We start from the raw sequence: 66991 nt of genomic DNA, 5'->3' as shown, positions 1-66991 counted from the left end.
AGCCTAAAATTGAGGATTACCAACACACCACTGCAATGGAGAAGGAAACAGTCAATAAAGGAGAGTTTCGTAGTGGGTGTGGCAAGTCTACGAGCGATGATTATTTCTATCGGGCTACTGGACAGAGACTACACAAGGAAGACTCGCCGGAAATACACACTCTGCACACTGCTGTGCTGTCCACTACAAGATAGACGTCCTGAGGCCTATCCCGCTGTGTGCTAGACGAAGTATAGCTACTGCGACAAGTAGACAAGCAGGTCAGGGACTATAGACAGACCTAAAACGGAGGATTACTAGCAACAACAGTGCAAGGGAAAATGAAACAGTCAATAAAGGATAGTTTCATAGTGGGTGTGGAAAGTTAAAATGGGATGATCACTCCGACCAGGCTGCCTACAATGACACACTCTGCACCCTACAGGATGACACCTTTGTGAACAAGGAAAATTACGTTCAACTACTCTAATAGAACATACATCTACCTTACTAGGCGATGAATCGTGGGGACCATATCATTTAGTTGCTATTGCAGTCTTCAATGTGTAGGGAAACATGGACACATTTTCACTCCTTGGTAACTCAGCAGGGACAGCTGAAACTTCCAGAAGCTCTACTGAGCAACCACTCTTCGTATGAAGGATTCACCTGGGATATGCTGATATACAACTCTTCACATATGCTGGCGTTGACCTTGCTCAGTGTAGCCGATTAACTTGAATACCATACTTAATACTGTACTGCATACACACTTTGTCATGTAATAAGTAAACAACACAACAATACCATGACTAGGATGTAGAAATGAAACTCCAATTCAGTTACTCATATTGACAAAACAATCTATCTGAATAATACCACTATATGTGACAAATGCAACTTGAATTAGAATATAGCTCATTGTGGTAATGCACCAACCATTGGTCAACTGATCCTCATGCCACACTCAAGCACTTTATGTTAGTTCATGCAACATCATCCAAATGAAGTATAGAGTACATCCCAATTGTGGTATTTGTCTGCCACTCAAAACTAATTTAATGTATGTACATGGTTGTAATGGGACCTGCATGAGTACTGCACAGATGCGCAGAAATTCCAGTGCACAAGGCCAACTTGCATTATAAAAACTATAACATCAGTCACTCATTGTTCATGAAGCCACCAACATTATAGCTAGATTTTAGTGCCACACACAATTGTAGAGATTATGCATGCACATAAGTAGCTATGTGTAATCATGACTTTGTTGGTATGTAATGATGTGATTACTTCTTGATCATTAGTAATGTTCAAACTTTAAGTGTATTCACACAATAGCACACAATTGTCTTAGTATCACGCGCATTTTGCGCGGGTACACCTAGTAATAATAATAACTAGTGGTACCCGCGCAAAATGTGCGTGATACTAAGACAATTGTTATGTCCTATTGTGTGAATGCACTTAAATTTGAACATTACTAATGAGCAAGGAGTTCACATCATTACATACCAACAAAGACATGATTACACATAGCTACTGATGTGCATACATAATTTCCTCAATTGTGTGTGGCAGTGTGTGAGTTATAATGTTGGTGGCTTTGTGCACTGGAATTTCTGCACATCTGTACAGTACTCATGCAGAACACAGTTCTCATGAAGGTGGCGCATCAAGATGTGCCCCATTACAACCATGAAAAAGATTAGTTTTGAATGGCAGGGATGTACTCAACTTTGATGATGTTACATGAACTAACAAAGTCTTTGAGTGTGGTATGAGGATCAATTTACCAATAGTTGGTGCATCACCACAATGAGCTATGTTCTAATTCAACTTGCATTTGGCACATTCATTTTGTATATTTATGTAGTCAATTTGAGTAACTGAATTGTAGTTTTATTTCTACATCCTAGTCATGGTAGTGTAATGTTTACTTATCGCATGATCAGCTGTACTGAGCAAGGTCAACACAACCATGTGGATTTGGATAGAGAAGAGTTCTTTTGTTGCTTTCTGAATCAAGGTGCATTACCAAGATGAATATAGCTGCTAAGGCCAATAGAACATTAAACTTTTTGAAACGCAATCTGAGTTGCTGCTCATCTAACATCAAAGCAACAGCCTACCTTACGATAGTACGACCGTCAATGGAATACGCTGCAGTCATCTGGGACCCATACCACCATAACAATATTCAACAGCTAGAGAAAGTACAGCGTAGGGCAGCTAGATGGGTCCTAAATGATTTCAATCGATTCAGCTCAGTCACAGCTATGTTACAGCATCTTTCTTGGCCAAGCCTTCAGCTGAGACGTAAAATATCCAGATTACAAGCACTTTTTAAAATTATACATCAAGATTATTCACTGTCAATTCCTCTTCATTTTATTTCAATGACAAGATCCACCAGACTATATCACCCACATCGTTTTATTCTACCAAATTCATCTACCCATTCATACCAACAGAGCTTTTTCTCCAGATCAATTAAGGATTGGAACAACTTACCATCTTCCATCATTGAGAGCAACAATATTGACTCTTTTTCAGCGGAACTGCAAACATTGTATGGAACTCTATAACTGTAATCTTTGTAACTACGTAGCTAAATTCATTTTATGATTGCTTTTTTTTTCCTGAGCATATCAGCTGTGCTGTCTGCTCAGTAACAATAATAATAATAATAATGAATCCTTCATATGAAGAGTGGTTACTCTAAAGAGATTGACTGATTGATTGTTGGTAGAGAGGTTGTGTGTGTTCTATTAGGGTAGATATCGCGATGTATGTTCTATTAGGGTAGTTCAACATAGATAAGTAATAGAGCTTCTAGAAATTTCAGCTGTCCCTGTGGAGTTACCAAGGAATGAAAACGTATCTTATGTCCCCCTACACATTGAAGACTGCAACAGTCACTTCATGATGTTGTCCACGATTCGAAGCCTGGTAAGGTAGATGTATGTTTTATTAGAGTAGTTGAACGTAATCTTCCGTTCTGTATCTCTCATAATGGCGAATCTTCCTTGTGTAGTCTGTTAGGTAGCCTAATTGGATTGATCATAGCTCGTTAAATTGCCACCCCTACTACGACTGTTTCCTTCTCCCTTACAGTGGTGTTGCTGGTAATCCTCCGTTTTAGGTCTGTCTGTAGTCCCTGTCATGCTTGCATTCGTGTCGCAGTAGCTGACACTTCTCTATCCTTGTAGTGGACAGCACAGCAGGGTGCAGAGTGTGTATACCCGGCGAGTCTTCCTTCTGTACACTGTCAAGTAGCCCGATCATAGCTCGTAGACTTGCCACACCCACTATGAAACTCTCCTTTTATACTGGTGGGTGTGATAAAAAAATTTTTTTTTAGTTGCCGGATGATAGCGTACACACCAGATCACATGATCAAATTCGCTGATGTGATTGGTTAAATGATGAAAAAGTGATTGATCCTATCTCACTGTAAGCTTTGAGATATTAAATTATAACCGTGACGTCATCTGATTTCTATTGGCAACGCGTGTATACCGGGATGCCGTATACGCGTATCGTAAACTTATAATGGCCATTGACAGTGATAAGTATCTCGCAACCAAAGTTAGCACGTAATGATAGACACGAAAACCACCTTATGACACATTGATTTGGACGGGTAGTTGATTTAGCGAGTTTGAAGCTAATCGGGGGAAAAACCTGGGAGGAGTTTGTGTTTGAAAATTTTATGGCCTCGATTTTAACGTTTCTCGTTCTGTCGGCCACAGGGGAGAGAAAAATCTAGTGTAGGCTGGGGGGTGGGGAAGGCTGGTAACCCGATAAGGGTCTCATGTAAGTTATGGACGAATTAGTGTCTTCCTAGGGTAGTTACGGTGGTTTAAAGGGTATTTTTCGTAGTTCAACGAATCGCCACCAATCCTGCATCATAAGATTTGTCTCAAATTCTAGAATTGAATGGTACCGATCCGATTGAAATCCGACCAAGAATGACGGATCAGTGCTCGAAAAACACGTGCGTGGGCGAAGAGAATTAATATATAGATTATTATGCTTGCCACGCCTACCAGATAAACCACTTGGGGTAATGCTTTGAAAATCGCTGTACAGATGGAGTTATCATCTTAGAAAGGCTCTTCAATGGTGTAGAAGAATCAGACTTAAAGCCACGGAGTTATAAGACGAAATCCAACTTGGTGTAGCAAGTGCGATCGAGATACTCTAATAGAGCAGTCATCCTAATAGAGCAGTCACCCTGAACAGAATTCAAGAGATCAGTTAGAAATAAGTAACCTGTATAGAGATCAGCTACAAACAAATCACCCTGTAGAGAGTTCAGCTACAAACAATTCACCCTGTTCAGACATCAGTTAGAAGACGTTTTCTTGTAGAGAGTTCAGTTACAAACAAATCACCCTGTTGAAAGATCAGCTAGAAGATGTCACCTTGTAGATAGTTCAGTTACAAAGAAACCACCATGTAGAGAATTCAGCTACAAACTAGTGACCCTGTAGATACATCAGCTAGAAGAAGTTACCTTGTAGAGAGTTCAGCTACAAAGAAACCATTCTGTAAAGAGCTCAGCTACAAACAAATCACCTATACAGAATTCAGCTACAAACAAATCACCCTGTAGAGAGATCAGCTAGAAGAAGTTACCTTGTAGATAGTTCAGCTACAAACAAATCATCCTGTAGAGAGATCAGCTAGAAGAAGTTACCTTGTAGATAGTTCAGCTACAAACAATTCACCCTGTACAGAGCTCAGTTAAAAGAGGTTTCCTTGTAGAGAGTTCAGCTATAGACAAATCACCCTGTAGAGAGATCAGTTAGAAGAAGTTACCTTGTAGATCGTTCAGTTACAAACAATTCACCCTGTAAAGAGATCAGCTAGAAGAAGTTGCCTTGTAGAGAGTTCAGCTACAAAGAAACCATCATGTAGAGAATTCAGCCGCAAACAAATCATGTATAGAGAGTTCAGCTACAAACAAATCTCCCTGTAGAGAGATCAGCTAGAAGAAGTTTCCTTGTAGAGAGTTCTGCTACAAATAAATCACCCTGTAGAAAGATCAGCTAGAAGAAATCACCTTGTAGAGAGTTCAGCTTCAAAGAAACAATCATGTGAGAGTTCAGGTACAAACAAATTGTCTTGTAGAGAGATCAGCTAGAAGAAGTTAACTTGTAGAGAGTTCAGCTACAAAGAAACCATCATGTAGATAGTTCAGGTACAAACAAATCACCCTGTAGAAAGATCAGCTATAGAAGAAATCACCTTGTAGAGAGTTCAGCTACAAAGAAACTATCATGTAGAGAGTTCAACTACAAACAAATCACCCTGTAGAAAGATCAGCTATAGAAGAAATCACCTTGTAGAGAGTTCAGCTACAAAGAAACCATCATGTAGAGAGTTCAGCTACAAACAAATCGGCCTGTAGAGAGATCAGCTAGAAGAAATTACCTTGTAGAGAGTTCAGCTACAAAGAAACCATCATGTAGAGAGTTCAGCTGCAAACAAATCACCTGTAGAGAGTTAAGTTACAAACAAATCTCCCTGTAGAGAGATCAGCTAGAAGAAGTCACCTTGCAGGGAGTTCAGTTACAAAGAAATAAACCATGTAGAGAGTTCAGCTGCAAACAAATCACCTGTAGAGAATTCAGCTAGAAACAAGTCATCCTGTAGAGAGATCAGCTAGAACAAGTCACCTTGTAGAGAGTTCAGCTAGAAGAAGTCACATTGTAAAGCTACAAAGAAACTACCATGTAGAGTTCAGCTGCAAACAAATCACCCTGTAGAGAACTCAGCTACAAACAAATCGCCCTGTAGAAAGATTAGCTAGAAGAAGTTACCTTATAGGGAGTTCAGCTATGAACAGATCACCCTGTAGAGAGTTCAGCTACAAACAAACCACCCTGTAGAGAGTTCAGTTACAAAGAAACCACCATGTAGAGAGTTCAGCTGCAAAAAAAATCAATCACTCTGTAGAGAGTTCAGCTAGAAGAAGTCACCTTGTAGAGAGTTAAGCTGCAAATAAACCACCCTGTAGAGAATTCAGCTACAAACAAATCACCCTATAGAAAGATCAGCTAGAAGAAGTTACCTTGTAGAGAGTTCAGCTACAAAGAAACCACCATGTAGAGAGTTCAGCTGCAAACAAATCACCTGTAGAGAGTTCAGCTAGAAACAAGTCACCCTGTAGAGAGATCAGCTAGAAGAAGTCACCTTTTAGAGAGTTCAGCTACAAAGCAACCACCATATAAAGAGTTCAGCTGCAAAAAACTCAATCACTTTGTAGAAAGATTGGCTAGAAAAAGTTACCTTGTAGAGAGTTCAGCTACAAAGAAACCACCATGTAGAGAGTTCAGCTGCAAACAAATAACCTGTAGAGAGTTCAGCTAGAAACAAGTCACCCTGTAGAGAGTTCAGCTAGAAGAAGTCACATTGTAGAGAGTTCAGCTACAATGAAACTCCCATGTAGAGAGTTCAGCTGCAAACAAATCACCCTGTAGAGAACTCAGCTACAAACAAATATGCAGTGTAAAAAGTTCAGCTAGAAGAAGTTACCTTGTAGAGAGTTCAGCTACAACGAAACCACCATGTAGAGAGTTCAGCTACAAACAAATCACCTGTAAAGAGTTCAGCTAGAAACAAGTCACCCTGTAGAGAGATCAGCTAGAAACAAGTCACCTTGTAGAGAGTTCAGCTAGAAGAAGTCACATTGTAGAGAGTTCAGCTACAAAGAAACCAACCATTTAGAGAGTTCAGCTGCAAACAAATCACCCAGTAGAAAGTTCAGCTATGAACAGATCACCCTGTTGAGAGTTCAGTTAGAAACAAGGAATCCTGTAGAGAGATCACCTAGAAGTATCTACTTGTAGAGAGTTCAGCTACAAACAAATCACCTGTAGAGAGTTCAGCTACAAACAAATCACCCTGTAGAGAGATCAGCTAGAAGTCACCTTGTAGAGAGTTCAGCTATAAAGAAACCACCATGTACAGAATTCAGCTGCAAACAAACACCCTGTAGAGAACTCAGCTACAAACAAATCACCCTGTAGAAAGATCAGCTGGAAGAAGTTACCTTGTAGGGATTTCAGCTACAAACAAATCACCCTGTAGAGAGTTCAGCTACAAAGAAACCATTCTGTAAAGAGCTCAGCTGCAAACAAATCACTTGTACAGAATTCAGCTACAAACAAATCACCCTGTAGAGAGATCAGCTAGAAGAAATTACCTTGTAGATAGTTCAGCTACAAACAAATCACCCTGTAGAAAGATCAGTTAGAAGAAGTTACCTTGGAGAAAGTTCAGCTACAAAGAAACCATTTTGTAAAGAGCTCAGCTGCAAACAAATCACCTGTACAGAATTCAACTACGAACAAATCACCCTGTAGAGAGATCAGCTAGAAGAAGTTACCTTGTAGATCGTTCAGCTACAAACAATTAACCCTGTAGAGAGAGCAATTAGAAGAAGTCACCTTGTAGAGTGTTCAGTTACAAAGAAACCACCATGGAGATTTCTGTAATCAATATATGTGACCGGATTTGCGAAAAGGGGTCTTCCACACACATCCAATTTAGTAAACGTTGGAGACCATAACTCATGCAGTGTTCAAGTAACATATTAACCTGAAAATGTCACCATGTATTTAGCTATAGTGGTGCTCACCACTGCCCAAATTTCAAGGCAATAGCTCTTTCCAATCTGAAGTTATCAATTGTCAAAGTTGGCAAATTGGATGTGTGTGGAAGACCCCTTTTCGCAAATCCGGTCACATATGTATTATACAGTATATATAATTTGTACATTTACCGATAAAATATTTAAAGTACATCTACTTCATCTTTTCTTCTTCCTGTAGTAAAGAAAAAAACATAGGTTAAAAAAGTCCTAAAGCTGGCCATAGGCCGGCTTTGGGGTATACAAATACAAAAAGAAATGAAATCTAATCCAAAACAGCCAAGCTGTAAAAAAAGTGTGCGGCCCTCAGAAAGGCTATGGTGAAAAAAGATGTGAAATCCAAGGTGGCAGCCAAGAAATGGCTGTGATGGTAGGTTAATGGTAAAACTTTTAATAATGACAATTTAGGTAAATTTTGTGAAGCGGCACAAAAGTTCACCTGAATTGTCGTTATTAAAATTTTTACCATTAACCTACCATCACAGCCATTTCTTGGCCGCCACCTTGGATTTCACATCTTTTTTCACCATAGCCCTTCTGAGGGCCGCACAGAAAGGCTATGGTGAAAAAAGATGAAAAGGCTATGGTGAAAAAAGATGTGAAATCCAAGGCGGCGGCCAAGAAAAAAAATGGCTGTGATGGTAGGTTAATGGTAAAAATTTTAATAACGACAATTCAGGTAAATTTGGTGCCGCTTGGTCAATTGGCACAAAATTCACCAGAATTGTCATTATTAAAAATTTTACCATTAACCTACCATCACAGCCATTTCTTGGCCGCCACCTTGGATTTCACATCTTTTTTCACCATAGCCTTTTCAAGGGCCGCACTCCTTTTTTTACAGCTTGGCTGTTTTTGATTAGATTTCACTTCTTTTTGTATTTGTATACCCCAAAGCCGGCCTATGGCCAGCTTTGGGATTTTTTAACCTATATATTTTTCTTTATCACAGGAAAAAGAAAAAGATGAAGCAGATTTTATAAATACTTTAACTCATTCTGATTTTATTTTATCAGTAAATGTACAAATTATATATATAATGCATATATCAAGAGTTCATTATATTATGAACTCTTGCATATATTTATTACATGTCAATTAATCCCCACAGGATAATTTGCAGCTGATTTCTCTACTGGGTGACTTGAAATGTAGCTGAACTCTCTACAGGGTGATCTGCTTGTATGTAGATGAGCTCTTTACAGGATTCTCTCTACAGGGTGACTTGACTCTAGCTGAACTCTTTGCAGGGCTATCTGTTTGTAGTTGAATTCTCTACAGGGTGATTTGTTTGCAGCTGAACTCTCTACAAGGTAACTTCTTCTAGCTGATCTGTCTACAGGGTGACTTGTTTCTAGCTGGTCTCTCTACAGGGAGATTTGTTTGTAGCTGAATTCTCTACAAGGTGATTTATTTGCAGCTGAACTCTCTACATGGTGGTTGCTTTAATTTGTAGCTGAACTCTCTAAAAGGTGACTTCTTATAGCTGAACTTTCTACAGGGTGATCTTTTCATAGCTGAACTCTCTACAGGATGATTTGTTTGCAGCTGAACTCTCTACATGATGATTTCTTTATAGCTGAACTCTCTACACGGTGATTTGTTTGTAGCTAAAATCCCTACAGGTGATTTGTTTGTAGCTGAACTCTCTACAAGGTGATACGTCTAGGTGATCTCTCTACAGGATGGCTTGTTTCTAACTGAACTCTCAACAGGGTGATCTGTCCATAGCTGAACTTTCTACTGGGTGATTTGTTTGCAGCTGAACTCTCTACATGGTGGTTTCTTTGTAGCTGAACTCTCTACAAGGTAACTTCTTCTAGCTGATCTTTCTACAGGGTGACTTGTTTCTAGCTGAACTCTCTATAGGTGATTTGTTTGCAGCTGAACTCTCTACATGGTGGTTTCTTTGTAGCTGAACTCTCTACAAGGTAACTTCTTCTAGCTGATATTTTTATAGGGTATATTTGTTTGAGTTCTATACAGGGTGATTTGTTTGCAGCTGAACTCTCTACATGAGAGTTTCATTGTAGCAGAACTCTCTACAATGTGACTTCTTCTAGCTGTACTCTCTACAAAGTAACTTCTTCTAGCTGATATTTTTACAGGGCATATGTGTTTGTAGCTGAGTTCTCTACAGGGTGATTTGTTTGCAGCTGAACTCTCTACAAAGTGACTTCTTCTAGCTGAACTCTCTACAGGGTGACTTGTTTCTAGCTGATCTCTCCACAGGGTGACTTGTTTCTAGCGGAGCTGTCTACAGGTGATTTGTTTGCAGCTGAACTCTCTACATGGTGGTTTCTTTATAGCTGAACTCTCTACAAGGTGACTTCTTCTAGCTGATCTCTCTACAGGGTGATTTGTTTGCAGCTGAACTCTCTACATGGTAGTTTCTTTGTAGCTGAATTCTCTACAATGTGACTTCTTCTAGCTGAACTCTCTACAGGGTGACTTGTTTTCTAGCTGATCTCTCTACAGGGTGACTTGTTTCTAGCTGAACTCTCTACAGGTGATTTGTTTGTAGCTGAACTCTCTACATGATGGTTTTGTTGTAGCTGAACTCTCTACAAGGTAACTTCTTCTAGCTGATCTTTTTACAGGGCATATTTGTTTGTAGCTGAGTTCTCTACAGGGTGATTTGTTTGCAGCTGAACTCTCTACATGGGAGTTTCATTGTAACTGAACTCTCTATACAATGTGACTTCTTCTAGCTGAACTCTCTACAGGGTGACTTGTTTCTAGCTGATCTCTCTACATGGTGACTTGTTTCTAGCTGAACTCTCTACAGGTGATTTGTTTGCAGCTGAACTCTGGTTTCTTTGTAGCTGAACCCTCTACAAGGTAACTTCTTCTAGCTGATCTTTCTACAGGGTGATTTGTTTGTAGCTGAATTCTCTACAGGGTGATTCATTTGCAGCTGAACTCTCTACAAGGTGACTTCTTCTAGCTGAACTCTCTACAGAGTGATTGATTTTTTTTGCAGCTGAACTCTCTACATGGTGGTAGCTTTGTAGCTGAACTCTCTAAAAGGTGACTTATTCTAGCTGAACTCTCTACAGGGTGATCTTTTCATAGCTGAACTCTCTACAGGATGATTTGTTTGCAGCTGAACTCTCTACATGATGATTTCATTGTAGCTGAACTCTCTACAGGGTGATTTGTTTGTAGCTGAACTCCCTACAAGGTAACTTCTTCTAGCTGATCTATCTACAGGGCGATTTGTTTGTAGCTGAGTTCTCTACAGAGTGTTTGTTTGCAGCTGAACTCTCTACATGGTAGTTTCTTTGTAGCTGAACTCTCTACAATGTGACTTCTTCTAGCTGAACTCTCTACAGGGTGACTTGTTTCTAGCTGATCTCTCTACAGGGTGACTTGTTTCTAGCTGAACTCTCTACATGTGATTTGTTTGCAGCTGAACTCTCTACATGGTGGTTTCATTGTAGCTGAACTCTCTACAAGGTAACTTCTTCTAGCTGATCTTTCTACAGGGTGATTTGTTTGTAGCTGAATTCTCTACAGGGTGATTTATTTGCAGCTGAACTCTCTACAAGGTGACTTTTTCTAGTTGAACTCTCTACAGAGTGATTGATTTTTTTGCAGCTGAACTCTCTACATTGTGGTTTCTTTGTAACTGAATTCTCTACAGTGTGATTTGTTTGTAGCTGAACTCTCTACAGGGTGATCTGTTCGTAGCTGAACTCCCTACAAGGTAACTTCTTCTAGCTGATCTTTCTACAGGGCGATTTGTTTGTAGCTGAGTTCTCTACAGGGTGATTTGTTTGCAGCTGAACTCTCTACATGGTAGTTTCTTTGTAGCTGAACTCTCTACAATGTGACTTCTTCTAGCTGAACTTTCTACAGGGTGACTTGTTTCTAGCTGATCTCTCTACAGGGTGACTTGTTTCTAGCTGAACTCTCTACAGGTGATTTGTTTGCAGCTGAACTCTCTACAAGGTAACTTCTTCTAGCTAATCTTTCTACAGGGTGATTTGTTTGTAGCTGAATTCTCTACAGGGTGACTTGTTTCTAGCGGAACTCTCTACAGGTGATTTGTTTGCAGCTGAACTCTCTACATGGTGGTTTCTTTATAGCTGAACTCTCTACAAGGTGATACTTCTAGGTGATCTCTCTACAGGATGACTTGTTTCTAACTGAACTCTCAACAGGGTGATCTGTCCATAGCTGAACTTTCTACTGGGTGATTTGTTTGCAGCTGAACTCTCTACATGGTGGTTTCTTTGTAGCTGAACTCTCTACAAGGTAACTTCTTCTAGCTGCATTGTTCTCTCTACAGGATGACTTGTTTGTAGCTGAACTCTCTACAAGGTAACTTCTTCTAGCTGTATTGTTCTCTCTACAGGATGACTTGTTTCTAACTGAACTCTCAACAGGTTGATCTGTTCATAGCTGAACTTTCTACTGGGTGATTTGTTTGCAGTTGAACTCTCTACATGGTGGTTTCTTTTTAGCTGAACTCTCTACAAGGTAACTTCTTCTAGCTGCATTTTTCTCTCTACAGGATGACTTGTTTGTAGCTGAACTCTCTACAAGGTGATACTTCTAGGTGATCTCTCTACAGGATGACTTGTTTCTAACTGAACTCTCAACAGGGTGATCTGTTCATAGCTGAACTTTCTACTGGGTGATTTGTTTGCAGCTGAACTCTCTACATGGTGGTTTCTTTGTAGCTGAACTCTCTACAAGGTAATTTCTTCTAGCTGAACTCTCTACAGGGTGACTTGTTTCTAGCTGATCTCTCTGCAGGGTGATCTGTTCATAGCTGAACTTTCTACAGGGTGATTTGTTTGCAGCTGAACTCTCTACATGGTAGTTTCTTTGTAGCTGAATTCTCTACAATGTGACTTCTTCTAGCTGAACTCTCTACAGGGTGACTTGTTTTCTAGCTGATCTCTCTACAGGGTGACTTGTTTCTAGCTGAACTCTCTACAGGTGATTTGTTTGTAGCTGAAGTCTCTGCATGATGGTTTTGTTGTAGCTGAACTCTCTACAAGGTAACTTCTTCTAGCTGATCTTTTTACAGGGCATATTTGTTTGTAGCTGAGTTCTCTACAGGGTGATTTGTTTGCAGCTGAACTCTCTACATGGGAGTTTCATTGTAACTGAACTCTCTATACAATGTGACTTCTTCTAGCTGAACTCTCTACAGGGTGCTTGTTTCTAGCTGAACTCTGGTTCTTTGTAGCTGAACTCTCTACAAGGTAACTTCTTCTAGCTGATCTTTCTACAGGGCGATTTGTTTGTAGCTGAATTCTCTACAGGGTGATTCATTTGCAGCTGAACTCTCTACAAGGTGACTTCTTCTAGCTGAACTCTCTACAGAGTGATTGATTTTTTTTGCAGCTGAACTCTCTACATGGTGGTAGCTTTGTAGCTGAACTCTCTAAAAGGTGACTTATTCTAGCTGAACTCTCTACAGGGTGATCTTTTCATAGCTGAACTCTCTACAGGATGATTTGTTTGCAGCTGAACTCTCTACATGATGATTTCATTGTAGCTGAACTCTCTACAGGGTGATTTGTTTGTAGCTGAACTCCCTACAAGGTAACTTCTTCTAGCTGATCTATCTACAGGACGATTTGTTTGTAGCTGAGTTCTCTACAGGGTGTTTGTTTGCAGCTGAACTCTCTACATGGTAGTTTCTTTGTAGCTGAACTCTCTACAATGTGACTTCTTCTAGCTGAACTCTCTACAGGGTGACTTGTTTCTAGCTGATCTCTCTACAGGGTGACTTGTTTCTAGCTGAACTCTCTACATGTGATTTGTTTGCAGCTGAACTCTCTACATGGTGGTTTCTTTGTAGCTGAACTCTCTACAAAGGTAACTTCTTCTAGCTGATCTTTCTACAGGGTGATTTGTTTGTAGCTGAATTCTCTACAGGGTGATTTATTTGCAGCTGAACTCTCTACAAGGTGACTTTTTCTAGCTGAACTCTCTACAGAGTGATTGATTTTTTTGCAGCTGAACTCTCTACATTGTGGTTTCTTTGTAACTGAACTCTCTACAGTGTGATTTGTTTGTAGCTGAACTCTCTACAGGGTGATCTGTTCGTAGCTGAACTCCCTACAAGGTAACTTCTTCTAGCTGATCTTTCTACAGGGCGATTTGTTTGTAGCTGAGTTCTCTACAGGGTGATTTGTTTGCAGCTGAACTCTCTACATGGTAGTTTCTTTGTAGCTGAACTCTCTACAATGTGACTTCTTCTAGCTGAACTCTCTACAGGGTGACTTGTTTCTAGCTGATCTCTCTACAGGGTGACTTGTTTCTAGCTGAACTCTCTACAGGTGATTTGTTTGCAGCTGAACTCTCTACAAGGTAACTTCTTCTAGCTAATCTTTCTACAGGGTGATTTGTTTGTAGCTGAATTCTCTACAGGGTGACTTGTTTCTAGCGGAACTCTCTACAGGTGATTTGTTTGCAGCTGAACTCTCTACATGGTGGTTTCTTTATAGCTGAACTCTCTACAAGGTGATACTTCTAGGTGATCTCTCTACAGGATGACTTGTTTCTAACTGAACTCTCAACAGGGTGATCTGTCCATAGCTGAACTTTCTACTGGGTGATTTGTTTGCAGCTGAACTCTCTACATGGTGGTTTCTTTGTAGCTGAACTCTCTACAAGGTAACTTCTTCTAGCTGCATTGTTCTCTCTACAGGATGACTTGTTTGTAGCTGAACTCTCTACAAGGTAACTTCTTCTAGCTGTATTGTTCTCTCTACAGGATGACTTGTTTCTAACTGAACTCTCAACAGGTTGATCTGTTCATAGCTGAACTTTCTACTGGGTGATTTGTTTGCAGTTGAACTCTCTACATGGTGGTTTCTTTTTAGCTGAACTCTCTACAAGGTAACTTCTTCTAGCTGCATTTTTCTCTCTACAGGATGACTTGTTTGTAGCTGAACTCTCTACAAGGTGATACTTCTAGGTGATCTCTCTACAGGATGACTTGTTTCTAACTGAACTCTCAACAGGGTGATCTGTTCATAGCTGAACTTTCTACTGGGTGATTTGTTTGCAGCTGAACTCTCTACATGGTGGTTTCTTTGTAGCTGAACTCTCTACAAGGTAATTTCTTCTAGCTGAACTCTCTACAGGGTGACTTGTTTCTAGCTGATCTCTCTGCAGGGTGATCTGTTCATAGCTGAACTTTCTACAGGGTGATTTGTTTGCAGCTGAACTCTCTACATGGTAGTTTCTTTGTAGCTGAATTCTCTACAATGTGACTTCTTCTAGCTGAACTCTCTACAGGGTGACTTGTTTTCTAGCTGATCTCTCTACAGGGTGACTTGTTTCTAGCTGAACTCTCTACAGGTGATTTGTTTGTAGCTGAAGTCTCTGCATGATGGTTTTGTTGTAGCTGAACTCTCTACAAGGTAACTTCTTCTAGCTGATCTTTTTACAGGGCATATTTGTTTGTAGCTGAGTTCTCTACAGGGTGATTTGTTTGCAGCTGAACTCTCTACATGGGAGTTTCATTGTAACTGAACTCTCTATACAATGTGACTTCTTCTAGCTGAACTCTCTACAGGGTGCTTGTTTCTAGCTGAACTCTGGTTCTTTGTAGCTGAACTCTCTACAAGGTAACTTCTTCTAGCTGATCTTTCTACAGGGCGATTTGTTTGTAGCTGAATTCTCTACAGGGTGATTCATTTGCAGCTGAACTCTCTACAAGGTGACTTCTTCTAGCTGAACTCTCTACAGAGTGATTGATTTTTTTTGCAGCTGAACTCTCTACATGGTGGTAGCTTTGTAGCTGAACTCTCTAAAAGGTGACTTATTCTAGCTGAACTCTCTACAGGGTGATCTTTTCATAGCTGAACTCTCTACAGGATGATTTGTTTGCAGCTGAACTCTCTACATGATGATTTCATTGTAGCTGAACTCTCTACAGGGTGATTTGTTTGTAGCTGAACTCCCTACAAGGTAACTTCTTCTAGCTGATCTATCTACAGGACGATTTGTTTGTAGCTGAGTTCTCTACAGGGTGTTTGTTTGCAGCTGAACTCTCTACATGGTAGTTTCTTTGTAGCTGAACTCTCTACAATGTGACTTCTTCTAGCTGAACTCTCTACAGGGTGACTTGTTTCTAGCTGATCTCTCTACAGGGTGACTTGTTTCTAGCTGAACTCTCTACATGTGATTTGTTTGCAGCTGAACTCTCTACATGGTGGTTTCTTTGTAGCTGAACTCTCTACAAGGTAACTTCTTCTAGCTGATCTTTCTACAGGGTGATTTGTTTGTAGCTGAATTCTCTACAGGGTGATTTATTTGCAGCTGAACTCTCTACAAGGTGACTTTTTCTAGCTGAACTCTCTACAGAGTGATTGATTTTTTTGCAGCTGAACTCTCTACATTGTGGTTTCTTTGTAACTGAACTCTCTACAGTGTGATTTGTTTGTAGCTGAACTCTCTACAGGGTGATCTGTTCGTAGCTGAACTCCCTACAAGGTAACTTCTTCTAGCTGATCTTTCTACAGGGCGATTTGTTTGTAGCTGAGTTCTCCACAGGGTGATTTGTTTGCAGCTGAACTCTCTACATGGTAGTTTCTTTGTAGCTGAACTCTCTACAATGTGACTTCTTCTAGCTGAACTCTCTACAGGGTGACTTGTTTCTAGCTGATCTCTCTACAGGGTGACTTGTTTCTAGCTGAACTCTCTACAGGGGATTTGTTTGCAGCTGAACTCTCTACAAGGTAACTTCTTCTAGCTGATCTTTCTACAGGGTGATTTGTTTGTAGCTGAATTCTCTACAGGGTGACTTGTTTCTAGCTGATCTCTGTACAGGGTGACTTGTTCCTGCTGAACTCTCTACAGGTGATTTGTTTGCAGCTGAACTCTCTTACATGGTGGTTTCTTTGTAGCTGAACTCTCTACAAGGTTACTTGATCTCTCTACAACATGACTTGTTTCTAACTGAACTCTCTACAGCGTGATCTGTTCATAGCAGAACTTTCTACTGGGTGATTTGTTTGTAGCTGAACACTTTGCATGATTGTTTCTTTGTAACTGAACTCTCTACAAGGTAACTTCTTCTAGCTGATCTCTCTACAGAGCAATTTGTTTGAGCTGAACTCTCTACATGATGGTTTCTTTGTAGCTGAACTCTCTATTAGGTACCTTCTTCTGGCTGATCTGACTACAGGGTGACTTGTTTGTAACTGAATTCCCTACAGAATAATTTGCAATGTAATATAATTGAGTAAATTATAAATGCAGCTGAATGCTTTATTAGGGTGACTGTTCTATTAGAGTATCTCGATCTCGCATTTGCTACACGTAGTTGCCTTTCGAATCATAACTCAGTGGTTTGTAATCCAATTCTTCTGTACTACTGCAAGGACTTTCTATGATGATTATTCAGCTACACACTGATTTTCAGCTCATTGCTCTACGCGGTTTGCCTGATAGACACGAAAACTAATAGTTTTTTTATTCATAAAAATCGATCGCGTAATTTTGACACAGGTCGGGTTTTGTGTCATATCTCCGTGGTCTTTATCCCGATTCCTTTCAAACCACAAAAAGGCACTCCTAAGATGGTTGTTCCATCTACATAGCAATTTTCAACTGATTCCTCAAAGGAGTTTACCCTGTAGGCGTGACAGACCTTCGACCTTATTTGCGCAAATAATCGGTCATAACTCCGTGAATGTTCATCGGATTCCTACCAATGTTGGTACATAGATCCGCCTTAATGAGCCCTTTAAGTGTGCAAAATTTCATTCCGATCCGAGCACGCATTCGTATTTTATGGCGGATTTTGCGAAGTGTGCGAAATGAAGAGGTAGAAGAAAAAACGAAAAAATTAAAACGAAATGTAGTTAATGTAGTTCGCTCGTATCTCGGAAATGGCTGGAGCGATTTTCTTCAAATTTGGTGTGTAGACTCCCCTTACTGGCCGGCACCTCGCTAGCAAATTTGGTTTCAATCGGGTAAGGGATCACAGAGCTACATAGGTGTGAAAATTGCGTTTTCTTTCTTCCTGTTAATATACTCACGGGTGGCACGCCGGCTTCTTGGGCCGCACGACACACGGCATTTCTTCCTATTAATGGTTCCAATCGGGTAAGGGATCACAGAGCTACATAGGTGTGAAAATTGCGTTTTCTTTCTTCCTGTTAATATACTCACGGGTGGCACGCCGGCTTCTTGGGCCGCACGACACACTACCGTGTGTCTTGATCAAAATTTTAATGCCATCTATAGCAAATTGAGCGATGCATGTAACTTCTAGCTATGTTATATCTAATCAAAAACAGCCAAGCTGTAAAAAAAGGAGTGCGGCCCTTGAAAAAGCTATGGTGAAAAAAGATGTGAAATCCAAGTTGGAGGCCAAGAAATGGCTGTGATGGTAGGTTAATGGTAAAAATTTTAATAACAACAATTCAGGTGAATTTGGTGCCGCTTGGTCAATTGGTGATCTGAAAGTACGCAAATAGAGAGGTGTGGATCAAGTTGTATGTGTAAACCAACCCACTTTCTGTAACTTATGTACTTGCATCACTTCATAATTGATGGTTTTCTCTCTAGCCTCAATCCTCCATGACAGTTAGTAGCATTGGTTGGGCTTATGATCAACCCTAAATGTGTACCTGGAACACTTCCAATTACTATTAATAAATATCGCAATATTGCTCAAATGGTTAATATTGTGTATTTATTTGTAACATGCTTACGTATGTGTGCGCAACAACAATTCGATAATCTATGCTTATTGTATACACTTTTCTATGTACGTACATATATATCATGTTATATTAAAAATTGCAGATCGATTTATATTTAGAAGTAGAATTGGTCAGCTCAATGTAATCAAAGTTCTGGTAAATCATCCATCTCCTTTACTGTGCAGATCTTCTTTTGCTTTGTATATCACGAATAATTTCCTGTATGAGGTCTATTGTGTTCAGTACTGTACATGGAAGCTGTTGTGGGGGTACGTCATCAATTTTGATTATATCTCGATGAGGATTGTAGGAACATCCAGAATTACAACCACATTTCTCATTTTCCAGCTGTAATAGAACATCACATACATAATACACTAATAGATAATTATATAACAGAACTCACATATTGAGCTATACTTTTAGTAAACTGTTGTAGTTTGTTGCGTAGAGTGTCACACAAGCCAAACATCAAAGGGAATTCATCAGATGTTATGTCAACACAAGCACAAGGAACATCAAACAATACTAGTTGTGCTTTTATCTTTTCCAGTCGTCCATTAATAGCATCATTCTGTTCATCCCTGTCTTCTGTTATTTGAATTGATGGTGTTTCCACACATGTTTTACAGTTCTCCTGAAGATACATAATGTAGTAGTATATTATGCAAAGAAAAAACAGTAAATGCACTTACAGTTATACTGCACAGTTTAAGTACTTCATCAAAAATGACATCTGATTCTTCATAAAGTTTCTGTATATCAACATCAGAGTTGTTTGTAGTTTTGCTACAGTAGGACAAATCAGTAGATGTTATTGTGGTAGGAGCAGCTCTGGTGAGCGCCATAAGTGAGAAGGTAAATAGTACTGCTAGTATGAACATTTTAAAATAAAATTTCTTCACTTTAAAAGTAGATTTTTATCTCTCTTTAGTCACTGTAAAATTTGAGTGATAACAGGCTGCTATTATTTTCTTTTTATACCACCTTATTGTTTTGAATTGCTTTGCATCATTCCAGTCCCTTGTTCTGTACCTTTTTTGGTACTTTATATTATTTCATATAATGTTAAGGTCGCTTGCATGTGATCTTAAAGGGGTTTGTATTGCTGCTAGGACTTGTGTAATAAGTCACATGTACACTTGCAAGTGTACTGTAAACCTATAGGTGCAACTTGGTAGATATTACATTAGGCAGTTATTGTATTTGAGAATATGGACTATTCTCACTAAAATAGTCTCAAATTGTGTTTACATACAACACGTTTTCAATGCAGCAATAATTATTTTGTTACACAGTCACTAGTCGTCAATTTCTGGACAAGCAAAAAGCAATAACTAACATCAGTGAGCATTTTTCTAAGGTATGTTAGTAAGTGATAGAATTGGTTTATATAGCTGTGTTAGCTGTATTGTAATGTGAATGATGTATGTTATTTTTGGTAATTAGCCGTGCTTTGTACTTCATTCTACATATTAAGTTATTTGTGTCATGTTGTGTACCACAAGTCTATTAAAGAATATGAACAATCACAAGAATGTCTACTTCAGTAACATGTTGGGAAACCGCTACATCCGTTGTTTGAGAAAGGTTTACATAACAGTGACATTATTATCCCGTTATGTTATGCTTAATATCTCTATTGTTTTGAAAACAATTGCAGTCATTGTTTTTCATAAGTCTACTATGTAATTTTAAATATCCTTTTTATGAAATATGCAAGCTAAAAATCACACATTTACATATTACCGTAGCTTGCAGCATCCATTTGAACTCCTTTCTTTTGTTTCATAAAGACATCAAACAACCCCTTACCCACTATCTCCACACCCCTTACAGTTTAGTAATATGTAATGTTTGGGTTGCATGTGACGTCCATGAATAGTTTTGTTTCTTGTACCCTTAAAATTGGGTAAACTGACTATGAAATATCCATTATGACTGCATGTAGCTATAAGGCAAGCTCCTAGTTATAAGTAAAGTATTTTAGGAACACATCACACTATATAAAACACTTATGTAAATTGTACTTCATATACCGGATTTGTTTGATATTTTATTATTATTATCTCACTCCTATTATTTTGAACACCTCAGTTACTGGGACTGCCAAAATTTAATGGTCTTGTTTCTTTAATTATAAATGCTGCTATCGTACCACTCTCCTACATGATACGTCATTTCATCCTGCATCACCAACTTTTCGTAAAATCTGCATTATATCCATCACAATGATAATGATAATGTCATGTGTATCTACCATGCCACAGGTTTAAATTAGATTTAGATGTATAGTGGAACCTTAGTTATCCGAACCCCTTGGGATCAGAAGTGATCCATAAGTCTGAAGAGTCTGTATATCTGAAACTGTGCATAAATAACATTAAAATAGCATAATCAAAATTTTAAAAATATAGAACACTACTCTAATAGAGCAGTCATTTCCTTAATTCGGTTAACCAAGAATCCAGATAACTGAGGTTCCACTGTATTGGTATTTATAGTGGATAAAGGTGTTCATATATATGACAGATTTTTATATCCCTAGATACATCCATGGTCCCAAATAATTAAACTCTACAACATGTGTATGATGTATGCACAGCATATAGCTATAATAGTAATGTATAGCAGAGATCACAAAGACTTGCATTTTCCCACCAAAACTGTCACTCAGTAACTGCTTCTCCTTTATAACAACTTAGCAGTATTGGTAAGGAATAGTCAATCCCAAACATGTGTTCTAGAGTGAACTGAAACATTTGTTCTGTCATTCTTAAAAGAATTGTGGAAGGAGAAGTGTATGTACGTATGTATTTAGTACATATAAGTAGTTAAGATTAGCTACCAATTGCTCTGACAAAATTCATCTGTTATATCGAAAATGACATCTGCTTCAACATAAACTGTCCATATGTTGATGCTTGTGCATGTACGTAGTTATGTTACATACAGAAGGCATACAAATCAGTAGATGTTGTTGTAGATGCTGTGACAACAAGAATAGCACCGGTGTATAAATGCATAGACTGTGTTGTGGTGCAACTATTGTTCTTAGATATATTTTCATTATTACCTTTTTTTCTGTAAACTTATTATATTGGTAAGTTTATGGCATTCTCTCAACAGTTGATTTCATTCTGTGTCCTTAGAACTCTGCTTGATCAGCCACACACAAACATACACACACACACACACACACACACACACACACACACACACACACACACACACACACACACACACACATGCACACACACACACATGCACACACACACACATGCACACACACACACACACACTTGGACTTTGGTAAATACTCACTGTATGGTGTACTATGATACATGCATAGCAGAGTTCAAGCCAAACCACAGCAGTGACAAGCTACATTGTAGCCTCATAACTGAAATTAGCAATGTCCACCCTGTCTTTGGAAACAATGATCACAAACACAATAAAAAGTCCATAAGTTTGAAAAATGTAGTGATTGTCCCTCTGTTTTATGCTGGAAGGTCAGCAACAGCTCTGACCACTGCTTATAATCTACACTGTAGTATACATCAACACTAATGGAGCAAAAATCACTCACCGCCTTGTTGTGCTATCTCTTCTTAGGCTCATGGAATGACCACTTTCTCACCAGTTTACCAAATAAAGTTGTTTAGGAGTGCAATCCCCATCTATACAATTTAAGTGACCTAATCACCACAACCTCTACTTCAAAAGACATTCAAAAATTGGTCAGGTAACAGGATGGTACTGACACAGCGATACACAGTGATAATGGAAAATAGTCAATCTATACACACACACTAGGGGCCTATAGTGTCCAAGTCTTGGCACCATACAATAAAATGGAAACCGTAAACAGTTTTCTTAGTATGAACAGAAAGAGTACAATTGGCAACCACAGGAAGCCAAAGTTCTTAGCAATCTGACAATTAACTTCACAAGCTGCTTGACCACTTCATTATCAGCTATAACAAATTTGAACATAAATAAGTGAAATCCTCCACCATCTCAATCACTCCACCTTCCAAAAACATCACCCTCAGCCCCCATTGCTAGTCCCTAGGTTTTTGGAATACTGGCAGTTAAACCAAAATGACTTCCCACCTGAACAAACGTTCTCCCAGCTGATTCAAGTATAGTACAAGTCACAGTATGTGGAGCTAAATCACCAGGAAATTCAGGGTCACTAACTTGAACTCCCAACAGTCTGGACTTTGCATAGTGATCCCCTACCAACTTCTTACCATGTTTATATAGCAGAAGGACCCCAACCAAACCACACTGTTCATGCCACACAGATACATCATGTTAAAGTGCAGGATGAAGAAAGCTGGCACCACTGCCATGAGCCATTCCTAACTCTGAGCCTAACGGTAACAGAATCTTTATCCTAACATGACTCCAACCTCCATTCCATCATGATGATGCTCAACATTGTTGGAGGCACACCATGCACACTTCAAAAGTACAGTCCACAGAGCATCTCTCATGGGCACAGAATCATAAGCCTTCTTCATGTCTATGCACATAATGAACAAGGAGTCTCCATGTTCCATTGTCTTTTCACAAAGATCAGATCAACACATGCTTGTACCCTTTGAAAACCACACTGGGAGTCATGGAGCAACCCTTCAGCTATCACTTAAAATAGTCTGAATAATCCAAGCAAAAATCTTACCAACAACTTCAAATATATTTATCCCATGCCAGTTATCACAGGACTAAAAGGTCACCCTTCTTGGGAACAGGCACAAACAGATCATTCTTAAACACAAAACCCTCCTTCTAAACAGTCTGCATCTCTTGAATTCCAGCCACAGCATTCTTATAATGTTCCAATTCACCTACCAATAGATCTAATTTTCTATCCACAGAATCACTAGGATTAATGGGGCAATTACACCAACAAATACAAATGTTACCAAAATTTTCAAGCAACGATCAAATGTTCCAGGAACAAATTTACATTTATAAGCATTTCCAAAGTGTTTCATTTGAGAAATGTTAGTAGTAAAGCTTTTCACTCTCTTGTGCAGAATGAGAACGTTCCTTCCAAAAGAGACAAAACTGCAATTGGACTCTGGACTTCTCCACATGAAAATCAATTATGGCTGGTTGGCTTGGCCAGTTTCTGCAAGGTAGAAGAAACAGTTGCTGATTAGTCACAAAGACAGTGAATGACAAGATTCAAATCAATGCATAATTTGTGACTTAATTGAAAGTATGCTGCACCTTCCTTATAACCTTAGAAACTAGAGAAATATAACATAGAGACTATATAACAAACTTACAACAAAAGTTTACAAAACAAGTGTCAATTATGAAAACGTACCGATGAAGAACAATTGTTGCCGGACCAATAACAGCAAAGAAACTTCCTCATAAATTATTTGGGTAAAACAGGCATGATAAAGGTATGAAGTAAACCAATAGCTATAGATTTCTAACCTCCTGAAAGCCTACCATATGAATCCTATTTTGTAACATCTAAGGCTACAATTGTATTTTATGATGCAACAATTATATACAATTCCAATGACCATTGCTATTGGATAATTTACCTTGTATCAGTGGTTTACCCCTATAGGTAAAGTACTGTATGTAGCATGCACATACTGCATTGGTTTCAGCAAACTAATGATTATACAAAACGTTAGTAATTCTTATGTATACTTAAATAGTTAAACGAGTGTTGTTTAAATACTCTGTTGGGGCTAAGGACTACACAATTTATCACACAAGAACAGTTCATGATTGCTACTACACGTGTTTGAAAATATATCAGTTAATTATTGAACTTGCAGTTAAAGTATTACATATCTTTCTCATAATATGTAAGTAATGACAACAAAAATATCTTTCCTACATGTATGCAGCATGCATGATAAGCAGAGCTTCATGATTATTGACAATGCCAAACCCTTTGTGAAGCAAAACATTTTATGGATTTTGAGTCTTACAGTTTTACATTCAACCACAAATTAATGTTTTATGTGAATATTTTTTGCACTGATTGTCTATAATAGCATTCAGTATAGTTGTGCAGCTGCAATAGTTTTCCCAGAAATTTTCAGATTGTAGACACACCGAAAAACTTTACTACCTTGAAAGATTTACATTATATAGTATGCAATATATAACCAAATGGTTTGAACAAAGTACAGATTCAAATGAAATGTTCACAAGGATTGCAACATTTTTAATAATAGAATAAACAGTGATCATTGGTATAAACACGTAGTCTACCCTTAGTGTTTATGGCATAATAGCAGCTATATGGACAGGTCAATTCAATAAAATTATCCTTGCTAACAATGTGGTCCAACTTTCATTTGCTGTATAAAAGCAAAGTGTTATTTTGGGATCTTAATTTTTCTATATATGTGTAGGTCTCACCTTCATGCACGTCATTATAATAGTAGATAGAACTTTAAGAATTAAAAGAAGGCACACACATATACCCACGTTGCACAAGTAGATATGTACTTTAACACTAAACAAAAATTTTGGGAACAATAATGTTGGGAGTGTAACTGACACACATGCATTAGAATAATATTAATACAATAACTGATGACAACGATGAAAGCATACTAACTTGTTGCCATGGTAAATTGTGTGCAATAAGTGAGATCAGGATACATCTGATAGGAGAAAGACAGTATAAAAGTGAAGGAACTTAATAAATTCAACAACAGTTGTGCAGTTGCAAAGACATTTTCAGAAGTGAGACATCATGATTAGCACTTTACTGAGTTTTGCTGCAGTTGTGGCCTGCACTATTTCTGCTGCTGTTCCTGTTATCCAAAACTGTACGATGCCTCACCCATTGCCTGCTGACTTGTTTACTTACTGCAACAAGTCAGTGAATGACACAGAACTAAAGAGGAGCTTGCGAATGCTCTACATAGAATCAGACAATGTGATAGATCTGCTGGAGATGGTGTGCACCAAAGTAGTAAGTTAACAAGATATTTTAATGAAGTACTGCATGCATGCATGAATGGTACATGATTTGTGTATTCTGTAAACTTCAGGTGTGTGGAGAGAACTGTGATATACTAACACAAACCTTGACAGACAATCCAGATGAACAGAATAGTGCTGTCTTAGGACAATTGCGGACATTAAGAGGACAACTTTTGCTACTAGATGATCATTGTACAACTGACAGCAACACAGAAGATAATACAACCACTTCACCATCCATACTGTGTGAAACTATCCAAAGTAAACTCCATCAGCTTGTTAAGAATATATCTGACCATGTAAGAAATGGCTCTTAACATACCTTATTCAGTAATGCCTACAGTAAACCTTACAATAGTAACACCAGCTAGTTCCCATAAAAACATACATTCACTGATGGATAAGGCCACTCATTGATTGAGACCATCAGGATGTTGATAAGACTTAGTCCTGTATCCTCACATTCTTTTTCTTCTTTGTAGCTTGAACTTGAGAATTGTGGATGTACTAGATACTCTATATGTGACTACACACATGGTGAAATGATTGCAAAACCTGAAGAAGGTCCTGTGGAACAATTTCCTTGTGAACTCTACAAAACTGTAGCACGCACTCAGAGTAATCTGGATATGATACGCAGAAAGCGGTCAAAGTCATCAAAAAAATAATTCAGAATTTATACACTACCATATAATTTGATATCGAGGTGCAGTGTACAATATTGTGTGATTAGTTTAATCAGAATTGCACAGAATAGCTGGTATATGAGTTCTATCAAGTTACAGCACAATTTCATTTTGTGTTGGTTTCATAAAGGAGTATATAGATATTAGTTGGGATCACATAAAGTTCCAAGGAGGTAATTGGCTAAAGTCGCTAAATAAATACATATACCCTAAAATAAAGGTACAGAATTGTTGGTGCATAAAATTATCCACCATACTGATTTGGAAAACATGCTGGCATTTATTGTGAATGGTAATAGTTTAGTGATATTCATATATATATATGACATACACGATAGTTTCCAATGTTGTATATGGTCATGATACTTGGATACTCCATGGTTAAAGTTAAACTTGTACATACTGACCTCTGCAAATGTGTATCATACATTCACTGCATTCATAGAGTACGGTGGTATTGTATAGTGTCTATATAACAGACGGTTTGGGTCTTTGGGACTGACTGATTTGACAGAATATTTACAATAAATGAATAGTTGCAACACACCCATCTATTGTTTTCTGTCTGTGGCCTAGCTAGTTCATGATGCCCCTTTGATAAGGATCAATACTTCATTGCCTGTTCTTGGTGGCCTAGTGGGGAATGGACATTTACTACCCGGAACTCAGTTTCTTGAATCCGCTATTACATCATCTTGCACAATCATTCATTCACATAGGTTACATCCCATCTATGCCTTGTGATCAATGCAGGGATCAGTGTTCTGGCTAGTGGTACAGTGTGGGGTTCCAATGTATGTGCAGCTTGGAGGGAAAGGCTGTAGCTTTTCTATGGCCTTAGAAATCCCTGTGGCTTCAAAGTTGGGAACCCCCAGGTATTTTGCACCTAAGCCTCATGCAATTGGGAGCCACAATTTGTGGCTGATCATATCAGTGGTCCAGTTGAGAAAATTGTGTAGGAGAACCATGGAACCCTGCACAACTACCAAAACAACCACCATCATTGAACGGCGGTTGACAAGTGAACAATATCAGCTTGGAACAAAAAGCTGATTGTTTGTGGTTCTCTATTAAACGACCGACATTAAAGAGTATGGTATTGTATACAGTCTATTAACATACAGTTTGGGACTGACTGATTTTGACAGAATTTTGCACTGGTTGAAAAATTTTACACTGACAGAATTTTACAAATTTATAAGCTGGTTGTGGTTTTTAGAAGTAAAATTGTATTGGTAGAGAATATTTATAGGGAATTAGGGGCATCAGAAACTCTCCCTTATAGGGAGGTTTAATGTATGCTGTCCTTTACATGTGCAGGGTTTTTATGAGAGGTTCCATTGTAGCAGGGATCATGTGTTTTACCACCATCAAACACTATAGCCTCAATCCTCCATGACAGTTAGTAGCATTGGTTGGGCATATGATCAACCCTAAATGTGTACCTGGAACACTTCCAATTACTATCAATAAGTATTGCAATATTGCTTAAATGGTTAATATTGTGTATTTATTTGTAACATGCTTACGTATGTGTGTGCAACAATATCACTTATTGCACAGATTATCGATAATCTATGCTTATTGTATACACTTTTCTATGTACATACATATATACCGGGGTATCATATTATTTTAAAAATTGTACAAAGTTGCAGATCGATTTATATACAGAAGTAGAATTGGTTAGTTCAATGTAATCAAAGTCTATTTCCTTTACTGTGTAGATCTTCTTTTGTTTTGTATATCACGAATAATCTCCTGGATGAGTTTTATTGTGTTCAGTACTGTACACGGTAACTGTTGTGGGGATATGTCATCAATTTTGATTAGATCTCGATGAGGATTGTAGGAACATCTAGAATTACAACCACATTTCTCATTTTCCAGCTGTAATAGAATCACATTCATAATACACTAATAGATAATTATATAACAGAACTCACATATTGAGCTATACTTTTAGTAAACTGTTGTAGTTTGTTGCGTAGTGTGTCACACAAGCCCAACATCAAAGGGAATTCATCAGATGTTATGTCAACACAAGCACAAGGAGCATCAAACAATACTAGTTGTGCTTTTATCTTTTCCAGTCGTCCATTAATAGCATCATTCTGTTCATCCCTGTTTTCTGTTATTTGAATTGATGGTGTTTCCACACATGTTTTACAGTTCTCCTGTAGATACATAATGTAGTAGTATATTATGCAAAGAAAAAAACAGTAAATGCACTTACAGTTATACTGCACAGTTTAAGTACTTCATCAAAAATGACATCTGATTCCTCATAAAGTTTTTGTATATCAACATCAGAATTGTTTGTAGTTTTGCTACAGTAGGACAAATCAGTACATGTTATTGTGGTAGGAGCAGCTCTGGTGAGCGCCATAAGTGATAAGGTAAATAGTGCTACTAGTATGAACATTTTAAATAAATTTTCTTCACTTTAGAAGTAGATTTTTATCTCCCTTTTAAAATTTGAGTGATAACAGGCTGCTATTATTTTCTTTTTATACCACCTTATTGTTTTGAATTGCTTTGCATCATTCCAGTCCCTTGTTCTGTACCTTTTTTGGTACTTTATATTATTTCATATAATGTTAAGGTCACTTGCATGTGATCTTAAAGGGGTTTGTATTGCTGCTAGGACTTGTGTAATAAGTCACATGTACACTTGCATTAAGATGAAGTGTACTGTAAACCTACAGGTGCAATTTGGTAGATATTACATTAGGCAGTTATTGTATTTGAGAATATGGATTATTCTCACTAAAATAGTCTCTAAATGTGTTTACATACAACACGTTTTCAATGCAGCAATAATTATTTTGTTACACAGTCACTAGTCGTCAATTTTTGGACAAGCAAAAAGCAATAACTAACATCAGTGAGCATTTTTCTAAGGTATGTTAGTAAGTGATAGAATTGGTTTATATAGCTGTGTTAGCTGTATTGTAATGTGAATGATGTATGTTATTTTTGGTAATTAGCCATGCTTTGTGCTTCATTCTCCATATTAAGTTCTTTGTGTCATGTTGTGTACCACATGCCTATTAAAGAATATGAACAATCACAAAAAAGCCTACGTACTTCAGTAACATGTTGGGAAACTGCTATGTCCGTTGTTTGAGAAAGGTTTACATAACAGTGACATTATTATCCCGTTATGTTATGCTTAATATCTCTATTGTTTTGAAAACAATTGCAGTCATTGTTTTTCATAAGTCTACTATGTAATTTTAAATATCCTTTTATGAAATATGCAAGCTAAAAATCACACATGTTCATATTACAGTAGCTTGCAACATCCATTTGAACTCCTTTCTTTTGTTTCATAAAGATATCAAACAACCCCTTACCCACTATCTCCACACCACTTACAGTTTAGTAATAAGTAATGTTTGGGTTGCATGTGACGTACATGGATAGTTTTGATTCTTGTACTCTTAAAGTTAGGTAATTAAATTGACTATGAAATATCCATTATGACTGCATGTAGCTATAAGGTAAGCTCCTAGTTATAAGTAAAGTATTTTAGGAACACATCACACTATATAAAACACTTATGTAAATAGTACTTCATATACCGGATTTGTTTGATATTTTATTATTATTATTCACTCCTATTATTTTGAGCACCTCATTTACTGTGACTGCCAAAATTTAATGGTCTTGTTTCTTTAATTATAAATGCTGCTATTGCACCACTCTCCCACATGATACGTTATTTCATCCTGCATCACCATCTTTTCTTACTTCTTACTGTATTTGTCATATTCTGCTTTATACCTGACTATCTAACATTGTTACCAGAAATGTATGTATACTTGTACTCAGGCATAAGGTTTGTTTTGAGAAACAACTATTATTTAACACCCAAACAATAAGATAAGCATTACCCATATAGGAATATACTTTATCCTAAGGTAAAGTTGTGAATGACAGTCTTTGACATTGAATTTCCACAAGACTGTCTCATATGTATATATTATTATATACATGCACATGCCATATGACTCCAAATAAAGCACATGAAAGTGGATTGTAACTGTTTGATGTTAAGGATGGATTTGAAAGAAATGATATACATTCAATTGTTTGTAGTTTGCATATATCTTTAGAACAAAAGATTGTTTGCAGTTACATACACAGACTTATGAAAAACAATGGCTATCTGTTTTCTAAACAGTACAGACATTAACACAAAGCCCAACGGATGATACAGTTAAATAGTGTGTAGTCTTTCCATGTGTAAGGGACAGAACATATTTCCCAATTTGAGACACATCTACTAGTAAGCTCCACCTAGCAAAACACATTTGTACAACTTATGGAATCAAACTGCAAAATATGTACCTATCACTGAAATTACGTATGTAATAGTTGTAACACGGACATGAGGGCTTTGCCTGATATGTATGCTCGACTACCCTAGGGCCGCAGGCCCGAGGGCATACATTTCAGGCAAAGCCCGAACACTCCATGTTACAGCTAATATGTAACACTTTGCATGGGTAGATCAAAGAAATAATACCTTTGATCTGGGCAGATCAAAGGAATAATACCCTTGATCTGCCTATTTGATGTATATATAACCTATATAGGCAAGATGTACTTTACATTGTGGGCTTCACGTGGCTTACAATTGAGTCTACTGTGGCTCTCAGTTGAGACAAACTGAATCCCACAATAAAACTATCTCTTGGTGATATAGGTTTCTTACACACTTTGAAAACCTTACATAGTAAGTGCTAGTGCTATAGTTGAAACTTTTACCAAACCACATCAAAAGCACTTTCAAGTACATCAAAAGTACTCTCAAATACATGAAGTAACGTCAAAGGCTTTAAACTGATTGATTTAATAACTTTAAGGCTTTAAATACAACTTCAAAGTATTGCATAATAGTTGTAATTATCACATTCACCCCTGATCTTCCTTATATGTCAAAATAGTCTAGCTGTCAAAACAGCCTAGTTGTAGCCCTGCTACATTTCATATGTAGCCTGGCTAGCTGGGCTACATACGAAATGTAGCCCGGGCAGTTCCTTTGATCTGAGGTGTGGAAGTGTTACATTTCAAATTGTATCCCTTTTGCTTCAATTAATAACATATCCACATATATAAACCATCTCTCCTAAGTTAGCTTACTTTTACAATACTGATTTGAAGTTGTCTAGCTGCATATAACTATGTATGTACATAATCTAAAATGAATACTCTTTAGTTTTTGACTAAGTTGATGTAGAATGATCATTTTGACTGTGAATGTGTGTTACTGCTGCAAGATCCAGGCTGCAATAGCTGTGTTTTGCACTGAGGCCAAAGGGCATTATATGTGTGTGTTGTTGTTGTTGTTACTTGAATAAAGGCTAAACAGTATTAGGCTGGTTATGTACTATGTAGTACTGGAGTACCAGTACCCCCAACACTGCTAAGCAAGATATGGACAGTTGGGCATCTGCTTTCCTATTTGACACCAGTTTATTTTATGGCTGGGTAAGCTGGAGAGATGTTAGCAAATAATAATGAAGTTTCTCAGCAACAGCAGCTGGGTATCACCAAGCTAGAACCTTGCAATTACCAGACCGGTGCTCTAACTGATTGGCTAAGTTTACACACACACACGCACACACACACACACACACACACACACACACACACACACACACACACACACACACACACACACACATGCACATGCATGCACACGCATGCACACACACACACACACACACACACACACACACACACATGCACATGCATGCACACGCATGCACACCCACACACACAGAGCACATGATCAGTGTAACAAGGTTCATTACAAGTCCAGACATGTATTTACTATTTGCAGTACCGAATGTGTTGTAAGAATTTGCAAACATATTGAGCCACATACGTATGAAATATTACGCAACTCAAAAATTTGACATAATGCACCGCATACTCTATCATTGATGAATAAAAAGTGTGCACAAAGAGTTTAACATGTGAAGATGTACAGTGTGGTGAAATGATGACCTTTAGTGCCATATCCAAGTAATATTTACAATGTTAGATCATATGAAGAAATCCTAAACATGTAAACTACCACAATAGTCACACAATAGGGACTGGAATGACTTAATATAACATAAGACAATTTGGTGATATATAAAGGAGGTAAATCAGCCTGGATTCATTCAACTTTACAGTAACTAAGAAAATCAACTTTTAAAGTAAAGAAAAATGTTTTTTAAGATACTCAAACTAGTAGCACTAATTCACATAGTTATGGCATGCACCAATGCTGCTCCAACTTGTACCACCACAACATCTACTGATTTGTATGCCTACTGTAACAAAACTACAAGCACTTCTGATGTTGATATAGACAAACTTTATGAAGAATCAGATGTCATTTTTGATGAACTAGTTGAACTGTGCAAAATAACTGTAAGTGCGTTATTGCTGTTTATTCTTTGCATATTATACGTACTACATTTATGTATCGTCAGGAGAACTGTAAAACATGTGTGGAAACACCATCATTTCACTTAACAGAAGACAGGGATGAACAGAATGATGCTATCAATGGACGACTGAAAAAGATAAAAGCACAGCTAGTATTGTTTGATGCTCCTTGTGAAACTTATAGTGACATAACAATTAATGAAAACCCTTTGATGTTTGGCTTGTGTAACACTCTACGCAACAAACTACAACAGTTTACTAAAAGTATAGCTCAATATGTGAGTTCTGTTATATAATTATCTATTAGTGTATTATGTATGTGATTCTATTACAGCTGGAAATTGAGAAATGTGGTTGTAATTCTAGATGTTTCTACTATCCTGGTGATAAGCATCTAACGAATCTTGATGACGTACCCCCACAACAGCTTCCCTGTACTATATACAACACCATAAAGTTCACCCAAGAGAATATCAGTGTTATACGTCAGAAACAATCCAAACAAGACAGTTGATGAGGTGAACAATCATGTTTATTTTGACATTATGAACTTAGCAATCCTAATTTGTAATTCAGTCATCATCATGTAAAGTTATTCACTTTGTACTATTAAAATTGGTATGTCAATAAAATTACCAAGTGATAAAATTGTTGGTTTTGTGGATTGAGGTCAAGGAGTTAATAAAAGCATTTCACAAGGTTGAATGTGGCTATAATGGTATTGGAGGATAATGCTATAAGTCCTTGGTGGTATTGGAAACACTTTGTATAGTCATGTCTTGCTAAAGCCATTTGATGGACATAATGGACATCATTCTGCATTACTTAACATCCACTGGATGTGCATGTATAACACTTTTGGCCTTTCCTAAACACCCTGTTACTTTTGTGATGAAGCAGGGGTGCTGCACTGTCATTCAGATGTTGACAGTGCAGGCACATACGACCAATTATCCACTGCATCAAGTTCTCCAAATTGTGGGAACTCCTAAAGTCAAACAACCTCAATTGAAAATTTATAAATTAATATTAAATAATTTGGGCAACAGAGTTAACATTGCTAGTTATCTTTTACTGAAGTAGCTGTCTTGGATGTTTCAACATTTGCCACATCACTGAGTCACAATCTTATACAAATCTGCATCTGAGCATTCCTTTCTGTCTGATTCTGTATGTACACAATGGATATGTTATTTCTAACTGTCTATTTGGGAAGAGAGTGCCTCAGTTGAGCTAATGATATGCTTGTAAAAGTACTCAGGACAGACACACATAGTAAGAACAAGACAAACACCAGCAAATAAACCTTTTTCTTGCAGACTGACTGTATCAGATAGTGTTTTTTTTGCCTTTATGTAGTTTTCTTGTTAGAGTATATTTTTTACTTTTGTGCATGCTACTACTGACAATAGTGTAATTCGCTGGTTGTATACAATCACTGGACTGGACTAGTGGACTGGACTGGTGGACTGGACTACTGGACTCAGTTTTTTTTTTTTGTTATTTTTTTCATTTTGGCACATATTTGGACAACTGATTGTAGCTATTGCTACATTGAATGTAAAATATGCAGGTGGACCTGTCTACTTGGCACTGTCTGTCATCTTAGGATTGTGTGCAATTCTCTCTCTTGGCATAATCTCTATTGTACGACTACCATTTGTCTTATCATGAAGTACAAACCATACAGTACATGTGTATGTAGTGTTGCAGTAACCATGTATCCTACAAGTTATAGTCATGGAGTCAGCTAAATTAAGTGGTGACAGTTAATTGTCTTGTTATTCTATAGCTGACACAAAGGTTCTATAGTTTTTGCACAACAGCAATAACAAGCGAAATCACATGCACAAGATTCAAATTGAACTTTAAATTATATTACCGCATGTGACTTCTGTTTTAGATTTGTTGACGTGTAATAACTATTAGAACCTCTGTACATAGCTGAAACTGGGCAATGTTGACAAGTCTGGCATGATCACACCTTTCTTTTGTTTGTGTGTGGGGGAGTGGTCTAACTAAATGAGACTAACATACTTACAACCAGTTGCCCAAATATTTGTTTAAAAAGGGAAAACACCTGAGTCCAGTAGTCCAGTCCACCAGTCCAGTCCACTAGTCCAGTCCAGTGATTGTATACAACCTAATTCGCTTTACTTTCGTGCAAAAAAATTTCGTGATAATAATTTTTGTGTAAAAATATTTTCATTTGATTTACGAGAATGACTGCTCTATTAGAGTAATTCGATCTTATGTAAAAAATTTCGTGAAGAAATTTTCGTACAAGTTTTACATACTAACATTATTTTACAATCAAATTACATTCAGTTTTCATGAATACAATTCATATAGGTTTCAGCTTTAAAAGGAATGCTTACTCACAAAGGGCGTAGGGAGGAGCGGGATTCCAAGGGGTTCACGAACCACCCCCTGTAAAATTTAGACTTCTTTACCAATTGTTGTACTGTGCTATACACTGTATTATACTCATTCATTATGTCCTGCCACACTAAATGGTGTGTTAGGGCCTGCTGTAAACTCAGAAGTTTGCATTCATCTCTCAGGCCATGAAGGATTTCAAGTCAGCGCAGGGGTAACATGTCAAAATTATTTAAAGGACCGATATATTCCAATAGAGCAGTCAGGTATATACTCTAATAGAGCATATACTCTATAATAGAACATGAACTTCATTAGTGAAGTTTTCAGACATTCTAACATTAAATGCAAAACTAAGCATGACCTTATACTGCTGTAGCTTTGGTGTGCAGTGTTTAAACATAGATTATGTATTCCCTACCAATGAATAATAGACGTAGAACTCCATGCAGTAATTTATCACTTGTGTTTAAATGAATCCAGTTTGCTATGCATGTTCGTAGTTATAATGTTTACTTTTGATTGTAAGTTGTTCCATTTGTATCAGTGGATTCGTGGTTCCTAGAGATAACTATTACTATGCATGTGTTATGCTGTCTGATTCCACTAGGTAGCTTTATCTAGTACTACCCGGGGCACTTATATGCATTATAATTAATGTACTTTTTTGCATAGAATATACCAATTTACTCAGTTTTGACATTCATTAAAAGTTTCTCAACAGCTGGGGACTGCCAGACCCCTGCTTCTGGTAACTCCATACTGCTGTTGGAACTCCCCTTCAAAAAATCCTGGCTACGCCCCTGCTCACTTAGTACCTTCTTCAACAGTACACCCCATTGAATAGTTACTGACATGGTACATAGCTGCTGCATATGGCCAAAAGTTATGCATATTGGTTGTGAGCTGCATTACCATAACGATATGCATGCTGTGGGAGTTGTACCACAACAGTGTTTACACCATTGTGCTGTATTATCTAACTGTCCACTTCATACACAGACTGTTCTGTTCTGTGAATGCTATTCCACTTGACTAGAAACATGTGAGAAGGCTTAAAGCCTGTGAATACAGGGAGTCAGAAACATGTAGCTGAAATGTGAAGAATGCAGAAAATAATCCCAGACCCAGTGGTGACTTGATCCCTGCAACATGCAGTCTAGGCATGCACCAGAGGAGCCAGAACAGCCGGGATTTAAGATCTCTGCATTCAATCTGTACTTAAACATTGACTTCTCACCAGCATATGGTTTTATTCTGTTGAATGTGTACTTGTAAAGAGAATTATATGATCGCATTATACTTAGCTAGCTACATACATACAGGGTTGTAATTGTGAATTCTTCTACTAGTATTCGACTATAGCACACAGTAAATAGCTCTTGCTATGCTAGTAGTGGTCTGCAGTGCCATAGAAATAATAATCAACTTTTTGTCATTTTCTTCAAAATTTGTTTACCCAAGGTTTAACCAAACACCATTTTGGTGAGATACATATAATGTATGTTTTCAATGATAACTCTATTGATGAGCCACTAGCAAACAACCTACAAATAATCGGAAAATGGTAGACCCTTTTTTGCACTGGATCTGGAAAAGTAGGATGCTTTGAAAGTGCAAGTAGGTAATTTTAAAATTGCAATACCCTAGCTATATGTGATTTCACACATGGCATAAAGTAAAGTATAGCTATGACAGCCAATATAATTATAAAATATCTTACAATTGTATATTATTATCAAAATAAAGTTAAGTACATATATTATAGTTAGTACCAGTGCTGTATGTAGTCCGCTACTGTTCTTTGTTTATAATTTATTTGTCCTTTTCTTTTTATAAGAAGCTTTCTAGGCTTGTTTTCATTGCGCTATAGGCAAGCTAACACCCTTAGTTATTGTAATCCTTCTAATGCAGTTTCCAAAATGTAACAATTACGTATTAGGCAGTTGTTTGTTTTCTTTCAAGTAATGTAAGTTTGGCTTTTGTGTCACATATGTAAGTAATGTATTGTGAAAAAAGTGTTTGCATTATGTATGAGAAGTATGTATATATAGTTCATACTAAACTAGTTTAGTCTTGAGTGATTACTACTATTGTGAATTAGGGCTGAAACAAATACTACAAATACATACTCAAATACTCACTAAGAATTCTGATATTCAGTGGTACTAGAGTACTAGTTAGGAATTTGTATATTCCATTTTTACCAGCTCACATGATGCATTTATTCTCATGAAATGCCACAATGAAGGCTTTAGAGTTTGATTTATGAAGCTTACTGCACTTTGCTAGTCAAGAACATCATAACATGGTACTTTGATACAGTGTACATACTTACTGTTATAGTCTAGTATGAGATGTGCCACACAGGTATGGCTAGTACTATACACTAGAGAGTACTTCAATATGAATAATGCACGGTTTATATGGCTGTAGCTATTATAATTCAAGGTCATATAAGTGTAGTGTTAATATCCAATTTATGTAATTTAATTTTGGTTTATAAGTTACATAAATTCTATAATAATACATTATCACTCATTTTAAATTCTTTTCTTTATTTAATGTTAAATCAATTCCTCATCAGGTTCAGATGATATGGAATGATTTTAGGTATTCTCATCACAAGCATCTTCTTCACCAGAAGCAATCTCTTCTTTGATGATCTTTTTGAGAACAGTTTTGAGAAAATTTACAGAATTGTTTAGTTGATTGGATAGCTGTGTTAGATTAACAGCTTCTTCAAATTTGATGTATTTACCAGGCACATAAAAGCATCCTTTTTCGCAGCCACACTTTTCAGTAATCAGCTGTAAGGGATAGTTGAGTGTACAATAACAACACCGATCCTTTCACCCTGCATACGCAAATACCTTGTGGTTTGTTTTATAGTATTAGCTAGGGACTATTTTTAGTTTCTTAAGAGAGTACACCTCAAAATGTATAATATATATATATACAACTGGCTACATTAAATTTATCCTTTCAAAGATTTTTGCAATCTTATTCTATTATGAATTTTTTTACAAATTGGTGGTTTTTGTATTCATGGAGTTTAACTAGTTTAATGTTGGAAGATGATCAGGTGTTTATGCATAATAATATTACTTACTGACAGCTAACACAGGGCACAGTAGTTGATGACTAGCATATATAGATAGACACAATAGGGTAGGGTATTGGGGTTCCACAATGCAAGGTAGACAGAATAGGATAAGCATTAATCAGGATGACCGGCACAAATGCATTTGACTGAAAAAAGCACATGGGTGGGGTATCGAGACCACATGAAAATGGGGGATGAGCGGTATTGCGTTTTTGAAGAACGGTACAGTATTAGAAAAAATACCTCTAAATACCTTTTATATTTCGCACTCTTTTTACCCACATGTGCTAGTGGTAAAATTTATCCTTTTAGAGGAACAAATGAAATAACAATTGTATATACGATTTGAAGTATCCCAAAATTTTAAAACCATTGTCACATATAGGTCTGTGTTTGTCCATAGCGTGAACATGGTTGTATGGGGCTTGACTTCATGTAGGCCACCACTAAACCACCAAAAATTTATTTACTACATTAAACTCAGTATACGGTATTTTCAGAAAGCCACATCAATATCTGAAAAATACCTTTATTAACTACTAATACCCCCAACCCTATAGGCCTACATACATGGACATTTGAAAAAACTTATCCTTGCCCAAACCCCATCCTCTAGGTATAGGTGAGTACTTGTAAAATATGTACATATAAGTATTAAATGATGCTAAAAATATGCTAAATATTGGTGTTTGATCGGGGAGAGGCCCAAGCTGAGGTGAGTCTCAAAGGCTAAACTCAAACTTCCCCCATTCTATGAGTAGCCTCCCACCTACGATGAAGTGTGATAGGGTAGGGTCTCATTAGGATTGGTAGGATGACCTTAGAAATCTCTGTGGTAGGATCCCCTGGGTATTTGTCTTCCAAGCCTCAAGTAATCAAGGGAGCTGCAATCTATGGCTATATATATCAATGTAAAAAAATATAGGGGAAACCATGGAACCCTGCACAACCTACCAAAACAACCACCATCACTGACAAGAGAATCACATCATCTGGCAAACAGTGGTTATGGTATTGTATTGACCAACATTAAATGTGTACAATACATTCATGTAGTTCAGTACGCACGATTTGACTTACATATTGAGCTACTTTTAGGGGAAGAGGTTTCATCGCACATTTCAGCACATTGCATAGAGTGATCAGTGAGTCTTCTCCCTTAGATTGCTTCTCTTCTTCATCCTCACACAACTTACTGAGTGGCTTCAGTTTCCCTATCAACTTTTCTAGCTCCCCATTAATTCGGTCATTAAGCACTGTCCTGTTTTTCTCTACTACACTGTACTCATCAGGTAGTGTACATGCCTGAAACATGATTTAGCAAACTATAGTAACTTATGACTGTTTATCTTACCAAGCCTGTTTTATTGCACGCTTTGTCAAGAGCATCTAGTGCATCACTGGTAGTATTGTACAGTTCTGTAACTGTTACTCTGATCAAAGTATCATTCATTTTGCAGTAAGAAAATCCTTTCTCTGTCATATTCATAGGAGCAGCTTGAGTACAGAAAGGGATCATAGCCACTAAGCCAGTTAGCAATATTAAAGCATTCATGATCGTCTAACTTTGATGATAATTAGAATTCAAGATGTTCAAATGCAGTGGTTGTTCCATTTTTATACTAATGTACCTCAAATATCCCATACTTAATTTGGTACTTGGGATTAACCAAAGTTTGATTGAAGTAATTTGTTTATTCCTCTCATAAGACCCACACTGAATCATCAATTTATATTGTAGGCAATGCAAATTGATTTATATATAATAACAAGTTAGTTTCATTTTGAAGTATCTGCTAGTTCATGCTAGCTATGAGAATGCACGTTTAAAAGGTTGGTGGTTTTAAGTCATTTATATGGACCAGAAAAGTCTTGTGTATGGCCATTCATTGAGTCAAATAAGGAACAATTCAATTACAATTTCTATTGTAGTTTTCCTCAATCAAACTGTTGAGTGTGCTATTTAAAATTTGTTCCATCTTTTTGAGCATATGGAAATTTTATTCTGTGTGCTAAATTAGTAAATACTCTAAATCATCTGCCAATTCGATATTATCAAGAGTTTTATAATATGTTATAAACTCTTGATATTATCAAGTCAACCATGACTAGTTAAAAACTATACACAACTACTTTTGTGAAGATGCAATAAAATATGGGTAATTATTAGCTACTGTCTTCCATTCTGAACACTAAACACATTGAAGGTAGAAGTAACAATTTCTTATTCAAGTTTTACCGTTCTGGGTAATTGTGGTAATAAAACAGGTTCCGTTATGCTTAAGCTTTTACAGTTAATTCTATATCCTTTACTTGGCTATCATATGTCAAAGTTGTATGTTTTCTATGTAAACCGTGGTAGTTCTAAGAAAAATCACTATTGAATAAACCCATAGAAGTCCTATGTAATATTATATGAATGCAGATGCTATGAATGTGTTTTAGCTATTATTGTAAGAGGAGTGAATCATTACTGTATATCTAAGGAAAGAACATGGCTGCTTACAACTTGTAGGTTGTATTTTACTATATATATATATATATATATATATATATATATATATATATATAATTTGTATATATCAACTTTGCAACTTATCATTTATTATTATTATCAATTTAATTGTGATCAACTCAATGCCAGTTCTCATGATTGCATGAGTTCTACGGTTCTAAGCCCATTTATGTCTATAGTCTGTACTTTTCCTTAGGAAAATTTCTTGGGAATCCATATCTTGTTTGCTTAATTCCTTATCTGTATCACACAGGAAACCACAATGAAAACAGTTTCAATATTAAACTTTACTCAAAGAAGCTATATAGTGTACGTGGTAATCTACCTATTGCTGGTGGGAACTAAAACCCTTAGATAGTGAGTAGTCAATGTTCATATATAGGTTGAGTACATAGCTAGTAAGTAACAGATGCTAGCTGTACATATTGTGTCCTTTTGGCACAAGTGTTGACTTTTAAAAGATCAAATCACCACATTAGCTGTGTTAGTTAGTTGATACATTACATAGATACCAACTAGACAACTATAGTGCTTTTAATTTTTTGATAAAAGTAGATTTTTATACATGTTAACCAAATAAGCCTAAGAATGTTTACTGGTATGTCCTACCATCTCTGATGTATGTATGTTTGTATGTATGTGAGTATGTCTGTCTGCACCACATCAGAGTGTTGGGAAACTTTCTGTAATGCAATGTATATATGTACTAGTATATGCCTTCCTGTGAGGTTAGCGATATGATGTGCTCACATATTACTTATTCCATTATATAGTTATTATAACAATACAACAACAATATCAGTGTTCAGTCTATCTTTGACTTTCTCTATTGACCACAATCTGGTGAATCTGGTAAAGCAGCTTTACAGTCAAGTGTGTTTACTCCTGTTAAGATTCTAGCATAAGGTATGAAGAGTTGTATAGCAGCATCAGACAGCGATTCCTGTCCATTCTTCTCTGGTAGGACAACAGCATCAGGATCATAGTCACAAGTGCTGTTTTCACACCCACAATGATTATACATCAACTGTAATTAAAAATATTTATGTAATTGCACAAATAAATAGTAAAAACTTACATAATCACTTAAAGTTTGGACTATCGATTTCATTCCACAAATTAACTCATCACACTTTTGAGCATCATTGCTCATTCCAATGTTAGCTTTCTGGTCTTGTACAGACCAAGCCCCATCAATTGTCAAATTAATTGCCCCTTTGAGTATAGATAATTCCTTAGCAATTGCATTTCTCCAATCATCCATTGTCTCCCCATCTGGATTAAGATGGAGAGGTTTATCTCCCACGGCATCATGGCATTTCTACAGAATTCACCAGCTTTATTTAACACATGTATCTAAATATTTGTGCACATACTTCATATTCAGTTTCACAGTAATTTCTAATTCTGTCATGATACCGTGGGGCTGGATCTTCAAATAGATCATCGTGTAACTTTGCCTCTGCTCCAGTTAGTTCTGCAGTAAAATCAATGCAGCAGTAGTCCCTGTCTTTATCTGCACAATCCTCAGCAGCTGCACTAAATATTAATGCAGCTACCATCACAAACAATCCTATCTTTCCTATAGATTTCATCTCAACTTCTTGTCAAGTCTGTTTCAAAGTTTGATTTGTATATTATCATTAGTGAAGATGTGAGACCTTTTTATATGCAGCTTTCCCACACAGAAAACAGCAGCTTGTGGATCAGTCATGTAGTGCAAAAATAAACAAGTGAAGAAGATTTATTTATTGTGATCACATCATAATGGGAATTCTATTGGGGATATTTATGGACTAATATTTTCAAGCATCAGTTTTAAATTACATAATAATATTCAGATAACTACAAAATTTTAAAGGTTACCACACAGCAGTTGTCAGCACATTGACTAAAATCACTTGTTGTAATCTTTGCCATTATTCATACCTTCTCTACTACATTACATGTTATTGTTATTGGCGCTTTACAGTGACCAGCACTGAAGGTCTGACAGCAACATGTGCTGCAGCCTTAGGATGTGTTATGTTACATAACTTTTCCCACAGTAATTGGTTAACTACCTCTTATAATCATTGTTGTAAGATATGTGTGTAGCATTTTGCTTATTAATACTTTCAATTGTCTAAATAAATTGTAGCTTGTTCATGAATTCAATTACACAGTTTGCTTGTTGCTATACTATGTGTACAAGTGTACCTACTGTGATCTGTATATATTACTATTAGTGTCCTATATGTGACTGAACTTGACAAAACAAGGCTTCCATGTGCACACATCCACTTTTAAGACTTTGAAGCACCATAATGCAATGTAGGAGTACGCCATTAGTTTCAAATTTTGACCTACTATTTTACAATGCTATGACAGAACAGTGTGAAAGTTTAAAGCCAATACCTTACTGAGTAATCAAGTTATAGGTGGTTGAAGTCAGAAAATTGGATGTGTATGGAAGCCTTGTTTTATCAAATCTGGTCACTTATACGTAGCTATACCTGAAAGGTTTATTTTTACTGTGTTATTTCTTGTATACTGTAGGTGACAGATATAAGTATGTACTACCTAGAGATGCTAGCATACTCTGTGGACTTTGCAATTCATACAAACTTGAAGATGTGCTTGTTTTTCTTGTAGTTTTGTATTTCTGTTGTGCAATGTCTTTCTTTCTGGTAGTACCATGTTGGTGATTTACCTGGTTATCATTGTTTAATGTAATAAAATTCCCTAAGCTAGTATAACAATTAGTATGTGGTTATCATAAACATGACAACCCATACAAAATGATAACTGAAAGTTAATACCATTGATTGAGCACTTGACTACTACTTATATTTATATTAGTGAACAAACAGAAGCCTGATGTTATTGTTTGTTTAGTCGTTTGTTTATCTCTTTAAATTAAAGATCAAACATGTTGAAATTAACCAGTTATCTTTAATGCGTACCACGCAGCAACATTTCATGTAGGTGAACAGGATGCAATAGTTCGCCCATCATGCCAGTATTTAATTGCCTATAATCTCAAAAATAACCTGCTTTTACCACAACATTTAGTCTTGATAACCCACCCATCTATCATTCTGTTAATTTTTACAAATTAATGATGTAATGGCTTGTAATTCTCTACATGTGACTCTATAGGTTCTTTTTGAATAGTTAAGTGAATTCTGTACGTCTGTCATTATTATGTTTGCATGCATATTCCATTTAGTGTGTGTACATATACTATCAGTGGGATAGCACTTACAAAGAATCTTTTTTACTCAGTGTTGTTTATGATTGGGTTAAATGCAAGGTTGGTCCAAATCCAACTACTGTTGTAATATGCATGTACCGCTGCTGGAGGATCAGGTCACCATTAGGTCTGTAGATTTCTCTGCTTTTATGTCAAGACTTTTGACTCCTTGTATTTGCATTTTTTTTCCTTCTCACAAATCCCTAACAGTGTTGCCATACATACGTAACAGTGATATCACGTTCAGCTCATACGTACAATACAAGATTTTTTCATGTCTTTGGTTATAGATAATGAGAAAAGAGGTGGAAACTGTACAATATGATACGTACTGTATGGAAACTCCCTTGTGTTTATGTAAAGTGAAATATAGGCACTGTTATTAGCATCTAGAAGTTAAGCCATAACATACATATGGCATTTCCTTCCCCTTGAAATAAAAAACAAACAAACTATGTACTGCATACTAAACACATAAGTGTTGAAAGTACCAAGTTAATAGGCTGGCTTAAGTCTACATGCAGCATATTTACTTGTTAACTGACAGTGTAAATGAAAATTTGTACAAAAATATGCTGTTGCATAGTCGATACAGTATGTATGTACAATATCAAGTAAACTCAGTGTCCAATAGTTATCAGTCCTTTACAAGCTCCTCATCATTTATTTACTGGAAACATATCTGTAATTGTGTTGACCATCACTTTGATACGGAAGTAAGACTTGAACAATAGATTTGCTGCATCAGCCAATGATGGTGTCACACGTTCTGTAAGATCAGCAACTGCAAAGGGATTGTAGTCACATGTGCTATTGTCACAGCCACATCGATACTGTAGTAACTACATTGAAAAGAATGAGCATTACACACCTCAACTTATAATGATATAATCTTACATAGTTGCTGATACTTTGAACCATGGATGTCATATTGCAGATCAAATTGTCACACGTCATAGCAAAATTGCAGTTATCCAATCCGATATTAGCTTTGTACTCTTCAGGACAACAGCCACATGTCTTTGCCCAATTAATTGCTCCTTTCAATGTTGGAAGCTCATCATTCAGCATGTTCCTTAGCTCATCTCCCGTCTTTTTCAAAGTGTTAGGAATCCTTGGACTGGTGCATCCCTGTATAATTATGTAATTTTATTATTATAATTCTATATCTTTCTTACATCATTGTATTGAGTTCTGCATGCTTTGTCCAGTAGAAGTTTAGTTGTTCTCTCCCATTCTTCATTTGCTCTGTCTAATTCCATGTCAGCTTCTTCTGTACTGAAGTTGTAGACATCCATGCAGTAGTTTTCACAATCACTACAGCCACTTTGAGCATTTATGCCCGCAGCTACTGCCACTATTATCAATAGATGCTCAAATATCAGTTTTGCTAGCTGCATTCTTTTGTCACAATGCAATATTATAATTTAGAAATTTAATGTTGGCTCATTTATTTGGAGTTGTTTTATACTTCAGTGTTCTTCAGATTTGGGAATAGTGAAGTTGCAGCATTTTGATTGTTTTGCAATCAGTGTCTGAAATTTTGTAGGAAGACTATTTCACAAGTTTGCCTATGATGGCAACTGAGAGGAAGAAATCAATATAACTGATTTGTAGTTCAAAAATCCATATACATAGAGATAGTAAAGTAAGAACAGCCACATATATATATATATATATATATATATGTATATACAGGAGTTGTGGAGCAGGCAAAGAGTGGGGAGGGTTACTCAGTGGAGTTTGGATCATACAACAGGCACCAAGTCTGGGGGTAATCCACAAGTAAATAATTAACATTTTATTATGAGCTCTGAAATAATGTTTGAGACTATTTTCACTTTGCTGTAAATTAAGCAGCTACACTGTAAAAGTTGGGTGTACTGGTACACCCATGTTGCCGTGTTACCTAAACACCCACATCTGTTATGGTGCAACAGTAGGGTTTTACATTGCGGTGATTCAATTTTGAACACTTCTTGGTGTTTGTCAATGGAAGCTAGTATGTGACTCTACAGCTGATGTATCTCATGCATATACTTGCTGTTCTTAAGAAATAAAAAAATGTGACAGTTCTATTAGAGTGATTGACTGCTCTATTCAACTAGCTACCCCATATTACAAATACTGGCCAATAAAAGTTTAGGGCAGGGGCGTCAGAGTAAATGTGAAAGTGGTAAGGCTCAGTCTGGGGGCATGCCCCAAGGAAATTTTTAAAATTGCACATTTAGAGATGCCATTTGGAGGCACTCTTTGGTTGTGGTACTGTGTGCAAGTGTTCAACGGAGACTGACCAAAAAGCACCTCCATAATACTATTTAACTCCTAACCTTATCATTTGAGTCTATTAATAAACAGTAAGAAGTGTTTCCAAGCCAGCTACAAAGAGAAACAAAGCCACAGCTAATATAACAGTAATTATTTTTAGAGGCGCTTAATACGGACAAAATCGACATGAAGCTGCTTTGAGCTCGGCTTTGAGTGAAAGACAGGTTAGATTAGTGTTGTTTTTGTCCATTATTGCTATTAAATTGATGCCAAGTATTTCTTATTAACTACTTTGGCTTCATCAAGTTTAAATTGTTTTCTATTTCACTGAGCCAAAACGTGGTGAGGCTCTGGCCTCACTGCATGGTCGCACCTACTCTGACGCCCTTGGTTTAGAGGTTAATTAAGGGTCTTAAGAAATTTCAACCGTCTTCTGTTATTTCATTCAAGTGACATGTTACATATAGCTATGCTATGAATGGAACTTCTATTTGTTTAGAATAATTGAAACAATGTTAGGGACTGTCTTTAGTGCTTACACAGCTGGAATTCTTTAAACCACAAATTGTAACCACCATTGTGAGACTGTTTACTGCATAGGAGATATCATCTAACAATGTAAGTAGGGTGAGAGTTGCATCTGCACAACTGGAAGGTAGGCATAAAATTTAATTTTGTAACTTGGTATGTAATTATTTGTGAGGTACTTTAGGGATAATCCATAATTTTCAGGATTTTCACAAGTGTACAGAGAGCACCTTTTTTTGCTTCCCCCTTATCATTAAATACTGCAGGGTGGCTTGAAAAGTATGCTAGCATTCGAACAGATAGTTTATCTCATTGTGGCTATGGGTAGATAGACTTGACTTGGCTACTATACACTACACTACGCATCAGCTTAGCTTGCTAGTTTCCTGCTTGCATTGGCTTAAGTACTTTTAGTTTGTCTTGTAATGGATCTTAGGACTGGCCTGGCTGGGTGATAGAGAAATTTTCAATGTCCAAATGATATGACACCATTCAAGGTAGTTGATAGTATAATGATAGTGTTACTGCAAAAAGAGAGACCCAAGGAGGGATGTAGCTATTCACAGATATATTATTGACTAAAAGGATGAAAACACTTCTTAGGCTGAATCAGTTTTCTTTTTTGAAAGTTTTTTTTTGTGTATGCACAGGGGAAGAATATTAGAGTATATACATGAACTCCGTTCACCTGTGGTTCAACAGGCTAGGTGGGGATTTACATACAGGTCAGCTGGCAAAACAGCAGCTCACTTATATACAAATAGAGGATATTTTTTTAATAGATGATACTAAATATGTCTTTATCACCTTATCAGGTCATCAGGTCTATTTACATATCGTACGTAGTATTCTAATGATCTTAAGAATGTTAGCTATACAGTAACTGTTTCAAGTTAGCATTTCCAACTCATGCTTGATTCTTTGGGAGATCATAAAGTTGTAGACAATGAACACTGGTATTTTTACTTATTTAGTAACAATCATCTTTAATATGGGTCATACTAAACTGTCCCATATACTGAAACAAGTTATATAATTTTGAAAATAACCCTGTGCATGTATCAATAACATTACTATTTAACCAACGTTTAGAACTGTCGATTGCTATTGGTTATGAATGTGTATTTATAATAACAAGCTGAGAAACTGTGATTTTTATTTACAATGATTAGTTCGAATACAAATTTTTACAATGATTGTGTGAAATACTGTTAGTTCTAGTGTTTTTGCTTCACATTTTCAAACCAACAGGTTTACCTTCCGGTTCAAGAGCTTCCCTGGTAGCTGGACCTCCTTGGATAGGCAGTGGAGTGAAATCTCCTACTCCTTCATCATTTTGGCACTCTGTAGTTATCTGGTGATTTGACAAAATCATGTGAAGAAGGTTTACTGCATTGTGAAGTACATTGGAGAGATGGGTTAGGTCCTTTGCTTCATCATATTCAACATATTTTCCAGGAACATAATAGCACCCTTCACTGCAGCCACATTTCTCATCAAGCAACTGCAAAAAGTTGAGTTAGAAATTTGTTGATAGACACTGAACTTACATATTGGGCAACTTTGTGAGCAATTGGTTCAATGCTGCACTTCAGCACGTTGCACTCATCTGTGAGTGATTCTTCTCCATAAAATAGCTTGCCTTCTTCATCTTCACACAGCTCATCAAGTATCTTCATCCTTCCAATCAGCCTCTCCAACTCACCATTAATTTTATCATTTATTACTGTCCTGTTTGTCTCCGGCTGCACAGTGTACTGGATAAGTGGGTCACATTCCTTATGGAAAGATTGAAAGATAGTTGCAATATATGAACGTGTGTTTCTAGACTTACCAAGTCAGCTTTACTGCACAGGTCATCAAAAGCATTTAATGCATCATCAGTAACATCGAACACTTCAGTTATAGTCACTCTGCATGAAGTAACATTTGCTGTGCAGTGAGAAAATTCTTCTGCAATAGTCATATTAGTAGGAGCACCATACACACTGTTCAGAGTCAATGCTATTACTAAGGCAGTTTGAAACAACATTTCTTCCATCATCTGGTCTCTGCTGATAAATGACTATTTGAAACACATTGTTTGACTATTTTGTAACAAATCCCCATCTATTGCATTGCATTTCATATGCAATGATATGTGTTGAATATCCCATGCTCATCCGGCAATTTAGAAAAGAGCAAATTAAATTGTTTATTCCACTCACCATATCAACACTCTGTATTCATTGCTATAGACAAGTACTTATTTAATTATAAACTAATTATCTGGTTTTTCAACTACCTCATTTAAGCATATGTTGCTTCGGTACTTTTATTAATGAAATATGTTATGCTCGTGTCTTGTAAAGATTCTGACCCATGCAACCAAAGTAAGAAGCATTTACACAGCAATATTGTCATATTACCAGTACTAATCCAATGAGGACCTCCTGTAATTATACAATGCATACATTAGTTTGTAACTTCATGTAGTCTTCATTTAATATTTCTTTTTGTAAAAAAAATCAAGTTTGGGTATCAATGTAGGATCTTAACTGTGACTTGTTAAACACAAAAGCATGACTACATTGTACATACATGGCAGGGTACTTGCACAATTACAAGCCTTGGTAATATATCATATAAGAATTTTGGGAATACTAAATTGATAATTTTATGTACTTATGTCATTAGTTTTGTGTTTCGCATAATGAAAGTATGCTGTATGGATTTGAATTCAAAAATTTGTGTAAGTGGATACTGCTTGCATATACGACGACACTAATGTTAAACATACGTATCTTTCTGTACTGTTGTGAGTCTTCCTATGTAAATATTTAGTTTCTAAGAAAAACCACAACTGCCACATTTGGAAATTAACACCTCAGTATGAATATTAGCATTTAAATTATGTACATATTTAGCAAAATAGGGCTGAAGGGAATTATTTGCTTAACATTAATTTGCATCATAGCAAAGCCAGCAACCTCTGTCTGATATCTTGACAGCACGTCCATTTTAATATGGTGCACTGCTACAAGACATGATCAGCCTTGCTGTTCAAGTGGATATTTGACTTGTCTCTTTGATAAACCATCTTACATGTTAAGATAACCTTACAAGAGTGTTCCTTTAAGGATTGATTGAGAAAGCTACTATAATAAGAACTTTAACAAATGACCATCCTAAATATAATGTGTACCCTGATAGGAAACTTTAATAACCACAGAGTGGTGTCGAGGTTCCAGCGTAGTTGAGTGATGATTGCACTGTACCAAAGATAACATTGGAATTTGTCAAAAGCTATTGCTTATGTGGAATCTTATTCCCAAAGCTAATATTTCAGTTCTGCTTACTTTCATTGTTCATATCAATTTCTAAGAATCCATTCATCAGGTGAATTAGCAATATTCTTAGGATTCATTTGTTACTTCAATCTGATTACAATGATGTGTAGAAATTCCATTCAAAAGACTTTTTGCTGTACACACTAAACAAGACATATATAACATACAACTGTTCACTTATTGCATGCATAGTTATGTTTCCAATATGTATACTGTTGACAATTTTGTGTTGTTTACAAGGAATATGATAATGATCTATGCAACCAGCAATATGAAAAACCATTATTGAGCTCATTAATGAAAATCAGTTAGAGTAGAGCTGCAGCATTTACACACTAAGTCGTTTTCATAGACAAATGTCATAACCCACAGCAGAAGGTAACTGATACAGATTTAGTATTCATACAAAGGTGGGTGAATATGCTATAGTTGTCTTATAAGACTTGTAAATTACCAAGACTACAGTTTGCTAAATGCCTGAGTTGGTAGTTACATATTATACTGAAGCTGATAACTCTAACCAATTAAACCAACTAACACTTTGGAATCACATAGTTCATAAAAACCACACTAATCACCTCTTATAGCCATAGTGGAAAAACACTGCTAATTATCTGAATAAAACAAAACCCACAATTACAACTTTTGTAACTGGGGATGCAACCCACAATTGAAACCTGTTTTTTGGGAGAACTCTTTAGGAAAAGGAAGCTATACTCTCCTGGAACAGAGTTGAACAATAGGTATAGTTACATAAACATTATTTGTGTTGGTAGTGATGCATAGTTCCTGAAATAAATCTGCTTTTGATACACAGAAGATTTAGGGTTTTATTGGCCAAGTACTAACTTAGAAAGGAAATTGGGGGCTACAGCCCCCTTAGCCCCTCCTCTAAATCCGCCCCTGAACTTTATACTCTTAAAATTGTAAGTTGCTCACTTTACTGATTAAATTATTGACAGTTAAATATAAGATGTTCAATTATTAAGATTGCTACTGTATGTTAGATAAGTTCAAAAGGGAAATTGATAAGTCTAAATTTGTTATTGCACACCTCTAATCATATCACCACATTTGATTTAAAGTGTAGTTAACATTGTTTAACCTTCTATTGAATATTGAATATACGTAGTTGATATTGTACTTGCACCAAGTACATAACTAGATACAGCATGCATATTCTTTCATGTGATTTCTTTTGAAGGGAAACTGTTGGAGAGAATTGAAAGTGCACTTACAAGAAAAGCCGGCAAGCACTCCATCCCATCCCACTTGTATATTGAATATGGTGTGTGAGGAGATAAATTATAAACTTTTCAGTGTATTTACAATAGAGCATTAAAAGTTGGCCATGTCTCCATATACTTCTGTATATGTGTAACAAATATATAAAGTGATTGTGTGGATATGTATGCATATAACATTATGTATGTTTGACAAGCATGTAGAAATACTGTGTAAAAGTGCTTGTATATGTACATAGAATAGTGTGTGTGGGACCATAGATATATGACTCCAAATAGGGATTGGAAACGGCGTCATGCTCCAGAAATAGGCTTGTTTCAAATGTTACAGGTAGTTTCTGTAATTTGCATCGTATACCAATTTAATTGGCCCAATGTACCTTGGTGTAGAAGCGATACCGAAACAGCATGATATGATGAGTTTCTTCTGTGGGAAAGGCCAGTCAATGACATTCACCAAGCAACTTGTATTGCTCAACTTTAGCGAACTTTCATATTCTACTAAACCTACACTGATAGTCTACAGTAAAGAGAAATGTCAATGTTTTCATGCTCTTCAAAGCGGTAACAAGCAAAATGCGCCTCGTATCTAACCAGTGATGTCAATTGTACAGATAGTATACCAGGCGCATGATGCCATTTCCAATCCCTATTAAGAGTCGTGTATCTATGGTGAGCCTATGGGTATGTATGTGTGTATATTCAGTACATACAGTACGTACATGTCTAGATATATTAAATAAATTAGTTTCCTTTATATGTAAAACATTTCACTTTATTTTGTTGTATATATTTATATGTGTCCTTACCAAAAAACTTATCTTCCTTGCTTCTCAAGATGTTTATGCAGGAAACCTGATGAGTCTTTATGCAGTAGTAGGGTATTTCCCACTTGATACATTAGTTGAAGTGACCTCACTGTCCTCCTTTACATGAAAGTAAGGAGGCAATAAAGTAACTGAGGGAAGTCCCTATAGTATCGTAGGGTGACCAGAGTACATCAATCCCCGTCCTCTCCTACATGGTAGTAGGAAGGTTCTAGGGAGACAAAAATAAGTTGGTGCAGAGCTCCTTAATGGTGATATATTTTTCTGTAGTTGGTATCTTGTCCATTCCACTATAGGAGGAATATGACAGCCCAGTTGAGGAAATGCTGCATGCCTTCTAAGTTGGTCTACTTTTGCGTAAAGTTAATGAAACACATTATAACCACAATATGAAGCATTGTGTTCCTTTACTGACAGTAACTAACCCTATATACCAACCGATTCAGTAGACATCCCTGCAACTGGAGTCTACCAAATCACCACCCAAACTGGGTGCTAACAACCTCCAGAGACTGCCTAGTGTCTAGGCACGGAGGTAGAGGAGAGTATGTATAAGCAAGGAGCAACATTAATACGGTATACTACTGGTATATATAGCTTAGAAAGAAAAGGTAACCTGAATGCAAAGTCAAAATACAAAGTTTACAAAAATTTAATGATTGTGAGAAATACAAGAGTTTACAGTGTCCGTTTTAGCTCCAGTGTTTTTGTTTCACATTTTCAAACTATATAGCAGGTTTCCCTTCTGATTCAAGAGCTTCCATGGTAGCTGAACCTTCTTGGATAGTGGAATCTCCTTCTCCATCATCATTTCGGCACTCCTCAGTTATCACAACATCTGATAAAATTATCTGAAGAAAGTTTACTGCATTGTGAAGCACATTGGAGAGATGGGTCAGGTCCTTTGCTCCATCATATTCAATATATTTTCCAGGCACATAGTAGCACCCTTCATTGCAGCCACATTTCTCATCAAGCAACTACAGATAGTTAATAATAGAAATTTATGTTGATAGACACTGAACTTACATATTGGGCAACTTTGTGAGCAATTGGTTCAATGCTGCACTTCAGCACGTTGCACTCATCAGTCAGTGATTCTTCTCCATAAAATAGCTTGTCTTCTTCATCTTCACACAGCTCATCAAGTATCTTCATCCTTCCAATCAGCTTCTCCAACTCACCATTAATTTTATCATTTATTACTGTCCTGTTTGTCTCCGACTGCACAGTATACTGGGTAAGTGGGTCACATTCCTTATGGCAAGATTGAAAGACTGTTGCAATATATGAACGTGTGTTTCTAGACTCACCAAATCAGTTTCTGTGCACAGGTCATCAAAAGCATTTAATGCATCATCAGTAGCATCGTACACTTCAGTTATAGTCACTCTGCATGAAGTAACATTTGCTGTGCAGTAATAAAATTCTTCTGCGGTAGTCATATTAGTAGAAGCAGCATAAGCACCGTTCATGGTCAAGGCTACTACTAAGACAGTTAAAAACAAGACTGCTTCCATCACCTGGTCTCTGCTGATAAATGACTGTTTGAAACACATGCGCACTATTTAACTGTTCTGTATCAAGTTCTTGACTGTTCCATCTACTGCGTTGCATTTTTATATACAGCGATATGTGTTGAATATCCCATACTCCACTGGTAATTTGGAAAGAGCAAATTAAATTGCAACACTCCGTATTCACTGCTATAGACACATAATTATTTATTTATAAACTGATTACCTGCTACCTCATTTGTGCATATATTGCTTTGGTACTTTTATTAATGAAATATGATATGCTTATGACTTGTTGTGATGCTGACCCATACAACCAAAATAATTAAACATTTATATTGTCATGCATAATAACCAAGTATTGTAGGTACTAGAGATCTGCAAGAAGGCTAAACTCTGTATTTATAATGCACACTTGCATTAGTGGTAAGTTCATGTGATCACTTCATTACTCTTTCTTTTTGTAAAATAAAGTTCAAGATTGGATTTCAAAATAAGCAGTCTAGGATCTTATCTGTGACTTGCTAAACACTAAAGCAGTGATTGTACTAAATTGTACATACATGGCAGGGTACTTTCACAATTGCAAGCCTTGCTGATATATCACATCATAAGAATTTAAATTGGGGAATACCAAATTGATACCTGTGTCATTAGTTTTGTATTTCGCATAATGAAAGTGTGCTGTATGGATTTGCATTCAAATATTACCGGTTTTGGTAACTGTAGAACACTGTAAACGGATACTGCTTGTATAAACGGCGACACTAATATTAAACATAGCTTGTATCTTTCTGTACTGTTATATGTTTTCTAATGTAAACATTTAGTTTCTAAGAAAAACCACAACTACCATCTTTGGAGTATTTTAGAAATTAGCACCTCACTATGAATATTAGTATTTAAATTACGTATGTACATATTTAACAAAGTAGGGCTGACAGGAAATATTTACTCACCATTCATAACACAGCAAAGCCAGTAACCACTGATATCATGACAACACATCTGGTGAACTGCTGCAAGCCTTGCTGTACAAGTGAATATTACAATTGTCTCTTTACAAACCATCTAACATGCTATGATAGTCTTAAAAGAATTCTCCTTTTAAGTATTCTCTAAATCCAAAGAATTTTAACATGTGACACTTTAATAACCAAGAATGGTGTCAAGGTTCCAGTGTAGTTGAATTACACTGTACCAAAGATTACATTGGAATTTGTAAACTAATGCTTATGTGGAATCTTATTCCCAAAGCTAATATTCCAGTTCTGCTTACTTTCATTGTTCATAACAATTTCTTAGAATCCATTCATCAGGTGAATTAGCCATATTCTGAGAATTCATCTGTTACTCCAATCTGATTACAATGATGTGTAGAAATTCCATTCAAAAGACTTTTTTGCTGTAAACACTAAACAAGACATATATAACATACAACTGTTCACTTATTGCCATCTACACATACGTATTCACAATAATTATATAAACTGTTGACAAATTTTGTGTTGTTTTGTAAGGAATATGATAGCAAGTAGCATCTTGAATAACCATCATTGAGCCCATATTTTAATAAATAAGAAATTTTGACATGCTTGCAGGAGCTAAAGCTGCAGCATTCAAATGCAAAGCTGTTTTCATAGATGAAAACAAGCTGACAGCCAAGATATAAATTGTGTATGCAGCTCTCTTGTGACTAAACTTCCAATCTAAACCATTAAAGTTGGTAAATTGTACATGTGAGTTATATCATATGTGACCAAATTTGACAAATCAAGGCTTCCACACACATCCACTTTTATGACTTTGAAGCACCATATATGACAACAATTTCACATTTTGACCTGATATTGTACTATGCTATGGAAGGACTTTGTGAAAATTTTAGGCCAATATCGTGCTGAGTAGTCAAGTTACAGCTGGTTAAATTCAGAAATTTGGATGTGTGTGGAATCCTTGTTTTGTCAAATTCGGTTACATATTGGGATAGCTATATGCTTCCATTTTGTGTAATTGTGTGCGGACATCCTGGATATTTTGCAATTTTGACAGTATAACAAATAAAGAAATTAAAAAAAAACATGATATCTTCTGATTTCTCTAAGAAATGTAAGTAGCTAGTATTCATATACGTTTGACCATAACCTTTGCAGTGAAATGGTCAAACGTTCTAATAGAACATACTCCATGTTTATTTTAGGCCAATGCCTATAAACAAGAGTCCCTACTATTATTAACTTTTGTTATAATATATGATAGCACCAGCATGTAATTCACTGTGACACATAGAACTATTTTTACAACCAGCCCTTTTAAAAAACTGCATGGGGAAGTGTTTCAGACAGTTTTGAAATGAAATCCTTGATTTGGGTTTTCATGAAATTTTTAAACAACATGCATATGTTTCATTTTGTCACCAACTATACCTACATCCTAGCTATAGATGCCAATTTTTTTGATGTGATTTCTTTTTGGAGGGAATATGTTGGAGAGAATTAAAGATGCACTTACAAGAGAAGCAGACAAATTCCACAGTCAATCCCACCTATTGAATATAGTGTGTGAGGAGGTAAAGTTTAAACATCAGTGTATTTATATTCTAGTAGTAGAACATTAAATTTAGTGTCTCTATACTTCCATATATGTATATACATAAGAGATAGATAGATAGATAGATAGATAGATAGATAGATAGATAGATAGATAGATAGATAGATAGATAGATAGATATTTTTAACTCCACACAATCGGCTGAAGCCATTCTTCCTTAGGAGACATTACAATACATGCGTACAATACAACTACAAAAACAAACACCACAGTTAGCTACAGTTATAAACAAGACAATACATACATAAAATAATCATTACAAAAGCTATTAAAATGATATCTGTTAATGGTATTGTGGAGGGAAGCTGGTACACTGTTTCACCTGCTTTATATCTAAAGAACTGCTGCAAGAAGGTAAAATTGTACTGATATGGAGACACAAAAAATGGCTTAACCCTTGTATGATAATGAGTTTGGATGCTACCAAACTGAATGAGTGGCTCCAGGGGAATACATCTAGTCTGATGGTACTGGTGGAAAATTACACAAACAGAACAAAATTGAATGAGGTATTGGAATAGCAGCCACTGCAAATGCTGGTAATACTGTGATAAATGACCATGATCTCAGGGATTTAAATTCATTATCAGATAAACAGCTCTATTCTGGAGATGCAGCGGATGTTGTGATAACTGTTGAGTCAGAGAGGGACCCCACACAGGTAGAGCATAACGAAAGTGAGAAAATACAAGAGAATCAATTAAAATTTTAATCAATTGAGTGCTCAGAGTCCACTTGTGTGAACTGATCAGGTGAAGATAGTATGCCATCTTTTTACAAACATTGGATACTTGAATAGCCCAGGAAAGGGTAGGGTCAAATATCACCCCCCGACACTTCTGTTTATCCACCACCTTCAAGATTACTCCATTAACTATAATGGAAGGATAATCTACCAGCTTCTTACAATTTTCACGAAACCACAATACATTAGATTTGTTAAAGTTTAGCATCATTTGCTGTCAGAAATAAAATTAGAAACTAACTGCAGCTGAGAATTCATTAAAGCAGCTGCTGCTGCTGCTGCAGGGGTGGGTCCAGAGCAGATCAGGGTAGTGTCATCAGCACACTGAACTAATAACCCATCTGTAACTTGGAGTGGCAACTTGTTCGCATTTATTAGAAATAGCAGTGGCCCAAGAGAACTTCCTTGGGCCACTGTCACTGTTACTAAGATGATTGTGTAGAAACATAGCATGTATGTATGTATTACAGTAACATTATGCATGTTTCACAAGCATGTAGAAATACTGTGTGAGAGGATATACTTGTGTAGAAAAGTGTGTGTGAGACTAATGTGTGTATATTCAGGTACAGTGTACATACATGCCTATTCAATTAAATAAATGCTTATAAATAAAATGTTCTACATCAGTTTGTTGAGTAGATACGTGTCCTTCCAAAAACTGTTGTATTTCTCCAGATGTTTATGCAGGTACTGTATCTGGTGAGCGTTTATGCAGTAGTAGGGGTGTTTACTAAGCTAACACACACCTGTACAGTAGAATATAGTGACCTTACTTTCCTCCGTACATGATTGTAAGGAGGCAATAAAGTGACCGAGGAAGTTTGTGTAACACCCCTATGTGGTATGGTAGGGTGTTTCTGCAATGACCAGGGTACCGTATATCAATCCCCATCCTCTCCTACATGGAGTTGCTGTAGAGCTTCTTAATGGTGATGGGCTTTTATTGTCCATTCTTTGTATGACAGTACAGTTGAGGTACAATTAGAGAACTGCATGCCTTCTAAGTTGGTCTATTTTTCATATGAATGAAGCACAAGATAAAATAGTTCCCTTTGTGCTGACCCAGAAGCATTATTTTCCTTTACTGACAGGTAGCCTGTAACTAACCCTATACTAACCTTATTCAGTAGGCTTCCCTGGAGCTGGAGCCTCCTGTACACCTACCAAACCACCACCACTACCTAAGCTGGGTGCTCAAGAGACTGCCCATAGACATGGAGGGTATAAGCAAGGCGCAACATTAATACAGTTCTACTGGTATATATAGCTTAGAAAGAAGAGTTAAACTGAGTACAATACATGAATACAAAGTTTACAAACAACTGAGTGAAATACAAGAGTTTGCAGTGTCCATTTTAGCTCCAGTGGTTTTGTTTCACATTTTCAAACCATCAGTTTCCCTTCTGGTTCAAGTGCTTCCATGGTAGCTGAACCTTCTTGGATAGTGGAATCTCCTACTCCATCATCATTTCGGCACTCCTCAGTTATCACAACATCTGATAAAATTATCTGAAGAAAGTTTACTGCATTGTGAAGCACATTGGAGAGATGAGTCAGGTCCTTTGCTCCATCATATTCAATATATTTTCCAGGAACATAATAGCACCCTTCACCGCAGCCACATCTCTCATCAAGCAACTGTAAAAAGTTGGGATAGAAATTTATGATGATATACACTGAACTTACATATTGGGCAACTTTGTGAGCAATTGGTTTGATGCTGCACTTCAGCACATTGCACTCATTGGTGAGTGATTGTTCTCCATAAAATAGCTGGTCTTCTTCAACTTCACAAAGCTCATCGAGTATCTTCATCCTTCCAATCAGCCTCTCCAATTCACCATTAATTTTATCATTTATTATTGTCCTGTTTGTCTCTGGCTGCACAGTGTACTGGGTAAGTGGGTCACATTCCTTATGGAAAGATTGAAAGACTGTTGCAATATATGAACGTGTATTTGTAGACTTACCAAGTCAGTTTCACTGCACAGGTCATCAAAAGCATTTAATGCTTCATCAGTAGCATCGAACACTTCAGTTATAGTCACTCTGCATGAAGTAATATTTGCTGTGCAGTAAGGAAATTCTTCTTCTGCAATAGTCATATTAGTAGGAGCACCGTACACACCGTTCAGAGTCAAGGCTACTACTAAGGCAGTTAGAAACAAGATTTCTTCCATCATCTGGTCTCTGCTGATAAATGACTGTTTGAAACACACTGTTAGACGTTTTCGTAACAAGTTCTTGACTATTCCATCTACTGCGTTGCATTTTATATACAACGATATGTGTTGAATATCCCATGCTCAACCGGAAATTCGGAAAAGAGCAAATTTAATTGTGTTTTCTTTTTCTCCCACAACCACTCACTATATCAGCACTCTGTATTCAATGCTACAGACAGGTATTTATAACTAATTACCGGGCTTTTCAGCAACCCCATTTAAGCACATTTTGCTTCGGTATTTTTATGAAATATGATATGGTTGTGTTTTGTAGTGATGCTGACTCATGCAACCATAATAATGAAGCATTTATACAGCAATATTTTGGTGCATAATATACAAGTATTGAAAAAGCTATCCAAGTAACAAGAAGGCTAAACCTTATAAATACAACACATACATTAGTTTGTAAATTCAATATATATAACCACTTCATTGCTCTTTCTTTTTGTAAAGTAAAAAAAAATCAAGATTGGGTTTCAGAGTAAGTGATCTAGGATCTTAGCTGTGACTTGTTAAACACAAAAGCAGTGAATTGTACTTAGTTACACAGCAGGGTACTTTCACAATTGCAAGCCTTGTTGATATATCATATAAAAATTTAAATTAGGGAATAGTGAATTGATAATTTTATGTACCTGTGTCATTAGTTTTGTATTTCGCATAATGAAAGTGTGCTGTATGGATTTGCATTCAAAAATTACCAGTTTTGGTACTGTAATTGGATACTGCTTGTATAGACAGTGACACTAGTATTAAACATAGCTTTTATCTTTCTGTACTGTTTTATGTTTTCTAATGTAAACATTTAGTTTCTAAGAAAAACCACAACTATGACATTAGGAGTATCTTAGAAATTAACACCTCAGCATGAATATTAATATTTAAATAATGTACAATATTATGGCTAATAAGAAATATTATTCTTATCAGCATTCACATCATTGTGAAGCCAGTAACCTCAGGTATCTTAAAACACATCCATTTCAATGTGGTGCACTGCTGCATATGTAACTGTATGACATAATCAACTTTGCTGTTCAAGCGGTCTTAAGAATACTTGACTTGTCTCTTCATAAACCATCTTACATGTTATGATAACCTTAAATGAGTGCACCTTTTAAGAATTCTTTAAATTAAGAAAGCACTTTAATAAGAATTCCAACAGGTGCTCATTCTAAATTTTAATGCATACTCTAATAGACTTTAATAACCAAAGAGTGGTGTAAGGTTCCAGTGTAGTTGAGTGGTGATTACACTGTACCAAAAATTGTAAAAAGCAGAGGTGTGCCAAGGAAGGTTTCCAGGGGTTTAAGGAAACTCCTACTAAAATTGTTAACTTAGTAGCAAGCAAAGGTCACACAAATGTGTTGCTGCTGATTTGTTGGCAAACACAAGCACATCAATCTGCCTTATTACAGTGGTGGATCTGTGGGGGTACAGCCTCTTCTCCAAACAATGTATGTTAGATTGAGATACTCTAATAGAGCAGTCAGTGAAATACTCTAATTTTTATTTTATTTGTTAAGGCTTTACAGCACAAGTGCTGAAGGTCTGTAGGACACCTGGTCCTGCAGCCTGTGTAAAGTTGTTGTGTTTGAAAAGGTGGAGAAATGAGAAAAAATCCATGACTGGACCTGGGCAGCCTTGAACCTGCAGCCACCCAATTAACACTTGAACGCTTACAGGAGGTCAGGATATTTTCTCCTTGTCAGTTTCATGATAGAACAGTCATCATATGCAACACTATTTTTACATTTGTTTAGTATGAAAACTTGCATCTGCAACATGAGTACACTTAGCCTGCTAGGAATTTTTACAAATAAAATGTACATGGTCCTTTGTTTGTAATGACAATTTACTTTATAGGCTCATAACTCAACTGCATACATGGGTACTTGCAACTTCCACTGATTACCACAGCTATTGATCAATTTGTGTTTACTGGGTAAAGTATATTGTAATGTTAACTGGTGTTCCATAGCTAATATATTAACTGGATAGCTAGTTATGTAGAACTACTTGTATGGTACCAACACAATCACGATTTACTTTATTCTTTATAATGATACAAGGTATATACGTGCGCGTGTGATTGTGAGACCATCAAGCATATAATTACCAAGTTAAGTTTTTTACAAAGAAATATTGGTTCTTGCCCAGCTAGGGTGAAAGAAGCCTGCTATAGGTCTATGGTAAGATTAGTGTGGAGTATGCTATAGTGTGTAGTCACCATTTACAAATGCATGCATTAGTTTGACTTAATCAGTGCAGCTTAGAGGTAGCTACAAGGTTTGTGACTGGTGATTATGGTTTAATGTCTAGTGTCATGGAGATGTTAAAATTACTTGGCTGGATGTCCTTGAAATGTAGATGAGAGCTATACTGTTATTTTAACTTTTATATAATGAAATCTCCATTCCCAACCCCCCCACCTTCCTATGCAAACAACTACATGCACAAGAAGGCATTCTCAGAAATTTATACAGGTGCTGGCTCACTTTCATGTTTATTTACACTCCTTTTTTCCCTGCCAGTACTAAAATATGAATTGGGAACAGCCATCCAGCTACTGTAATTGAAACATGAAATACAGCTGACTTAGGACTGCAGACTATTTTATCATTCTTGTCTCCTTTCCTACTATCATGTACACAGAAATGTAACAGAAGACAGGGGACAATGTACTCTGCAGAAGCACCCTATTACGTATGTACTATGTAAGGACAGTACACTAACCTTTCTTGGTCACCTCTCTTTTGCTAGCATCAGCCAAGTAGGTTGCTTTTAGCTGTGCACTGATTATACAATAGATAATACTGTCCCAGTTTTACAGCTGGGTGGCTAAAGCACAATGGGAGTAAAATTTCTTGCTCAAAACAACAGTAGTAGCTAGCGAGTTCCAGCCTGGGAATCAAACCTGGAACTTTCCACTTGAGCTACTACTGCTTCTCTTGTTACTATGGTTACTGCTTCTCTTGTTACTATGGTACATAGAAGAGGACAGGGGATGATGTGTCCTGGTCATTGCAGAAACACCATATGACACCATGTATGTATGTATGTATATAAGGGCTTTACATGCCACTGGCTTTACATGCTGCCTTTCACTGTATCATAACCTACACAACAATCTGGGGAAATACAAGAAAGCCAAATAGCTTTTTTGGAGAGATGGGGATCACATGCGCATGCAACAAAGTGAAGTGGGACATTTATAAGGAAGACTAAATTTTAAACTATGAGAATAGATTGAATTATGTGGGTCATCTACCACCAGGGGCCAAAATTGGGAATTAATTAAAGTACAAAGTTCTACCAAGTGTTGGCAACACAGTAACAGTCTACCTAATAGAGTTGACCAGGAACAATATTACTTTTATTTAATTGTATTGTGTATATATATATATATCTAATCCAAAACAGCCAAGCTGTAAAAAAATTGTGCGGCCCTCAAAAAGGCTATGGTGAAAAAAGATGTGAAATCCAAGGTGGCGGCCAAGAAATGGCTGTGATGGTAGGTTAATGGTAAAAATTTTAATAACAACAATTCAGGTGAATTTGGTGCCGCTTGGTCAATTGGCACAAAATTCACCTGAATTGTCATTATTAAAATTTTTACCATTAACCTACCATCACAGCCATTTCTTGGCCGCCACCTTGGATTTCACATCTTTTTTCACCATAGCCTTTTTGAGGGCCGCACACTTTTTTTACAGCTTGGCTGTTTTGGATTAGATTTCACTTCTTTTTGTATTTGTATACCCCAAAGCCGGCCTATGGCCTGCTTTAGGATTTTTTAACCTATCTTTTTTCTTTACCACAGGAAGAAGAAAAGATGAAGCAGATGTACCTTAAATATTTCTGATTTTATCAGTAAATGTACAAATTTTATATATAATACATATATTTATTACAGAACTGTTCATGGTGGTTTCTTTGTAACTGAACACTCTTCAAAGTAACTTCTTCTAGTTGTTCTCTCTACAGGGTGATTTATTTGTAGCTGGATTCTGTACAGGTGATTTTTTTGCTGCTGAGCTCTTTACAGAATGGTTTCTTTGTAGCTGAACTCTCTACAAGGTAACTTCTTCTAACTGATCTCTCTACAGGGAGATTTGTTTGTAGCTGAACTCTCTACAGGTGATTTGTTTGCAGCTGAACTATCTAGATGATGGTTTCTTTGTAGCTGAACTCTCTACAAGGTAATTTCTTCTAGCTGAACTCTCTACATGGTGGTTTCTTTGTAGCTGAACTCTCTACAGGATAACTTCTTCTAACTGATCTTTCTACAGGGCAATTTGTTTGTGGCAGAATTTTCTACAGGGTGATTTCTTTGTAGCTGAACTCTCTACATGGTGGTTTCTTTTTACTGTAGCTGAACTCTCTACAAGGTAATTTCTTCTAGCTGATCTCTCTACAGGGTGATTTGTTTGTAGCTGAATTCTATACAGGTGATTTGTTTGCAGCTGAGTTCTTTACAGAATGGTTTCTTTGTAGCTGAACTCTCTACAAGGTAACTTCTTCTAACTGAACTCTCTACAGGGAGATTTGTTTGCAGCTGAACTTTCTTCATGATAGTTTCTTTGTAGCTGAACTCTCTACAAGGTAACTTCTTCTAGCTGAAATCCCTACATGGTGGTTTCTTTGTAGTTGAACTCTCTACAAGGTGACTTCTTCTAGCTGATCTTTCTACGGGGTGATTTGTTTGTAGCTGATTTTTCTACAGGGTGATTTGTTTGCAGCTGAACTCTCTATATGGTGGTTTCTTTGTAGCTGAACTCTCTACAAGGTGACTTCTTCTAGCTGATCTCTCTACAGGGTGATTTGTTTGTAGCTGAACTCTCTACAGGTGATTTGTTTGCAGCTGAACTCTCCACATGATGGTTTCTTTACATTTGTAGCTGAACTCTCTAAAAGGTAACTTCTTCTAGCTGATCTCTCTACAGGGAGATTTGTTTGTGCTGAACTCTCTTCATGATGGTTTCTTTGTAGCTGAACTCTCTACAAGGTAACTTCTTCTAATTGAATTCTCTACAGGGAGATTTGTTTGCAGCTGAACTCTCTTCATGATGGTTTCTTTGTAGCTGAACTCTCTACAAGGTAACTTCTTCTAGCTGAACTCCCTACATGGTGGTTTCTTTGTAGCTGAACTCTCTACAGGTGATTTGTTTGCAGCTGAACTCTCCACATGATGGTTTCTTTAAATTTGTAGTTGAACTCTCTACAAGGTAACTTCTTCTAGCTGATCTCTCTACAGGGTGATTTGTTTGTAGCTGAACTATCTACAAGATAATTTCTTCTAGCTGATCTCTCTACAGGGTGATCTGATCTCTCTACAGGGTGATTTGATTTGATTTGCAATTTCTAAGAATCCATTCATCAGGTGAATTAGCAATATTCTTAGGATTCATCTGTTACTCCAATCTGATTACAATGATGTGTAGAAATTCCATTCAAAAGCCTTTTTTTGCTGTATACACTAAACAAGACATATATAACATACAACTGTTTACTTATTGCATGCATAGTTATGTTTCCAATATGTATACTGTTGACAATTTTGTGTTGTTTACAAGGAATATGATAATGATCTATGCAACCAGCAACATGAAAAACCATTATTGAGCTCATTAATGAAAATCAGTTAGAGTAGAGCTGCAGCATTCACACACTAAGTCGTTTTCATAGAAAAATGTCATAACCCACAGCAGAAGGTAACTGATACAGATTTAGTATTCATACAAAGGTGGGTGAATATGCTATAGTTGTCTTATAAGACTTGTAAATTACCAAAAGACTACAGTTTGCTAAATGCCTGAGTTGGTAGTTACATATTATACTGAAGCTGATAACTCTAACCAATTAAAACCAACTAACACTTTTTGAATCACATAGTTCATAAAACCACACTAATCACCTCTTATAGCCATAGTGGAAAAACACTGCTAATTATCTGAATAAAACAAAACCCACAATTACAACTTTTGTAACTGGGGATGCAACCCACAATTGAAACCTGTTTTTTGGGAGAACTCTTTAGGAAAAGGAAGCTATACTCTCCTGGAACAGAGTTGAACAATAGGTATAGTTACATAAACATTATTTGTGTTGGTAGTGATGCATAGTTCCTGAAATAAATCTGCTTTTGATACACAGAAGATTTAGGGTTTTATTGGCCAAGTACTAACTTAGAAAGGAAATTGGAGGCTACAGCTCCCTTAGCCCCTCCTCTAAATCCGCCCCTGAACTTTATACTCTTAAAATTGTAAGTTGCTCACTTTACTGATTAAATTATTGACAGTTAAATATAAGATGTTCAATTATTAAGATTGCTACTGTATGTTAGATAAGTTCAAAAGGGAAATTGATAAGTCTAAATTTGTTATTGCACACCTCTAATCATATCACCACATTTGATTTAAAGTGTAGTTAACATTGTTTAACCTTCTATTGAATATTGAATATACGTAGTTGATATTGTACTTGCACCAAGTACATAACTAGATACAGCATGCATATTCTTTCATGTGATTTCTTTTGAAGGGAAACTGTTGGAGAGAATTGAAAGTGCACTTACAAGAAAAGCCGGCAAGCACTCCATCCCATCCCACTTGTATATTGAATATGGTGTGTGAGGAGATAAATTATAAACTTTTCAGTGTATTTACAATAGAGCATTAAAAGTTGGCCATGTCTCCATATACTTCTGTATATGTGTAACAAATATATAAAGTGATTGTGTGGATATGTATGCATGTGTAGTACAGTAACATTATGTATGTTTGACAAGCATGTAGAAATACTGTGTAAAAGTGCTTGTATATGTACATAGAATAGTGTGTGTGGGACCATAGATATATGACTCCAAATAGGGATTGGAAACGGCGTCATGCTCCAGAAATAGGCTTGTTTCAAATGTTACAGGTAGTTTCTGTAATTTGCATCGTATACCAATTTAATTGGCCCAATGTACCTTGGTGTAGAAGCAATACTGAAACAGCATGATATGATGAGTTTCTTCTGTGGGAAAGGCCAGTCAATGACATCCACCAAGCAACTTGTATTGCTCAACTTTAGAGAACTTTCATATTCTACTAAACCTACATTGATAGTCTAGAAATGTCAATCTTTTCATGCTCTTCAAAGCAGTAACAAGCAAAATGCGCCTCGTATCTAACCAGTGATGTCAATTGTACAGATAGTATACCGGGCGCATGATGCCGTTTCCAATCCCTATTAAGAGTCGTGTATCTATGGTGAGCCTATGGGTATGTATGTGTGTATATTCAGTACATACAGTATGTACATGTCTAGATAAATTAAATAAATTAGTTTCCTTTACATGTAAAACATTTCACTTTATTTTGTTGTATTATTATTATTATATTTTATAATTGTAAGACTCATATGCATGAGCATAGTACAATGATTAGTTACAAATTAAATTAGAATGTAAGTAAATAAGTAAGTAGATTAATTAAGTATAAGTAATTAAGTAAGTAAATTAATTAAGGATAAGTAATTAAGTAATTGAAGAGATCACTAGTGTACAAGTGTAGAGAATTGTTGTAGAGTTGGTGCATTGACAGTGACACTTGGTAAAGCATTCCACTGAGGGACTACTCGTGGAAAAAAACTGTACTTATAGCTATTAACTGTTGAAGATATTGTAACAAATCTTCTGTTGTGACCTCTAGTGATAAGAGAGTTTTTAATCATACATTCTGGGAGTGAAACATCTATTAAACCATTTAAGATTTTATAAAGGACACATAGAGACTGAATATCTCGTCTTTTCTTCAAGCTGTCCCACTGTAAAGTTGATAACATTTCACTAACACTGCTGTATCTGTTAAAATCAGACATCACATATCTAGCAGCTCTCCTTTGAACAGATTCTAATTTGTTAATGCTAATGTTGGTATAGGGGGACCAAACAAAAGCTGCGTACTCCAAAATTGGTCTGACATATGTACAATAAGCATCAACTCTAATATTCCTCTGACAGAA

At 36.6% G+C, this 66991-nt stretch overlaps 5 protein-coding genes across 5 annotated transcripts; 1 reads left to right on the top strand and 4 right to left on the bottom strand.

The window, feature by feature from the left end:
- Positions 1-25134: 25134 nt before the first annotated feature.
- LOC136263023 (uncharacterized) lies at positions 25135-26019 on the top strand. The gene is made up of 3 exons (XM_066057462.1): positions 25135-25297; positions 25377-25607; positions 25791-26019. The coding sequence occupies exons 1-3, from the start codon at positions 25157-25159 to the stop codon at positions 25974-25976; spliced, it is 558 nt and encodes a 185-aa protein (XP_065913534.1). The 5' UTR covers positions 25135-25156; the 3' UTR covers positions 25977-26019.
- An 11416-nt stretch (positions 26020-37435) lies between these two features.
- Positions 37436-39487, bottom strand: LOC136264771 (uncharacterized). The gene is made up of 3 exons (XM_066059540.1): positions 39287-39487; positions 39013-39237; positions 37436-37636 (listed from the first exon to the last, which is right to left on the bottom strand). The coding sequence occupies exons 1-3, from the start codon at positions 39485-39487 to the stop codon at positions 37436-37438; spliced, it is 627 nt and encodes a 208-aa protein (XP_065915612.1).
- A 1698-nt stretch (positions 39488-41185) lies between these two features.
- Positions 41186-42094, bottom strand: LOC136264053 (uncharacterized). Its single transcript, XM_066058735.1, has 3 exons — positions 41824-42094; positions 41526-41768; positions 41186-41474 (listed from the first exon to the last, which is right to left on the bottom strand). The coding sequence occupies exons 1-3, from the start codon at positions 42040-42042 to the stop codon at positions 41274-41276; spliced, it is 663 nt and encodes a 220-aa protein (XP_065914807.1). The 5' UTR covers positions 42043-42094; the 3' UTR covers positions 41186-41273.
- Positions 42095-44220: 2126 nt separating this feature from the next.
- Positions 44221-45089, bottom strand: LOC136265098 (uncharacterized). The gene is made up of 3 exons (XM_066059885.1): positions 44861-45089; positions 44580-44813; positions 44221-44524 (listed from the first exon to the last, which is right to left on the bottom strand). Exons 1-3 carry the CDS (start codon positions 45080-45082, stop codon positions 44342-44344), a joined length of 639 nt encoding a protein of 212 aa, XP_065915957.1. The 5' UTR covers positions 45083-45089; the 3' UTR covers positions 44221-44341.
- Positions 45090-47709: 2620 nt separating this feature from the next.
- LOC136264770 (uncharacterized) lies at positions 47710-48621 on the bottom strand. Its single transcript, XM_066059539.1, has 3 exons — positions 48313-48621; positions 48029-48256; positions 47710-47982 (listed from the first exon to the last, which is right to left on the bottom strand). Exons 1-3 carry the CDS (start codon positions 48520-48522, stop codon positions 47710-47712), a joined length of 711 nt encoding a protein of 236 aa, XP_065915611.1. The 5' UTR covers positions 48523-48621.
- Between the last annotated feature and the right edge of the window lie 18370 nt (positions 48622-66991).

This window comes from Dysidea avara, chromosome 8, assembly GCF_963678975.1.
Source record: "Dysidea avara chromosome 8, odDysAvar1.4, whole genome shotgun sequence".
Classification (NCBI taxonomy): Eukaryota; Metazoa; Porifera; class Demospongiae; order Dictyoceratida; family Dysideidae; genus Dysidea; species Dysidea avara.
The sequence above is the reverse complement of the archived record's forward strand: the minus strand, read 5'-3'. Positions and strand labels throughout refer to the sequence as shown.

Excerpts from the sequence above, each read along its gene's own strand:
- LOC136263023 (XM_066057462.1), top strand. The coding sequence starts at position 25,157 with ATGCCTCACCCATTGCCTGCTGACTTGTTTACTTACTGCAACAAGTCA. Across the intron at positions 25,298-25,376 it reads AGATGGTGTGCACCAAAGTA|GTGTGTGGAGAGAACTGTGA; the intron begins GTAAGTTAACAA and ends TGTAAACTTCAG. Across the intron at positions 25,608-25,790 it reads TTAAGAATATATCTGACCAT|CTTGAACTTGAGAATTGTGG; the intron begins GTAAGAAATGGC and ends TCTTCTTTGTAG.
- LOC136265098 (XM_066059885.1), bottom strand. The coding sequence starts at position 45,082 with ATGCAGCTAGCAAAACTGATATTTGAGCATCTATTGATAATAGTGGCA. Across the intron at positions 44,814-44,860 it reads GCAGAACTCAATACAATGAT|GGATGCACCAGTCCAAGGAT; the intron begins GTAAGAAAGATA and ends ATAATTATACAG. Across the intron at positions 44,525-44,579 it reads TTCAAAGTATCAGCAACTAT|TTACTACAGTATCGATGTGG; the intron begins GTAAGATTATAT and ends TTTTCAATGTAG.
- LOC136264053 (XM_066058735.1), bottom strand. The coding sequence starts at position 42,042 with ATGAAATCTATAGGAAAGATAGGATTGTTTGTGATGGTAGCTGCATTA. Across the intron at positions 41,769-41,823 it reads ACTGTGAAACTGAATATGAA|AAATGCCATGATGCCGTGGG; the intron begins GTATGTGCACAA and ends TGAATTCTGTAG. Across the intron at positions 41,475-41,525 it reads TCCAAACTTTAAGTGATTAT|TTGATGTATAATCATTGTGG; the intron begins GTAAGTTTTTAC and ends TTTTAATTACAG.
- LOC136264771 (XM_066059540.1), bottom strand. The coding sequence starts at position 39,487 with ATGAATGCTTTAATATTGCTAACTGGCTTAGTGGCTATGATCCCTTTC. Across the intron at positions 39,238-39,286 it reads CGTGCAATAAAACAGGCTTG|GCATGTACACTACCTGATGA; the intron begins GTAAGATAAACA and ends ATCATGTTTCAG. Across the intron at positions 37,637-39,012 it reads CCCTAAAAGTAGCTCAATAT|CTGATTACTGAAAAGTGTGG; the intron begins GTAAGTCAAATC and ends TATCCCTTACAG.
- LOC136264770 (XM_066059539.1), bottom strand. The coding sequence starts at position 48,522 with ATGATGGAAGAAATGTTGTTTCAAACTGCCTTAGTAATAGCATTGACT. Across the intron at positions 48,257-48,312 it reads TGTGCAGTAAAGCTGACTTG|GAATGTGACCCACTTATCCA; the intron begins GTAAGTCTAGAA and ends TCTTTCCATAAG. Across the intron at positions 47,983-48,028 it reads CTCACAAAGTTGCCCAATAT|TTGCTTGATGAGAAATGTGG; the intron begins GTAAGTTCAGTG and ends AACTTTTTGCAG.